The following is a 70,719-nucleotide window of genomic DNA, read 5'->3' on the forward strand; positions in this document are numbered from 1 at the left end:
GCCATTTTTTCCATGGGGCTCTGGCGGTGGCGGTTCACATCTGGAGTCTAGACTCAGAGGCTCTGCCGGCCGGGCTTACCGCCCAGGCTGGGCCCTGCTGCCCGCTGTTTGCTCAGCTGAAGCTGGTTAATTGGAACTGGAGTGGCCTCTGTGGCTGGCTGGCCAGGCAGGCCCTGGTCAGTGCTGCAAGATCTGTGGAACATCTGGCCGGGCCAGGATGGTCATTAGGTGGCAGGCGCCCGGCGCCACTGCCACCTCAGCCTCTGCTGGGGGTCGGCAGTGACTCAATGAGGCCTTTGTGGGTTGTGGGCTGTAGAAGCCAACCACGCTGTGTGCCTGGGCTGCCTGCCCCATCTGCCACCCTCAGAGGTGCTTTGTTCCAGGACCACACGGCCTCCCCCTGAAGGCAATACAAGCCTGCAGAGATCTGAGAAGCCCCTAAAGAGACCCCCTGGCTGGAGGAGCCTTTGAGGTTTTTCTCTCCATAGAATTTTGGACCCAGAGAAGTTGGGTGGCTGACTCAGAGGGGCCCAGCGTACCAGCCACAGTGACTTGGTCCTAGAAGGTCTGGAGAACAGCATAGTGCTTTTAGCATGTAGGGCTGCAACCAGCTGCATGAGGTCACATCCATGTCTGAGGGCGAGCTGCCCCGTTTCCTCATCTGTACAGTGAGGCTAACAATAACACACATATCTTAAGACCATAAGTGCAAAGTAGAATCTTGCACCAACACACATTGGTCCACATCTGAACCCGTGGAAGACAACCCCCGTATTCTCACTCCCAGGCTCTGTTAATTTTAGGCACTAAACCCGAACCCTGGACAGGGTAGGTCATGGGCTGTAAACAGAAGCCGGGATCTCAGGTCATGGCCATTCTCGGGTCTCAGTTTCCCTACCTGGGAAGGTGGTCAGGGCTGAGCTGCCCTCCCCTTGTCCTCTGGACTCCCCTGAAGGTCAGTGGTAATGGAAAGCTCTGACTTTGGGATCCCTAGCTCCAGACCCTGGATGGCTTCCTCTGGTCACTTGGGCTATTCCCTTCCCAACCCATGCTCTCTGAAGATCTGGGCCTTATGTTGGAAGCCCAGGAGTGGGCAGAACGGGAAAGATGGAGCTCTGCTCTCCAGCCAGCTGGACAGCAAGCCCAGGGAGAGCCGTCTGTCTAGAGTTGCGGGACCCCTTGCTGAGTCAGGATACTCTCTGCGACTCTCTTCATCTTCGTATACCAGGGCCAGGGGACATGGCAAGCACCTGCCCACCACCTTCACCCTCCCCAAGTCTGGAAGAGCGCGGTAAGGAACACCCTCTTCTGGCGTGACAACAGGGTGGGCACCCAAGAGGGGCTTGCAGAGACCTAGTGAGCTAGCACAAGCCACTAGGTGAAGTTGCTGACAACCCTCCAGGAGCATAGTGTCCCGACAGCCATGGGATGAGTTTTTAATGTGAGGCAAAGTCAGTCCACAATACAAAAATCTAAAAACCACACTGGGTTCCCACCTGGCTCCGGGGAAAGAAGCAGCAGAGGGTTTCCTTTGCCCGCAGGGGGTGAGGAGAGCAGAGGAAGCCAGAGAAAGGGGAGAGGGAAACAGGCAGCAGAGGCCCGCTCCCCAACCTGGAGCCACCTTCGCCTCCTGCACGTGTCCAGTCTGTGTTGCCTACAGGTCGTCCCCCGCCTGCCTGATCTGGCCCTCAAGGGTCAGGCAGAGCGGCCTCATTTCTCCTTCTTCTCTAGCTTCTTGGATGCTGATGCCTCTGTTGTCTCCTCTTTGGATTCAGTCCCAGTTGCTGCATCTTTAGGGTTTGACTCCTCATAACTGACCAGAAAACAAAGGAACACATTTGGAGGATGCAGAGGGCAGATTCATTGCCCCCTCTCTCTGCAATCTCACAGGGCCATCGCATTTCAAGCCTAGCCTCTGCCTCTACCTGGCCCCAGCCCTGTGTGTCCTCGTGGGCACCCTGCTTGGCTTTCTCTGTGCCCTGTGCAGCCAAGGAGCTGCAAGGGTGAGCAGCAAATGGGAAAGGCTGGGCCTGGACTTGTGTGGATCAACATTAAACTTCTTGAACCTTCTGCTGGAGAGCAGCAGAGAGTAGTGGGGATGAGAGTCTGGGAGACCAGCTGCCTCCTGGGGCACATGGTGGAGTTAAGAGCTCAGCCCTGTTCTGGCAAATAGCACAGCGCTACTCATCAGGAAGAACATACTAACTCTTATGGGGGCTCTGCTTACCGAGGAACTGTGCCCATTCAAGCACAATGCACATTTCCTGGCTGGTTTAGGTAGGCAGCAGGTACTTACTTGATAAAGAGCATAGAGGAGAAAGTGGTGTGTTCAGGGTCAAACACACAAGCAAGTAGTCACAGTGTCTACTTCAGTCTCACAGGGCTGCTCATGCCCATCTCATGGGACTTCCCACTGTGGATAAGCACCCCAAGGCTCTGAGCTACCTGCCTGCCTTGGGGCCGGGCGGCAAATGCTGGTGGCTATAAGGGCTGCCTCCTGCCATCAGCCCCAGATACACTCTGACTTTACACCGGGGCTGGAGCATCTGCCCTACCTTAGGCCCAGGACAGTGGGGGGAGCGGGCAGGTGGGCACCCGCTGGGCATTACATGGCGCTGGGATTCTGCGGGCGCCGGCGACGAGGGCCAGCTAGCTTCTGCTGCATGGAGTAGGCCAGGCTGGCAGGGGAGCCCGAGATTGTGGGGAAGTGAGTGAGCCTCGGCGTATGAGGCAGGATTACGGCCGAGGACTCGTAGCTGTGTAAGAGACAGACAGAGAAGACAGAACAAGTAGATGGAGAGGGGAAGAAGAGGGAAGGACAGAGACATCCTTCCCAGGGAGTACAGAGCACTGTTGTCTTGGTTACCTGGCTTGCACTTCCTTTTTACTGTGTGTAGAACACCTGTACTGTTTTGGGGGAAGATGCACCCCTGCAAAGTGCACTATGCGGACAAGAGTGAAGGAGGGCTTGGTGTGCCGGGTTGAACGTGCTGTCAAACTACTGTCTTTAACATATACTGCTCTGCAATATCCTAAGTGCTAGGGGGTAGCTCAGCAGGAGAGCATGTGCTTAGCCTAAGTGAGGTCCTGGGTTTGAACACCACACACAGGAAAGGCTCTGAAGGTCTGTAAGAACTGGCCTCCAACAGGCCGGGATAGGATATCCTCCTTCCTCACAGCTGTGCCACGTGCACATATGCGTGCATGTGGTGTATATGCGTGCGTGGAAGCTAGAGGTTAATGCTGTCTTCCTATATACTCTACATCTTACGCCTTGAGACAGGGTCTCCTACTGGACCCACAGCTCGCCTATTGGCAAGACTGGCTGGCTGTCCCCACACAAAGCTAGGGCTACAGCTGTGTGTCACTCTATCCAGCCGGGGGTTCAAATACAGGTCTTCATGTTTGTGTAGCAGGTACTTCAGTAACTGAGCCATTTCCCTAGTTTGTTTAAAAACATTTTTGGGTGTGCCACAGTGTTTATGAGGTGGACAGAGGACAACTTCTGGGAGCTGAGTCTCCTCTCTACTGTGGGATTCTGGGGTCAAACTCAGGTGGCTCCTCAGGCTTAGTAGCAAGCAAGGTTACCTTGTGAGTCACCTTACCTATTTTAAAAAATTAAAATTTTTTATATGTGTGTGTGTTTTGTCTGCATTTATGCATGTGTACCAGATGTGCACCTGGTGCCAGCAGAAGTAAAAAGAATGTGCTGGAACCTTGTAACTGGTTTACAGATGGTTGTGAGCCACCATGTGGGTGCTGGGAACCAAAACTACATTCTTTCTAATGGCAAGAAGTGTTCTTAAAACTGCTAAGCTATCTCCCCAGCTCCTTTGTATAAATTTTTATAACTTTTAGTAAATTTTTCTTTGTTAATTTAGAGATAGGATCTAACTATGTAGCCCTGGCCGGGCTAGAACTCACAGAGATGTGCCGGCCTGTATTCCAGATTCTAGGATCAAGGGCGTGCACCATCACGCCAGGCTTTTTGCTTTGTTTTGTTTTGTTTTTCGAGACAAGGTTTCTCTGTGTAACAGCTCTGGCTGTCTTGGAAATCTCTTTGTAGACCAGGCTGGCCTCAACCTCACAGAGATCCCACCTGCCTCTGCCTCCCAAGTGCTGGGATTAGAGGTGTGCGCCACCACCACCTGGCTTTGTTTTGTTTTGAAACAAGATTTTGACTTGCTTCTGACTTGCATCGTTTCCAATCTTGGCTGGTTCACCCATCCTTAGGCAACCTGGTGGTCCCCTGCTTCAAGGAGGACACAATATTGATGCTGCACTCAGTGCGGACACTAGATTGGCATAGTGCACCACAGTCAAGAACTCCTGGACTCAGGTGAATCCTCCTGTCTCAGCCTCCCCAATAGCTGAGACCACAGGCATGTATGCTTGACTGAAACAAGGTTTTACTCTGCCACCCGGGTCGTTGACCTGGAGCTTGCAACATAGTGCAGGCCGGTCTTGAAATCAGTGATGCTCTGCCTCAGTCTCCCAAGTACAGGGATTAAGCCATGCAGCACCATAAGGCACAGGCTCAGTTGTGACTACTTAAAAAAAAGAAAACAACCACCCAGCTGGGCAATGAGTATCCAAGCACAGTCCTAATTCATACACAGCAGGCGGCAGGCACCTCACTGACCGAGCTCTCTCCCTAGTCTGTTTTAAAAAAGACTATGGTGGTTTGAATAAGAATGGTTCCCATAGGCTCATATATTTGAATGTGTAGTCATCAGGGAGTGGTACTATTTGAGAAGAATTAGGAGGTGTGCCACTGGGGGTGGGCTTTGAGGTTTCCAAAGTCCATGCTAGCCCAGTGTCACTCTCTCAGCCTACAGGCCAGGATGTAGCTCTCAGCTCCGGCTCTAGCATCATACATGCCATTGCCATGATGACAACCTCTGCAACTGTAGGCAAGCCCCAGCTAAATGCTTTCTTCTCTAAGAGTTGCCTCGGTTATGGTGTCTCTTCACAGCAACAGAACAGTGATTGAGACAAATACATTAACTGTGTGTGTCGTGGTGCTTGTGAAGTCAGAGGATAACTTATGGGAACTGGCATCTGCGTGTGTGTGTGTGTGTACACTTGTGCACATGAGTATAAGCACTGAGCACAGGTTCCCACGGAGGCTTCAAGTCCCCCTGGAGGGATGGTTGTCTGCTGCCCAATGTGGGTGCTGGGAACTGAACGAGTCCTCGGAGAGAACCGCAGGTACTCTTAGCTGCGGAGTCATCTCTCTAGCACCAGCAAGGGAACTCAGAACCAGGTACACGTGCAGTTGATTCAAGAATGAATCAGTGAGCGAGTCTTTCAATAGCGGAGTGGCAGTGAAAGACAAAAAGGCAAAAGATCAGGTTGAGAATGGGGTAGAGGACAGAGGAGAGAAAGACCACCTGCTCCCTTGCTTTTTCCCTATGGGCCTTCTGGGTGGGGTGGGGCTCACACAGAAGAGCACTTAGGTAAACTGGGCCTCAGTGCCAGAAAGGAGATACCTTCGGCCCTGGCTGGGTGCTCAGAGGGATGGAGGCTAAGTGCTGACCTCAAGGATCAGCTGCCATGCCAGAAGATAGGGGTGGGCCAGCTTCCAGCGGACTGGGGATTCCAGGCAGGGCAGGCGTGGGGCAGGGGTGAGTCATCTGCTGCTCTGAGGCATCCAGGTGCACAGGAGGCCCTGGCAGGCACTTGGAGGACAACTTAAGGCCAAGCAGGTGTAGGCCCCCGAGTGGGCAGTTTTTATAGTAGCTGGCAGCTATTTCTAGGTCTTTGGCAGGCAGGGGTGATGGTGCCTGGGAGTCGACACCTGCTGGGAGTCATGCGGGCCTTGGGGTAGGGGCGGGGCTGTGCACAAGGTGTGGCAGATGTGGCAGCGGTCATGGTCACAAGGAAAGGAGACTGTGTATCAGAAAACAAGCTGTGGGTTTTGGCTCCCGAGGCACCTGGACAGGGATGGACACACAGCTTCTTGTAGATGGTACAACCTTGTCCTATTACATGCAAACCGACGCTGGGGCAAAGACATGCCTCAAGTCACCTTGGCAGAGCTAGCTTGTGATCCAAGGTCCCAGACAGTAGGCAGCCATTCCTCTAAGACACTGTAGGTGTGTGGTATGGCCTGCCCTAGACTACACCTCCCCTGGCTCCTAGGCAAGGTCCCACTGGTGACCACAGGCCAGGCAGGTAGTCACTGCAGAAAGGAACAGGTGGCAGGAACACTCCCTTGGAGACAATGCTCATGTGATCTGGCAGGCTACGCAGGTGCGCTAGGGCTTGTCTGCATGTCTGCTCCATCCCGCCTTACCTGAACATCTCTGCCACTTCTCCCTTGACCAGTGCCACCAGGACAGGAAAGCCGATGCAGGCAGGGACCAGGTACAGGAGAGCCGGCTAGGAGAAGACAGAGACTCATGAGGCAAGGCACCCAACCCTCTTTGGGACTTGACTGAGGGATAGCTCAGACCCAGGTTTGCGGGGTGAGTCAATGGCTAAGCCCAGTCACAGGGCTGGAGGTCCAGACAGGGCTGCTCCTCCCTGGGAGGGAGAGCATGCATTGTAGGAAATCGGGCGCAGGACTGCAAGGCTCCTCAGGAACCTGCCTGGCAGTGTCTGAATCACACACAGCAGCTCAATGCTGCTACCTCTCAGGCTTCTCCCTAGAAGCCCAAGTCTCGGCTAGGGTAGAGCCTTGCATCTCAGTAACACTATAATGACTGTGACAAGGACAGTAGCTGTCCGTGAGCTGCTGCATCTGGTGCTAACTGGCTCTCATTTCCGCCACTCCCAAGTCTGTGCTAAGACTCCTGAGAAGGCCGGGCTGGGAGAAAAGGAAGACTGTCCCCAGAGTTTGAGGCTTTTCCTGGTGGTTCCAGGTCACCTCCATGGCTGTGTCCACTGTCATTGGACAGAGAAGGGCTAATGTTCTAGAGGGAGAGGGCAGCCTAGGTCTCCGTTTTAAGACTTAAGCTGAGAACGGAAGCTGCACGTATTTGGCCTGGTCATTCCTTGCTTATTTCCTCTGAAAGGTGACCGCCAAACACCTCTGTTGGACACTTTAAAGCCATCAATGCTGCCAGTGGCCTAATGTGACCCTGGTCATCATCTCCTCCAATCTCCCATCTGACCTATACCTTACTTTGGTCACAGACCCAGTACCTTGGCACGTGCTGTTTCAGCTGCCTAGACTGCTCTTCCTCCTCCCCAGCCCTCGGCTTTGTGGAGAAGCCTCACTTGCATGCATCAGGTCCCTGGCAGTGTGGAAGTGAGCATCCTAGACAGAACGGAGTCCCTATCCCCTGCAGGGCTGTGGAACTGGATAGAGCAAGCGTCCAAGCCCTACTCAGTCTGCACGCCTGGTATCCCAGAGGGCCTGGGAGTGTGGGGTGGGGGGATACTGGTGACTATTTGCAGTGCTCACCAACTTGAGAGGTCTTGGAGATGAGTGAGGTGAAAGTAAAGAGACACCACTCTCAGTACAAAGCACAAAACCAGCCTGAGGCCCAAGAACAACACGGTCTTTCGCCTGCATCTGAGGACGTTTCAGGAGATGGTCTCTTGCATTACTTTATAGAGATTACCCTAGAATCTAGTCATAGTATCCAGACCCACGTTCTAAAGATGATGTTCTAAGGCTCAGAGACAACTGACTTGCCCAAGCCGAGAAGGGAAGTGGGAGGCCGGGCATTCATTCTTTCACTGGTACTGGGTCCTTGTTGTGGCTTGGTTAGGTCCATGCCCCAAACTGTGAAAAGCGGCCGGCAGCACTCTGACCCTTAAGCTAACTCAAGGGAAACAAGACCCGTGAAATGGTTTAAAAGTTTTCAGGTCTCCAGGTGGTGCTGGCACATGCCTTTAATTCCAGCATTGGGGGCAGAGGCAGGCAGACTTTGTGAGTTCAAGGCCAGCCTGGTCTACAAAGTGAGTTCCAGGACAGCCAGGGCTGTTACACAGAACAACCCTGTCTCAAAATAGAACCACAAAAGTTTTCGGGTCACAAAATGGGCAGGGGTCTAGCTCAGCGGTAGAGTGCTCACATGACACTTTGCAACACTAGGGTTTGATTCCCAGCACTGTCACAGGTGTGAATGGGGCAGCTAGAGAAAAGAATGAAATATCCTGAAAGTAGAAAGAAAACATTGGGCATTGTGGTGCGCCCTTGGAATTCAAGCACTATGAAGACAGAGGCCAGAAAATTACTGGGAGTTTGAGGCTAGCCCAGCTACACAGGGAGAACTTGCCTCAAAACTAAGCAAACAAAAAACCACCACCAACTAACCAACCAAACACACACCCAAAACCAGGCTGGGTGTGGTGGTACACACCTTTAATTCTAGCTTTTGGGAGAGAGAGGCAGTGACCTCTATGAACAACAGGTTACCTTTTCCAGGCCAACCGGGATACTCAATGAGACCCTGCCTCAAACAACAACTAACCAAACTCGACCAACCAACACAGGCCCCTAAAAACAGGAAGGAAACAACGCGAGGAGAGACAGGAATGGAAGGTCAAAGTTAACATTAAAATTTAATTTATGGGGCATGGAGGGATGGTTCAGTGGCGAAGAATGCATACTGCTCTTGAAGCAGGCCCAAGTTTGGTTCTGCTGGCTCCCAACTGTCTATAGCTCCAGCTCCAGAGAATCTGACACCCTTTGCTGGCTTCTGCAGGCACCTACTCCCACATACACAAACCGAACACTCTTCTACATAATGGTAAGTTAACAGACAGAGGAGCAAACTGGGGATCTGAGGACGGAGAAGGGCCGGTCAGGCTTTGGAGCTAGCGTCCTCCTGTGTAGCCCTGTGCATTCTCTTGCCCAAGACAGTCTTGGCAGAATGGAGGACTCCCGGGGAGCTGGTGGACGGGAAGGGCTCCTTTAAGAGCCAGCAAGTTTGCTATTATCAGAGGGACACAGCCTGCCTTCTTTTCTTTCCTCTCACTGCACCTGGGAAAATCTTCAACGAGAGTGTGATGGAGAAAGAGCCCTACAGCTCAGGGCAGTGACCTAGGGGCCAGGTTTTCTGAGACAGCTTCTCATATACGTAACCCAGGCTCATCTGAATTATCTGTGTAGCTGAGGATGATTTTGAACTTCTGTTCCACCTCCTCAGGGCTGTGATCACCGGCATGTGCCACTATGTCTGGCTAGGAAGGTTTTTTTAAAGGCTAAGCGAGTTAAAGGCCACACAGGGGGCCTTCACTTAGCAACGCCGCCAACATGGAGACTGGGGGACTGCCTTTGTCTTCTCGGAGAAGGGAACCTCACTTAACAGACTCTTCCTACATCCTGGATCTCCTCTTCGAGGACCTTCAGGGAGATGGCCATCTGTATAAATAAGGGCCAGGAGTAGGAGAGGCCCAGACACAGCCTGGCTAGGTGGATTTCTTGGGAAATCTGTCCTTCTAGGCCTGCAGTCTCTCCACAATGGAGAGGACAGCACCTTGCAGGAGAGACTCTCTTCTGCTTCCAGCTGGGGAGGCAAGCCTGCCACCTGGTGGCTGCCCGGGAAATGGCTCCGGCCTACTCTAACACAGGCCTGGAGCTGTAGTACAGGCCTTGAGAAGGCCTCTAAGCCTGTTCGTGATCTGACACTCTGAAATCCGCTCATCCAGCACACATCATGCTCCACAGACACATCAGAAGCTCTGCCAAACATAACCCAACAAACGAGAAGGCTCCGTGGACACTCTGGGTGTCTCTGCTTATGAGCCACGCCCTCGGATCTTTGTGGATGGTTAGCACAGGCCCGGTGATAACAATCTGATCTTGTGAGGAATTCAAAGGCAGCTCTCACCTGACAGGGCTTTGGGGAGGGGAGGAGCAAAGAGCAACAATACAGTATCCCCCCCCCCATCCTTGGAGCCCTTCACAACTGTACAGTGTGGCACGCTCGCACGAACGCTTCTCTAATGGTAAGCAGGGTGATATGCTGGATCAAAGAATGGCTTACGTGGGCTGGAAAAATGAATCTTGGTATTCAGAATGCATGGCATTTAAAACTGCAGCTTCTGATTCAATTTTTGAGCTGTGGGTAATCGAACTCACAGAACACAAAGCTGTGCCGGTACTGGGGGCGGGGGTTTTATCGAGGTGTAGCTCTGAGTACTTACACTGATCTGCCCCATCCCTAAGCCACTCCCTTTTCTGCTTTTATTAATGAATGAGGAAAGTGGAGTATGTGTGTAACTCCTGGGACCTGGCTTGGGTCCCAGGGAGGAATCTACTGGATTCCCACTGGGGCTTCCTTGGCCTCTGCACCACACAGGTCCTGCAGCCTGGGCTTGGCTTTTACACTGTCCCAGGCCAAGTCCTGGCTCTGCTACCCACTCACTGGGGCGGCGCCTCAGCTCCAGCTTCCTTATGTGCTCTAAGAGCTCAGGAGCACAGGGCCTGGCATGTGCCTCGTGTCGTTAGACAAGAGGAGACAGTCCTGACTGCCCAGGTCCTACTGGCCTCCCCTCTCCAGGCCACTGGGACCCCAGCCTTCACACGCACTGCTCACTGCAGCAGATTACTACTTTAACTGTGCAAAGGTGTGCTGCATCTGTTTGTGCTGCGCTTAACGATGTAAGGGTGTGCTGCATCTGTTTGTGCTGCGCTTAACGATGTAAGGGTGTGCTGCATCTGTTTCACCTTGCTGGCCTGGGGCACCTGATGGAGTAATAAAGAGCCGAATGGTCTATAGTTAGGCAGAAGGATAGGTGGGGCTGGCAGGCAAGAGAGAATAAATAGGAGAAATCGAGGCTCAAGAGGAGAGAAGACACACCGAGGGGCAAGAGGCCAGGCAGGTGCCAGTCAAGACAGACAGAGAAGCAGTGAAAGTAAGATATACAGAAGGAAGAAGGTAATAAACCCTGAGGCAAAAGGTAAATAAAGAGACACAGGATAATTTAAAAGAGCCAGATACGTGCCTAAGCTAGGTTGAGCATTCAAAAGTAATAATAAGTCTCCGTCCATGATTTGGGACCTGGTTGGTGGCCCCAAAGAAAAAGCCCGGTACAGTTCACTGTGGTGGAACTGGAGTAACTGGAGTCAGCCGTGGTGGGAAGAGGCGGCAGGGTCTTGGCTTTCCTGGGGTGGGTGTAGCTAGCTTTCACTTGGCTGAAAGCACTTAAGTCTCACCCAATCCTGCTCTTGGTTCGTCCATGCTAGCTTGCCTGGGAAGTCATTTTCTCCTCCCCAGCCTCCTCTTCTGTAGCTGGAATGGTCATGTGACATTATCTGGCTTATGGGACATAGACAGAAATCGGGTAGAGAGCTCTGGGAAAATGTCTGCTTTTCTAATGGAGACAGTGGTGTGCTGAAAAACCTTTGCCTAGAGGAGCAGCTGCCATGTCCCCACAAGTCAAAACCAACCAAACACGACTGCTTTACACCACCTCGGAGGCCTCGTCTGAGCAGCTTTCTGTGAGTTATTACTGTCAGGGAAGCATTCTGGCCACGCCAAGGGCTGTTCTGCTCACCTGGGCATGCTTGAAGATGTGCATGATGAAGATGGTGAGGCCCAGGCCGAAGATGTAGGCAGCGAAGCTGGTGTAGAAGTAGGTATGGGTGTTCTTCTTCAGGCTTCAAGGAAGGCAGAAGGAAGAGATTAGAGTGGTAACACCTTTTTTGGGGAACCCCGCAGTTGCATGCGTGTGTGGGAGAGCTCTGGGCTGGGAGCCTGGAGGGCCATGTACCCTGCACTTCCCCGAGTTAAGTCTCTTTAGGTAAGTTACCTTTCTTTGTTCACGCTCAGTTTAAATCTTTGCAAAATGAGAAAGCCATAAACCCATTTGTAAACGACAAATATTATCTAAAACTGCCTGTAAGATTTTTAGTTAACATAAAATCTCTTGGAGGAAAAATCTGGATTCTAGGTTACCCCCACAGAATGTAAATTTGGGGCAAAGCCCTGCTGGGGACTGAGTCCGGCCGTGCATGGCTGGCAAGTGCTCCTCTGAGCTCCAGTTCAGCCTTAGGTTTAGTTTCTACAACAGCCTGAGAAAAGGCTGGAGGGAGCGCACGGGGCCAGCTAGACTGCACAGTGACTTGAGTGTAGCCTGGCAAATGCCAACTGCAGTTCGCTTTCCCCAAAGCCACTAAGGTCAGGCTGTGCTCTGCGCTCTCCAGACTCTGGTTTACCACCATGGATGTGAGGTTGAGGCTCCCAAGGTCAGACTGGCCACCAAGGGCACAGAGCTACAAGCACCAATCTCAACTAAAAGGATTTAAAACAAAAAGAAACCAAAAAACACTTAAAACTTCAGAATGCAGGTGAAATGAGAATTTCTCTGAATGTGTGGGTGGAGGTACCTTCTCTGGGCTCCTGAAAGCTGGACAATGCTGGGAGAACCCCCAGGCCAGGCCACGCCCTCCCTTGCTGCTTACCTGATGTCAAAACGAAGCAGCAAAGCAATGAAAATCCCTGAAGGGGAAAAGGCAGGGTGAGAGGTCAGGGATAGGGAGAGGAAGCAGGACAGCTAACTGATAGAAGACTGGCCTGTTCCCCCACCACTAGAACCATATTGTGTCACAACGGGCCATCTCTGTTCCCCACTGACCAGGCACAGTGTAGTTCTCAGAACTCAGCCAAGGGGCAAGCGGTTGGGAGGATGACAGCAGTTGTGACAGACAACTCCAACAGGAACCCCCCTAGGCCCCCTCTAACTGAAAAACAGACTTCTTATGTCCTCCAAGGTAGACTGGGGTGGGATCTAGCCTGGAGAGGGTTTATTCAAAGTGACGCTGGCCAGGGAGAGTGAAAAGCGTGTTCTGAGGAGCTGCAGGAGGGAGACACACGGCATAGACCGCCATGCAGCAGGCTTGGGGTTCTGGGCAGGAGGACAGCTTAAACAGGTCCAGAGAGACCTCTGTGGCCGCTGCCTGGTTAGAGAAGCGGCAGACCACTGGGAGGTACCCCAGGAGCTCAGGAATGCTAGCTGTCCCTTAACACCTGGCTCGCACTTCAAATCCAAGTCCAGATGTCCCAGAATTCTGAGTCTCTGAGACAGGGCCAGCCAGTCCAACCTCTGCATGCTGCGCACACACCCACATCTTTACAGAGCTTCCCCATTCAATGGCCTTCGGACTCACACAGGACAGAGACTAAGTCTCATTTAGCTGAGGACAGCAGCTCAAGAGCTGAAGCACATGTCCATCAGAAGCGTCAGCTAGCAAGCATGATGAACAGGTATTTTTGCACCGCTGTGTTTGGAACCCGGGCCCACAACTGTGCATGCTAGGAAAGGATTCTACCACCGAGCACACTCCCCACCCTATGAAGCTAAGCTTAGTGAGGGAAATGAGTCATTCTCAGTGAGAGGAGAGTTGGAAAAAGCTGGCAAGAGCTGCCTTTTCTGCAGCGTTTGGAGCTCAGCGCCCCCTGGTGTCTGACACTCGTAACAGCTCTAAGCTAAAGCAGGGGGCTCTGCTACTGTACTAACTCCTGGCAGCTGAGAGTTTCAACATGCTGCTTTCTGGGCTGGGTGACTGCTGGACGATTTGGACCCACATACGGGTCCTGCAGAGACTAATAGGGAGAGAGTAAGTGCGCTCCTAAAGTCCAGAACCATGCTCCAAGGAGACTGGCAAAGCTAGACATTGGGTCTCTGCAAGGCAGCAGGTCTCAACCCGTGGGTTGCACCCTTTTTTTAGAGGGGTTGCCTGAGACCACTGGAAAAGACAGATATTCACATTATGATCCATAGCAGTAGCAAAATTAGTTATGAAGTAGCAACGACAAAAGTGTAATGGTTGGGGGTCCCCACGACGTGAGGAACTCTACTAAAGGGTCACAGCATTAGAAAGGTTGAGAGCCACTGCTGTAAGGCCTTTGTTTTGGGGGTGGAATTACATTATTATCTTTAAAAACAGCTTTGGCCACCAAGCCAGGCATCAAGCTAGGATGAACACAGGACCACAATCTACTGTCCCTGATCACCACCAAAGAAGTGTCTGCCCACTGCCAGGGGGTTGGAATTAAATTTTTTCCCCCTTTAAGACATGTTGACCAGTTAGGCAGACCATCCTTGCACTCATGAGCCCCCGTCTGTGTCTGGGGTCAGAGGCACGAGCCAGCGTTCTCTACTACAGGACTCGGCTCTCTCCTGTGCTGTTACCTGGGAAGCCCCTGTTGATGTTAGTGTTGCACGCCATGGGGATACTTGGGGGTGGGGTATGTTAAACCCAACCTCTCAGACAAGTTGGCCTGTTCCTTTAACCTGAATACAGCAATTCCCTCTATTCCCCGGAGTTGCTGGGAGTAGCAGAATGATCCAAGGACGCTCCCACCACAGTGCCCAGTGAGGGGCAGGAGCTGTCACCATCATTCCTCTGTCATTACTGTCCTTGACTAGTTCTGACAGGGTGGGCCTTTGTGTGTGTGGTGCTGTGGAGGAACCCAGGGTCCCTGTATGCTAAGCTTTATTCTGCTACTGAGCCACATTTCCGTCCTCTCTGCAGAACACCTTTTCTAGTCAGAAAAGCAGCCCACTGCTAAGGATGACGTGGATTTCTATCAGTCCTTAAAGGAACTGGGAGCTCGATAGATCCCTAACAGGCAGACTGGAGAGGAGCCACAGACAGATAAAGATAAAAACTTGCAGCTTCTTTACCCTCAGGAAGCGAGAGAAAGGCCAGGTAGGCTTTTTCTCCCACCAGCAGGGCACCCCCTTAGGCCAAACAGTACAGGAAGACATGTTCAAGGTCATTCTCAGTATGTTTACCTAAAGCTCAGGGCTCCTCTTTCTTGGTTTAAGTCCAAAATGAAGGGAAAGAAAGCTGCCCTATGCCATCAAAACCACAAACACACACTGAAGGGGAATGTGCCAAGTGCTTACCCGACCCCCCCCCCACCACTCCCAATAATAAGGCTGCCTACCCACCCACCTCATGGTAAAACCCATAGCACCCCTCTCCACAGTCCTCTCCCCAGCAATCACCTGGAATGACGATATCTCCAAGTCCCAGCATGGCAAAGTTGTCCGCTTCCAGGCCCTTCTCCAGCAGATCCTGGGGGAACACCACTGCGCGGAGAGGCAGGGATGAGATGAAGCGTCAGGGAGCCGTTTACTCAGACTGCCGACCCCCAGCCCTCTAAGTTCGACTCACACAAGAGATGACAGGACGTTCCCAGGAGATGGCAGCTCTTACTGTAAGGAAGGATCTAGGATCCTCTAACCAAAGGTTTCATTCATCTTCATTTTTCCTTCTATGCTGCTAAGGGACCCATGACAAAGAAGCCCTAAGCTGACTTCACCCCAACTGCTTGCTGCCACAATCCTACAGAGGACTGCGCACTCTCTCAAGGTCACCTCCCCCTCTTCCCAGTTACCATCTCTGGTCCAGTCCTGGAGCCTTAGCCTTGTGGTCCTAGGTGATTTGGGACTCAGCCAGGGCCGAGATTCTAAGTTAATCTGCTTTCTCATCTAACTTGCTGAGGCAGGGTACTTGTTTGCTTGGACTGTTTCTGAGATGGTCTAGCTGTGTAGCCTTGGCGGGTCTTGAATTGTCCCCCAAGTACCAGGATTAACACTGTGTGGTACCATGCTCAGCTAAAGAACCCAAGCCCTCATGCACGGTAGGGAAACACGGTACAGTAGAGGCTATGCCTGAGCTCCGTGACATGACTCGGGCAATGAAACACGAAAGGAGCTTCCCCAGGTTTTTGCTGTTGTTTTTTTCTTGGGGGGGGGCACACCAAAAACACTCTTCCTAAGGGAAGACAAAAAACGGTTCCCACCGTGCCATGTCTGGGTGAGGAGTTAATGCTACAAGTGTGGTCCCCTCCACGGACCACAGAAATGTGAGCTAAGGGATCCGTAATGCGCATGCTGAGAATGGTGGGGTGGGAGGTGCTGGTGACTCCACTCAAGAGCATTAGCCCATTGCTGAGCTGCTCTACCCAGGCTTACAGAAGTTTGAGATAAAATTTCCCCTTGTTTAGTCAGATCCAGTGATCCCCGCACTTTGGAGGTGGGGGCAGAAGGTGCACAGGTTCAAAGTCACCGTTAGCCACACAGTGAGTTCCAGGATGGCTTCAGCTACCTGACATCCATCTCCACAAACATCCAGAAACTCTCCTTGTTTAAAGACATTGGTACCCAAGGTTTGTTTTGTTTTTTTGAGACAAGGTTTTTCTGTGCAGTTCTGGCTGTCTTGGAACTCACTTTGTAGACCAGCCTGGCTTCAAACTCAAGAGATCCACCTGCCTCTGCCTCCTGAGAGTTAGGATTAAAGGCGTGCACTACCAATTAGCTTGCCCCCCCCCCAAAAAAAACCTCTTTACACTTCTTTACTTTTGTATATGTGTGGGCACATGTACAACAATGTCCATGTAGAGGTTAGAGGACAACTTGTGGGAATTGGTTCTCGCCTTCCAGCACATGCGTCCTAGGGATCAAACTAGGGTTGTCAGGTCAGGCAGCAAGAACTGTGGAACTGCCAGCTGAGCCATCATGCTTTTTTTTCCCTGACAGTTGTTATGTAGCCTAGGATAGTCTTAAATTTGCAATCCTCCTGCCTCAGCTTCTGCAGTACTGGGATAACAGGAATGTGTCCAATGCCTGTGTTATGGATCTTATTTTTCCCTCTTTCTTTCAGAGGTGCAAGGGATGGAACCCCAGGGCTCACACATGCTAGACTGAGCTACTATACCCTTAACCCCTACAGGTGGGTTTTCTAATACTTGTGTAAATAATGGTTATTCTAAAACTATAGAACTAAGGTATGGCAAGAGTTGGTAGACCCGAGAGCAGCAGGTACTCAGTGAGTGTGACAGTAGGAAGGTCTCGACTTCTGGGAAACCACAGCAAGCCCTATGATAGGCTGCCAAACACCTTTCCTCTACGCTTATTCCCATTCCTAGATATTTCATGTCACATGGCATCATGACCAAGTGACCAAAGGCAGGGTGGGGAGGGAGAGACTGAGCTCAAGAACACAGCAAGATGAATCAATGACAAGGAAATAAAGAGTGGTTCTGACACCAACAGGGATGATGAGCCAACTGGGGTAGAGAGGACGCCACCTGGTGGCGGGAGGCGGTCACTTACATTTGATTGGTGCCTCAAAGGACTTGGCCACAGTCACCATCACGTTGGTGCCGAATACCTAGAAGGAAAAGACAGGAGTCTAAAGGGAGGTGGGTGGGCAAGAAAGGCTGACTTAGGCTTCTAGATGTGGTATTGAGGTGCATGAGAGTCAAATGGGGAGCTGGGAGAGCTCAGAGCAGACTGACATCGAGTTGAGGTGGCCACTCATATGGTTCTGGGCAAGAGAAAATCTGAAGGAGCCAGAGAAAGGCCCTAACTGGCCCAAACCAGGCAGCCTGCTTGTTCAGGCTTCTTTTCCTCTTAAGAGACAAAGACCCTAGGCAGCATTCACAGACAAAAGGTCTTCCAGGGGAGGATGCTACAGTCAGACAGATCCCAGACCCCTTAGCAGTGCCTCGGAAAGTGAATAGACATCCCGAGCACAGCTAACCACTGTCCTCCTCCTTGCCAGGCATCCACCACACCTATCCAAACGGCCCCGAGTCTCGACTCATTTGCCCTAGAGACATAAGATTTAGTGGTCCCCTGTAAAGACCAACTGAGAATGTATAAAGGCACTGGGTAGGAGACACAATCCCTTTCCTCCAGATTTACAGGTGGACCATAAATAGACCTGCTCTAGGGGTACAAACTCCATCAGACCGCGCCATGCCGACAGAGATGGTAGAGACGCAGGGAAGCCATGAGGCAGAGGAGGGCCCTCAGGGCTGGACATCACGTCCCTGCCTGACTCACCCAGAAGATGTCATAGATGAAGAGTCCGCCAAGCAGGATGCAGCCAGTGCTCACGTTGTTCAGGTGCAGGAGCTCTACCCCATTAAGGGAGAAGGCCAGGCCAAAGAGGTTGTTGGCAATCCAGTGCTGAGGAAAGGTGGGAGTGAGACCAGCTCACTGTGCCCCATCCTACCATCTCCCCAACCGCCCCTTCTGCTCAGGCCCTGACGGCTTACCTTCCTCAGCAGGTACCAGACACCAACAACGCTGCTTAGGCCCAGGCACACCAGGTCCTTGGTGTCAAACTCATAGTTGATGATCTCTGGGCAGAGAGGCCAGGTAAGTCCACTCCCCAGGGTGAGGCTGCCTCCCCCCACCCCAACCCGTCAGCCCCTGGGTGGAGGAGACATGGCTGCTGGCATGGCCAGACAGGCCCATGTGCTTGGCCATGGCTGCCTTAGACTGGCAGGGGTTTTAAGCTTGGGAAAGCTCGCTGGGTCCACCCCCAACCCCTTAGTTTTCTACAGGGGGAATATAGGCCCAGATTAAATGAGAGTATTGGAAGATATAAGCTCTGCCACCTGAAGCTGGGTGACCCTGGGGGAGGAAGTATCCTCTTTAGAGTTTGTTTCCTTATCTGTAAAAAAGTCAACAGCACCTTCCTCATGGGGACTGTTGTGAGGAGTAAGGAAGGCTATTCTCATAATGCCCTCAGCACAGTGCCTGGAATGGAACACAGTGAGTTCTCAAGGAATGATACTCCTGCCAAGTCTGGAATTTCAGAAAACCAAGAGGATGGCTGGTAACCCTTTCCAAGCAGAGGAGAGAGAGATGGAGGAAGTAGTCAAGAGGGAATCTCGAAGGCAGCTCTTGTTGGGAGCACCTAAGTAGAGAACCCGATGCCAGACCTGTCTGGATGCTACCAAATCTCCTAATAACACAGTACGACCACTTCTGTGATCCCAAAGTGCAGCAAACTGCTACTTGTCCCCCAATTCCTGCTCTCTCCTGTGGTTACAACACCCCATTTTTATTTTTTAAAGGTATCTGTTGAATTTATTCAGCATAACCACAGAGGCATTGTCTTCATGATGTCATATACAGACACAAACACAGATACAACATAATATTTATATTTAGCTCAAGTGCATTGCGTCTAAGGCTCACTTATATGTCTTCATGTGCCACAGCCCGTCATTTAGATAATGGATATTCTCAATGCCGATCCCCTTGTTGATTTTCTCAATGTCTGCTGCAGCCATCTTCATGACTCCGACACACAGGGCGTGCTCTTTGCCTTCTGCCATGACCGCTACGATGGTATCTACCGCAGCAGCGTAGAGCTTCGCTCCGGGAGACGTTAAACCCGGACACATGATATTTGCACCACTGAGCACAAATTTGATGGCTCCTTTGTCGACCTGCTGGTGTGGCAAGATAAACGGGTATTTGTGAAGTAATCTCAGCGTTGGATAAAAAGGTCCTTTTCTTTGCCTGAAAAACAGTAATTCTCCATTGACTGTAAGGATTTCCATGTGTTCATGGCATCGCACTATTTTGACGGGATCTTTCTTAGGCATGATTTGATTAAGCCACGGTTCGATACCTGGAAACTGCTCAGTCAGTTGGCTTTTAATACCCTTAATAACGGAAGTTTTCAGCTGGATGCAGTTGGACACACTCTCCTTCTCGTCAAATTTCTTGAACATGATCTTGGTGAAGGGGCGCCGACAGGGAAAAGCTGAGGTGAAGCGTTGATCGCCAAAGGTCTCACCGAGTTGCGGTCTACAGGAAGGACGGAACCGGCGTCCGTGCCGGCCGTTGTCGCTAACCGGAAGATGGTTCGACCGACCGCGCTTTACGGCTGCGTAAGATCGTATTACTTCCGTTCCATTGACCCCCACGTTCGCTCTGACCCCAACGTGGTCACCCCCCCTCTTCTCCCGACTTCCGGTCCTTCTCCGGACATCCGATTGCAGAAAGGGCGGGGCCCGGACCGGAAGATACGTCAGAGCATCCACGTCTACGGATGGATCGCCACTTCGGGATCGGACTGGACATGCGTCGAACCGCGGCGCCACCTCTTACGGGCACACTATCCAGCCAATAGGGAAGCTCCTATCTTTCTTACGGCTGCGCAGTGGTCGCCATTCTAGACCCCCGAGGGGCCCGAGTAATGGAGCCGGCGTAGATGGGGGGGGGGGGGGGAATTCGGAACCAGGAAGGCTCCGTGATCGTTAAGAAAAACAGGCTTAGCCTTAAAAAAAATCCAATAATCATTTATTTGGCACAGATGTATTTGACGCAGAGACGAACCATCTCATCACCGTTTGGAGGGAAAAGGTAGAATCTGCTTGGCAACCAGAATAGAATACATTCCACAGGCTTCTCATGTGTGAGAATTATCTTCCATTTGGTCAAGCCATCATTACTCTTGTCACCATTTTTGAATCCATACGATAACTAACGCATCTTCACAGTTTTATTTTTCAAAGCTTAGGTGAAACCATCACCAGAAAAAGACATGTTAGAAGCTGTCTGGTACAGCTCCTACTGAATGCATATATGAGCCAGGCACTGTGCTGAATGCTTTCTACTTATTGTTTATTTCCTAACGGAAGAAGGGGTTAGATTATCATTTTTGTTTTACAGGTGGGGGAAACAAACTTCCAGTAAGAACACCCAGTACTCAGAAATAATGGGTTCACCCAGATTCCCAAGTTTGGATAGTGGCAAAGCTGGGATATGAACCAGGGCCGTTAAGATTTGAGTTTCTCCTTTTTATTACTTGTTTCTTTGGAGAACCCAGTATTACAGAAACAGAAGGGGACAGAGGGAAGTGGGTACCACTGACCTTCCTTGTTTTCCCCAGAGCCCTGTGTGAAGAGCAGCTGATACTGGCGATTTGGGAAGTTGGCTGGAAAAAACTTATTCATGAAGGGGCTGGAAAGAAAGACAAAGCAGGTCGGCAAACAGAGCCCCTATGGGCAATCACAGCTCTTAACAGTCCCCCACTAACATCCACTTACGGCTGTTCTCCCCAGTCACCGTTTATAAGAGCCCCAGTAGGGCACGTTATTGTTCCCACTCTAGATGTGGAGTCTCTTAGAGGATGGCCTGACCAGGGTCACATAGGGAACCAGAATCTCACCTGCGATTCAAATTGAGGTTTCTGAACTCTTAGTAATTTGCTTTGCTTATTGACAAAGTGGACATAGGCACACTTGGCATGTAAAATTTGGGGGAGAGTCAGAAATCCCAAGTCTGGCCCATGTGCCTTCTACATCAGTTTCTTGTCAAGAAATGTACTCCCAGACTTCCATGTACTGATCTGACAAAGAACTGGGCTTTCAGAAATGTAAAATCCAGCAGCCAAATGAACCATAGCCCCCAGGGTAGGAACATCCTCATTTTCATGCCTACTCTGAGGTCTGTTGCTTAGGACCAGCCTAGCTTTAAAAGCATTGTTACCTAGCATGCTCCACCTCCTGGCCAAGCAGGGAATAGAGATGTTCTTTCCCAGACTACACTAGAGCGAGTTCAGCAAACCAAGGCCTTAGTATTGTAGAGTGGTTACTAGTTCTCACAGTCCTGGGGGGGGGGGGTTATCTTAGTGACAGCCTCCCCAGGCTTTAGGCACCTTACCTATGTGTGAGGATAAGCATATGGCCTCTCTCAAAGAGGCATGTGAGGATCAGATAAGGCGGGAAAGATGCTGAGCTCAGTGCTGGCCTGAAGCAGGGATGTTTAAGAACTGTGAACAAAGGTCACAAAAGACATCCTAGATGTTTCCCAACTAAGAAAGAAGTAAAGCAAGGTAGGCCTGGAAACATATAGGTCACAATGGATAAGAGAGGTCTTTTTTTTTTCTTTTTTCTTTTTTTTTAAAAATATACTCTGGTGGCTTGGAGACTATGAATTTAAGAACTATTTCTGGTCCTCAGTTCCCCACTTGTCAAACAACTGATCCCTTGCAGCCTTGGGTTATGATATGATTGATGATGAATGACACCATAGGTAGAGAAGTGGCAGGCACAGGGCTGGACTCAGGAGTAGGCATTCATGGGAGCACTCTGAAGAGATGCAAGCCAGAAGCAGCCAGGATGAGGGAGGCTGGAAGCTCAGTTTGCAGAATCTCTTTTGCGGAAGGTGAAGCCACAGTGCATATGCGGACAGAGGCAGAGAGCAGTTTGCAGAGCTGAAGCATCCTAGCCTCTCAGGAGCTTGACGCCTGCAGCAGCATAACAGACTTAACACATGCTTCCTAGGTTCAAGTTCTACCTCTGCCACTTCTGAGAGGTGTGATCTTGGGGAAGTTACTTAGCTGCTCCTTGCAACCCTTTCTGTATCTGAACATTATAATACATTTCTCAGAGGATTATTTATTCAAAGATAGAATCTCATTCTGTAACTCATGTTGGCCTTAAATGTGTAAGATCTTCCTCCTGTTTCTGTCTCCCAAGTACTGGACTTATAGACTAACCAAGTCTGATACTCTCACAGGATCAAGAGGGTTAAGCTGATGCTTGATATCCTGTGAGTTCAACACAGCTTCCACTTTGAGTGTTAAATGTCTGGACTAGGGGCTGGAGAGATGGCTCAGTGGTTAAGAGCATTGCCTGCTCTTCCAAAGGTCCTGAGTTCAATTCCTGGCAACCACATGGTGGCTCACAACCATCTGTAATGAGGTCTGGTGCCCTCTTCTGGCCTGCAGGCATACACGCAAGCAGAATATTGTATACATAATTAAAAAAAATGTCTGGAATGATTTCTGCATGTGGTCTACATCACTGAGCTACACATCCAGCCATTATTTTGAGATAGAGTCTCACTAAGTTGCCTAAGCTGGCCTCCAATTTTTGATGCTCCCGCCTCATCCCTCCAAACAGTTGGGGTTACCGGCAAGCACTGGGAAAAGGAGCTTGCTGTCTAACACAACAAAGGATGATCTATGTCATGCAACTGATGTGAGTCTGACTTGAGGGTGGGGCCCTGTCTCTTCACTGTCATCTCCCATGCCAGACAAAGTAGTAGATGTTTGTTAGCCAACTCTGAATGCACTATAAAGTTCATTGCTTTGTGGTGAGAAACAGCCTGGTACCCTTGTCTTTTGGGGTTAGATGGTGAGGGTTAATGAAACTGATGATGTGCCCTTGTTCTCCTGAGGTAGAAGACTGGGACTTTCTGTCTGTGGGCCAGGAGCTCAGCCACGGGTAATAAAAATAGGCCAAGGCTGCCTAGGCAGAACGTGTGGAATCTAGCTGGGATATAGTCTTGGTGACTGTATTAGGTGAAGGCAGGATGTGACCGCTGCCTGCCCCAGTACTGTGAGCTGCGGCCTGTGCTGAGCAGTTTGAGGTAGGCAGTAGGATGGCAGCAGGGGTGGAGGGACTCAGAGAACTGCAGCCGAGGCCAGCATGGCCTGGGATATGGCTATTACTGCCTTTGGCAGTCATTTTAGAGATCTGTGGAGAGGACAGTCTCCAAGTTCTCCCTTCTCTTTAACTTCTGCTGGAGCACTAAAGAATTCTAGCACTGGAGTTGGACGGACCTGGGATCAAACCCCTCAGCTGTGAATTCTGGTTGCCACGATAACTACTTGAACCTCAACTTCCTTGTCTCATACCTCCAGACCTTATGGTACAAATCCAGAGGCAAGCCTGGCTTGTGGATATAAACAGCGTGTGGAAACTACACTGCAGCTTTCTTAACCAAAAGACTCAGGAAAACTCCAGTGAGTGACAGTTTAATTTTTGGATCAACACTATGATTAAATTATATTCCCCTTTTGTAGTGAAATTGCCTTTGTTGGGTTTTGTTCTTTCTCACGATACCCCTATGACTTCACTCATTTGGCAGTTTTTATAGCCCAGGCTGGTCATGAGGTCATGATCCTCCTGCCTCAGCTTGCCAAGTTCCTGGAACTTTACATGAGTGCCAGGACAGATTATTATTGCTCTGAATTTTATTATGAAAATGATTCATGGGTGTGGATGTGGCTTAGTGCTAGAACACTTGACTAGTATATGGGAGGCCCTGGGCTCAAGTCCAAAAAACAAAATTCAGGGGTGGGCTGAAGTCGGGTAGAAGATACTGCCTAGGGAAGGAAGTACAAGGAACTAAGGCTAACAACATGAAAACAAACAAAAAACCAAAACCACAGTCTCTAGCTGACAAATTTTTACCATGTACCATTTATTTGTTATTTTGAGACACTATTTCATATAACTCAAACTGGTCTTGAAGTAGGTGTGGATGACCTTGAACTCCTGCTCTTCCTGCCTCTACCTCCCAAGTGCTAGGATTAGAGGCATGAGTCACCAAACTAAACCTTGTCTGCCTTTTCTTTTCTTTTGAGATAGGGTTTCATAGTGCAGCCCTGGTTGGTGTGGAACTGTGTAGACGAGGCTGAACTTAAAACTCAGAGATTTGCCAGTCTCCTGAGTGCTGGGATTAAGGACGTGTAGTACTACCTGATTTCCCATGAGGTTAAGAGCTGACTTTTTTTTGCTTATTTGTTGTGTTAAGTTCAAACCTAGGGCCTTACCCTTATTAGGCAAGTGTTCTCCCCCTAAGCTATACTCCCAGACTCTGAGGAATATTCCTTTACACTGGGTGAATATATGTCACTGTAATTGGTTTAATAAACAAGCCGAGTGGCCAGTAGCTGTACAGGATAAAGTCAAGTGGGAAAGCCAAAGAGAATGATGGAATGAAGGAGGGTGGAGTCAGGAGTCCTAGGCCAGATACAGAGGGAACAGAAGAACATACCATGCTAATAAAAGTACCACCACATGGCAAAACGTAAATAAAGAATATGGGTTAACTTAAAATGTAAGATCTAGTTAGTAATAAGCCTGAGCTATTGGCCAATCATTTACAATTAATACAAGTCTCTGTGTGGTAATTTGTAAATGGCTCCCAGGACACGGAAAACTGCCTTCCCCCAGGCAATTGCTGGTTTTCTTTTCTGTTGATAAGATCTATCACAAAAATTTATGAATTGCTTAGAAGTAGAGAGACAACTGGTTAATCTAAGACATTAGGAACACAACAGTTTGTGGGAAGTTGGATGCAAGGCAGCTGAGATACTGTGAAATAGTTTCCAAAAATATGGCCCAAAGGTTTCTTTCAAAGTGTATGTTCTGTGTAGTGAAGCTAGGCTATGGATGAACTGGGAGATCTCAGACCTCGTGTAGATACTGTGTGGGACTACCTAGATTTGGAGAAGTCATCAGCATAGAAAAGGAGACCCAGAATCTCAGAGTGATGGCTCTTGTCCTTGCCTTAGGTCTGCGTGAGTGCTGGACCTGCTATTATTTTTGCTAGTTCAAGTCATCCAGATTCTGAGATGGTCAAAGTATTTACAACTCAGCTAGAATAAGATTTTGCAGGTGAAGATGGTGCTGGGTTTAGTACAAAGCCCACTGCCAAAGTCCCAGCTATGTAACACTGAACCAGTCGGGGATGGCTCACGGTGTGCTTGAGACAACAGCCCCTCTGCTGCTTCCTGCCCATCAGAAGGTTCTGTATATTGTCCATAGTGGGAAAAGCTGATACTTAGGCCGAAGCTACCTTTTGAGACTACACTCTGACTGCACCATCCTGCTGGTGTGCCTAGAGGAATAAGCTACACTGTCCTTGGTGTTCACTGCCTTTGGGGCAGATTCTGCTCTGTCTAGCTCTGAATACTTTGACAATTATCTGACACTGAGGTCATTCAGCTCCTGGGTGGTACCTCTCTCCTTACACCTCTCTCAGGCTTCCTACCTTCTATACCTGAGTGTGAGCTGAATTCCTTCCTTTGGGCAACCTTTCCTGGCCACTCCTCAGTCTTAGCTGTGGGCTGCTGCACAGAGGAGACAGAATTGTGCCAGGCTATCTCTGTTATCCACACTGGGGATAAGGCTCTCATTTGGTCAATGTGAAAGGATTGCCCTGCAGAGTGAAGGAGTAGCCCTTGTTCCAGTGACACTGTCCTAAATCATTTATGCCTGATGCAAGCGACTGGGTCCAAGCAGAATGACCTGTGCCCACAGGCCTGGACTTTGATCCTGATTTTGCTGTTTGCCAACCAAGTGATTCTATCAAATGGTTGATAGCAAATCACATATCTTATTCTCACTAACTTCAGCTTCTCTAACTGTAACCCAGGATCAACAGCAAGAGCTAGCTAGCCAAGGTGTCTAGCAAATTGACATAGGCGATCACAGCAGTTCTAGCAAGGGTGACAGTTGTACCTACTGACTGCGAGACAGGTTCTACATGAATGGCATTACTTTTTTTTTTCTTTAAATACACTCTTGAGGAGACTGAAATCAGAGACATTAACTTGAAGTGTAAGGCCAGGTGGTCAAGTTCAGAGTCTGCATTCTCAACCCTCTACTGTTAGGAGTGTGTGCCATGAGGAACTGAGCCTAGTGCTTGGCAAGGGCCACTGGGTGACACACCTCAGCACTGTTAGGACTCTTCTGACATTCCTGACTGGGTTCTCTCTAGACTGGGTCTTATAGCGTAGCCCAGATTAGCCTAGAACTTGCCTCAGCATCTTGAGTGCTGAAAGCCAGCATAATTGGCTAGCCTTTGTAAGTCCCTATAAGGACACTGGCCCAGAAGGTTCCAGTGTCCATCCTAGGTCATGTACAATGTGACACAAAGGGAAGAATCCCTGGGGTTGTAAAGCCAGGATTTAAACCCGGCTCTGAATGGCACAAAAGATCACGTTCCCATCCAAGACCCTGTACTGGCTCCTGAGAAAGTGGCTTCAAAGGCTGCCGGGAGATGCCTTCTGACCTGATGGTGTGTGACAGGGCCAGGATCCCCAGCACGAAGAAATACATGGACAGCAAGAGGTTGATGTACTCCTGGGAGAAGATCTGAGGAAGAAATAAAAAAGAAACAAGTTAGGGTTGCTAGAAGCCAGGAGGAGTCTCCTGGAGCTTGATCTCAGCCTGCCCTTTGACTGAGGGTCAAAGGGAGGAAGAATCTCAGACTCTTCCATTTTCACAGCTGGGGGGAAGGACCTCAGGTCCCACCCAGATGGACTCTACCTACAACGGAGTCTAGATGTTTACATGTGATTCCAACATTTGGAGAAGGGCAATTACTATGTGTGCCCAGGGTCTTACATGAAAATCCTAAAGGTATAAGGGAGGAGTCTGAAATCAAACCCAAGAGCAGTTTCAGAAGCAAGAATTTGCTCTTTAATGTTTCCTTCTCCCTGCTCAAAAATCCGGGAGCCCTTTCAGCATGGCCCCCAAGCCCTAAAGCATGCTAGTTATAAGATCTCTGGGTACCCTGCACTCCACTCCTCAACTCAGCTCCTCCCCAGGCCTGTGATGGCAGCTGGAGTCCTGGTGCTCCGAAGCTAGCTGTCACATGCTTACTCACCCTGGAACCTGGGGAGGCTGTGCGGAACGTGTGCCCGCTGCAGCCTGTGCTCCACTGGTCACTGTGCTGCTCTCCTAACTGTGAGGCAGGGCTGTGCTTTTCTTGGGGGTACACTGCTTGAGTAAGACTCTGTTTAAATGAGAGTCTGATCATGTCACTCTCCGACGTTAAGCCTCGCCACTGTTTCCCTTTGTCGCATGCTGGTCCTTGAGTGGGAAGGCCTTGTAGTCTAGTCCCTCCTGATGGGACTGTAGATCCCTCTGCCCTGCTCACACACTGCCTGTGTTTCCAGACTGCAGCCTCAGCCCCATTCCCAGGCAGCCTGGTGTATACTCTTGGGCTGCTGAGATGTCTCTTTCCCCCCTTACCTAGGCCACCCCAACTCTTCCTTCATCAGCTCTCAGCCCTGAGAAGCTTTACTCAGGTACCTGTCTGACCCTTGACCAGCAATTTGGCTACATTTCCTGAGTGCCTGCTATGTGCAGGGCACTGAGCCAAATACTAGCCATACACTGAGGAATAAGGCAAGTTCAGAGTTCACATGCTGATGAGAGCGAATCTCAAAAGAATGTTGCGAGCCAAGGGAGTGCCAGGTTTTGCAGCACCATGACAGACTTCAGACTCATCAAGATGACGAGTGATGAATGACAGAGGGCTGCAGGCAGGGCTGTGGCAGGCTCTGAGGGCCTGAGAGGGTCCTACTGCTGTGGGAGAAGGGGTCCTGTATAGCCAGCAGAGGGAACATAGTCAAGTGTGGTCTGTCTGCCTATGGGGTATTCATGATTTAAGAATGAAAGAACAATCAACACGGGGCTGGAGAGATGGCTCAGTTTAAGAGCACTGACTGCTTTTCCAAAGAAAGGTTTCTGAGCTCAAATCCCAGCAACCACACGGTGGCTCACAAACTACCTATAATGAAATCTGGTGCCCTCTTCTGGCAGAACACTGTATCTATAATAAATAAATAAATCTTAAAAAAAAAAAAGGAATAATCAACACAGGCTACTGAAATGGCTCAGTGAGTTAAGGTGCTCACTGCCAAGCCTGGAGACCTGAGTTGGATCTGAAGCCCACAGAGTGGAAAGACCCAACTCCTGTAAGTGTTCTTCAGACCTCAGCACACATGCCATAGCATGTATGACCCCAAAATAAATTAATACAAAAAACTAAAAACAGAGTGATTAATGCACTAGGAAGCAGGCATCAAAATTTGGGCTTTTACTTGACTCTTGATGCTATCTGGGTGAGGGGACAGCGCAATGGTACAAAAACGTGCTTGGCAAGCATAAGGCCTTGGGTTTGGTTCTCAGCAGTACCATTCCTGCTCCTGCCATCACTACCATTTCTACAAAAGAATTTGGCATTGTCTGTTCAACTGCAAATGGAGACCCTGTTTTACCACATATACTATATACCAAAGTCTTTTGTGCTACACTGTGGAATGAACATATTCGTAGCAGCATTGCCATGATACCCCAACACTGGGCATACCTAAAACACCCTCAGGGTGCGTGAAACTACCATGCAGATTTGTCTGTGTTGATACAGGCAACCACCCAATCCATATACCCTCCCAACCCCTCAAACATTTAACACAAATCTAGGTCTATCATTAACAGATAGATTCTCAAACTATAGGAGCGGGTCTAGCTTGTTTGTACCTTTCCTTAGGTTGAAGTACACGCATTATTTTGTTACTGTGTTAATAATGGAATCCAGAGCTTTGTACATGCTAGGGAAGCATTCAATGACTGAGCTACATTGTTGAAAAAACATTAATCATTTAAATGTACTTTGCAATCGCAAATTAAAGCTATTCTTGACTAAGTTTCAACAAACAGGAAATAAGTGCCTGTGATAACACTGGTAAAAATACCAAGAGTTTCCCACTTTGCTTCTGATGCTGAGGCACACTGACCAAAAGCCCGAAGGGAGCCACAGAAACGGTGACACTGATGGCCCGTTGTGGGATGTGGTGTTAACTTAGAAAGCAGTGCACATTGGAGAACATGTGCACAGAAAAGAATGAAAGAATGCTCACGACAGTTTCAATGAGAAGTGGAATCTATGGATAGGCTACACTGTGGGGCCACAGCTATGGAGAGGGCGCACACCTCTGAAGGGGAACTGGCAGTGTCTCTCTAGAAGTTGACTTTTGAATGGCTGCCATCTTTTCCTTTTCTATGTTTTCCAAGTTTTCAACAATGACCCTGTTTAACTTCGATTGGGAAAATAAATCTCAATAAATTAAAAACAAAACAAAACAAGCGGTGACTAGTGTGGCAGAGATATGTCTGCCACAAAAACTACACTCCCGACCAGCACAAACAACATGAGGAAACACAACTGGAGAAATGTGGAGAAATGGGCTGGCTGGTGGGGAAGAAGAGTAACCCCAACAGGCTCTGGCTGGGGACAGATGCTGAGACACTCACACTCGTTCTCCCTGCTGTTCTCTATAAACGATCACGCATAGGATAGTTACCTAGGCAGCAAAGGACTTACTTTGAAAAAGAGGTAGAGCCCCAAGAGAGTGCAGCTGGCGATGATGGGAAAGCGGGCAGCATCTCGGCTGGTGATGGTTTCTGGCATGTCCGAGGAGCTCTGCAGAGAGAAGAAAGGTACAGCTGAGCCACCACGGCTGCGAGCTGTGCTGCTGGGACAACAGGTTTCAGCAGCCATCTCCTCCCTCCATGCTGGTCCACTTTGGTGTCTCATTGTCTCATCATGTTGTAATTAGCAAAAATAGGGCATGGGTAAGGAGCTGACAATGGATAATATTTACACAAAAAGGAGACAGAATACTGTAACTCAAAGCATTTCAGCACTGTGACTATGGGAAGTAACTGAAGATGGAGTGACAGTGTAGCACAAGGACTAAGTTAGCTTTACAGAATTGAGTCCACGTCTTTAACAAGACTTCATTAGCATTAGTACAATCCTGATTTAAATTTGCACTAGAAAACTTCAACATGGAGGTGGTGGTGCACCTTTAATCCCAGCACTCAGGAGGTAGAGGTAGGTGATTCTCTGCAAATTTAAGGCCAGCTGGTCTACATAGTGAGAACCAAAATCTCAAAAAAACAAAACAACCCAAAACCCCAAGTCCTCATGGACCCAGTTAGCATCCCTGCTGGGAAATCCTTCCAACTTCTCCCAGAGTTAGGTGCTAAGAGGTTGAATGAAGACTCGGATACATATGGGGCATTAAAAACAAAGGCAAACTGTGACCCTGTGAGGAGAATGGAAAAGTCCCCCCCTCCGTCGCCCAGGGCTGAGGGGCTAGCTCAAGCTGCAAGACAGGCCACCCCCTGAGAAGCTCTCCAGTTTGCAGGAGGGGGGAGAAGATGGGCAATTCTGACAGGGAGGCCCAGTTTCCTTCCTTCTCTCCTTTGCCAGGCCCTGGCTTCTGCTTTTGGCAGCAGAGCGGCCACACTTGGATAGCACCTTGCCTCTGTGCACCTCCATATGTTGAACACATTTCCTGTTTAACAGTAGTGCGGTTACAAAATCAACCGGACAGCTCCACCTCAGTGAGTCTGCAGGCAAGGGGGCTGCAATCCCGACGGCTTAAATAACTGGTACAATGATGAGATAGCATGGCATGCACGCTGACACATGCTACGAAGGCCCAATGGGCAATAGAGCTTGTCCAGAGGCCAGGAGGCCTCGCACCTACCAGCTGCATCTGGGAGAGTGATTTTTTCCTTTCAGAGCCCTCACATCTGTGACTACAAGGCCAGGGCTCCAGCTTCTTCAGTGGAAACATTAGCACGGCGCCCTGAGTCATTACTCAAGTCTATGTGCTATTCCTATCACTGTGCGGGAATCACGGGTAAGCCGACACTATTCCTGAAGGGAAGTAAGTGTCACAGGTGGCTAGAACAGATGCCATTTAAAGCCTTGACAGCCAGACACAGGGTCTGGAATGCAGCAGAGGCCCAATAAAGGCCAACTGTGTGGAGGCGTCTGCTCTGTGTACACAGCACAGCTCCCAGGCAGACCGCACAGGGGCTCAGGGCTCGAAAGCACATTCAGGACCTTGTGGCTTCCCTACAAACCAGTGCTGTGGCTCATTTCCACAAATTCCTTTCAGTTTAGCCCAATCCCAGGGCAGGAAGAGGCTTCATGTTATTCGATGACAAACCAAGGTTGGCCAGATGCTTCAAACAGAGGAATCTGGTTATAAATATCTCACGCTGCAGTGTTGAGTCAGAGTGGGAGCCTTGCAATCTGACTGGTAACAGAGGGAGAACATTTACTGAGCCCTTTCTGAGTGCCGGGCAGTGTCCCAGAGCTTTGTGCACAGCCCCTGCTCCCAGCAGGTACTTTTAACACAAGAGGAAATGAGGCTCAGAGACGCGAAGATATCTTACTTGGTGCAACCCATATGGTAAGTGGGGTTGAACCCAGGCAGCCTGGCGGCCTCGCTACTTGTTACTAGCTGCCCTCCACCTTCCCTCTCTGGAGCTCTGTTGGAACTGATGATGCTAAAGAGGCCCTGGTCTTCCCAAGACACAAATCCTGAAGATGAAAAATACCCCCTTCCCCCCGACAGGGTTTCTCTGTGCAGCTCTGGCTGTCCTGGAACTCACTCTGTAGACCAGGCTGGCCTCAAACTCAATATCCATCTGCCTCTGCCTCCTGAGAGATGGGATTAAAGGTGTGCGCCACTACCACCTGGCTGAACATTTCATTTTTGTAGTTATAAAAAAATACTACAACTTATTAGGATTCACTACCAATTTGATTTGGGTGTTTAAGCCAAACACTTAAGAGAATTAGAGAATGGGGGAAAGGGTTCACAAGTGGCCGAAATAAATTTAGCTTTCAGCATCCTGGATATTCAGGGTGGAAGCCAAAGCAACAGAGGGAGCCAAATGCCCAGCTTCAAGCCACGGGCACAGCCAGAGTCCTGGAAGGACTGCTTCCCGACCACACCTCAGAGATATCCTGGAATTCCTGGGCCATTTTATGGCTGTCTCCCGAAACTGAGACCCTGGGGTCTCCTGTATTCACCCCACACTCACCCTCTTTGCCACTGTTCTGCCTCCTGGTCATGCCCTGAACTTACCTTCCCCCATCTTTGCCCCTGCAAGCTCGCTTCGCCCAGCTCTACCAGCCCCTTTATCTCTCCTCCCAACTGACAGACCACTTTCTCTAAAGCCTACACCTGCCTGGAGTTGCTTAAAAAGCTCCAGAGCAGACTGTGTGGCCCTTCAATAGCAAGGACGCAGCCCGCGGAAGAGTGAATTGCTACAACTTTTATAGCAGATTATTCTGTAAAACCTAAGGATAGAGGTTCAGGTTATTGACTCAATAAGTCAATTTCAAGAAACTTGCCCTACCAGTCATGAAATAATAAATGTGCAAGAATATTGACTTCAACATGGTTTGTAGTGGCTAAGGACTAAAACAAACTGTGGAGGACTCTAAATTAGTGGCTCTCAAACTTACTAGGAGGGCTTGCAAAACACTCTTCCAGGCCCACCTTGAATTTTGATTGTGAATCTGCACTGACAGTTCGAGTTCTGCCTTTTCTGAACTGGTGCCCCGAACAAAATGGGTCCATTAAACATGGTGCTCACACCATGGGAAGTCGAGGCAGCAAGAAAGGCCATGTCGAGCTACCTAGTCAATACCAGGCCAGCCAGGGCTACATAGCAGTGTTCAGCCTCAAAAAACTAGAAACAAAATGCAACTCCCTTCCCATTTCCCTGAAAAGGACCATTCTAGACGCACTGACTCACTTGGATGTCCAAAGGAACACAATTTCTATGGACTGGTAAATGAGACCCAGGTGCAGGGGCTGCTGGCAGAGGCAGCTGGAGTGGGAGCCTTTCATTATGTACCTGTGGGCCTTTGCATCATGGACCCGGGACCTATTTCATTACAAAAAAGCTGAGGCAGCTGTAACACAGAAAATGACTAATTCACACTGCTAAGTAAAGCCAAGCTGCAGAACAAGGGCTTTTCTAACAGACCTACCCGCATGCACATACAAAAGCAAGTATGTATTTGTATACACACAGAAAAGGAAGGCAGGCTGGGGATATAGCTTGGTGGTAGAATAAGTGATGTACTTAGCACATGTGAGGCCCTGGGTTAGGAGTGTCACAAAAATGAAAAAGTTCTGGAAGGTTCTACAAGCAGCTGGGCATGTGTGTCACTTCCAAGTGGTTCTGAAATGGCCTTGCTCTACGCTCTGCAACGGCTTGAATTTTACGCACAAACAGCCTTGCTGTTAAGTGCCCATGTTAAGTGTTACATTACCTTCAGGATTCTCTTCCTCAGAAAGGATGCAGGTTCCCCACACATCTCGCCACAGCACTCTCCCTCTCCTGGGCTCCTGTTAGACTTTTCACAGCTCCCTCTCCTCAGCCTGCTGAATTCCCACTCATGTGTGCAAAGACACCTGTTGCCTCTTCCAGGAGACACAGCAGAATTCACTTGTTGGCTGATCATATTCTGTGTCTTAGACCAGCATGCCTGGCACCTAGCCCAGGACCTGACAACAGATGCCCAGTGCTGTTGGCTAAGAGATCCCTCTGTGCTAGGTGAAAGCTCAAAGAACCTATCCAGAGTCAGCTCCTGCTTGGCTGGAATTTACTCCCTCTTGGGGACGCAGGTTTCTGACACCCCTGCACACCTCACCTCCTTTTGCTTAGGATTTTATAATACGCTCTGCCTTTTAGGGACAGTGTGACCCCAGGGGAACTGTCCTCGAATGCCCTCTCTCAGTAGGCCTTGGTGTTGAATATCAGCTGGGAGTGCCAAGCTCCTGGGTCCTCACTCTAATTGTTCTCTATTGTCAAACGAGCACGGTAGACAAAGGAGGCATTTGGCTCATCACATCTCAGGTCAAAAGACTACTGTGCATCGTCAGAGGCACCTGTAGTGAGGATGGCACCCTGGTCTTCTAGAACTAGGCGCACCTGGCTCACTCTTGAATGGCAGAAAGATCTTTATTCTTTGACCCCCAGTTCTTTTTTCAAAAGATGTGATAAACTGGCTTTGCCTGACGCCTAGCACTGTGAGCATCAAGGCAGGTAAAGGTTCTATAAGCTTAGAGCACCCTGGTTACTGGGGCTGGGAAGCCCCTAACGAATGGGCAAGCCCTGCTGTAATTTCAATCTTCTAACAAGGCCTCTCTGTGGGTGAGGCTGGGGACAGATTATGGCCCCCGTCTTCTAGCCACACCCTGTGTCCTGCTACACTAAGCCACCTGCTGTTTCCTGAAGTGCCTTCCTCCTTTCTTCCTGCTCTGGTACCTTTCTTGCTTTCTCCAGCTTAGAATGCCCTCTCCTGGCTGGAACTGTACATCTCACCCAGTCAGGATGCCTGGCTGCTCTGCCTTCCTCTACAGCCCACTGCAGCATTTGCTGCCTTCCAATCACAGACCTAGTTATCCTTGCTAGGTCTTCCTCGACTCCTTGGTAACAAGGCATCCCTCATCTTTGATTGGTGCCTGGAAGGTATTTCCTGCAAAGAGCGGTTCATGTGCAGAGGGCGACAAAGAGAAGCACTCAGTCTAGCGGCTGCTCGCCTCATGCCATGCTGCCCTCCATCTCTCCTGTCCTGTTCTGCGTTTCAGAACTTGCCTTGGCAACAAGCATCTGCCTGGCCAGACTGAGAAAGGCTAGGGACAACCTGAAATTTGCTTAGGAGAGGCAGAAGAGCAAGGAAAATGGGTCAGCCCAAGTGCTCTCTGCATCTGCCCATAAAGAGCCAACAGTGGGTTTCCTGGTCTTGGAAAGTAAGGTGGTACGCCCTCAGCCACTGCTCACAACTGGACGGTGTTCTGAGAATTTGAACTGAAGCAGTTTCAAAAGCGCCAGCTGCCTTGTGGGCCTGCCCTCTCTGGGCAGGGCAGCTTCCTCTCCAGACCACCTTCAGATTCGATGGGGGAGGAACAGTGGGGAACTGTGCACTCTGAGGATGCCAGGAAGGGAGAAACTGTTGGTTTCAATGGGCCGCAGAGGCTGAATATATAAGGCAGGGAGATTTGGGAGGGAGAAAGGTGGAAGGCTCTGGAGTCCCCCTACATATCCATCGAGACAGATGTCATGAAAGACCAAAGACAGGGTCTGCCCCAGTCTCATACAGCTCAACAGTGGCTATTATTCAGAAGGCAGACTCAATTTGCAAAGGGATTTTGTCTTAATGGGGCCTGGGGAGAAAGGCTACTCTGGAATCAGTGTCTGGGCTTTAGTCTGAATAGATTCAAGGCTGGGTGGTAAGTAGGGAGAAGAAATCAACCAAAGAAGAAATGGAAACCTGGGGAGAACCAAGGTGCCACATTCCCAAGAGCTGAATGGCTGGAACTGGTTCCAGACAGTGAACAAAAGACAAGAAGCTGAGCTGGTGCTCTATTCTCCCACCCCCATTCCACCCCATCCCTCCCACCCCCCTTTTTCTCTGGGCAACTGGGTCTCCCTCTGTAGCCTAGCTACCCTGGAATTTTTGATTTCCTGCCTCAGCTCCTGAGTGCTAGGCTTACAAATGTGTGCCATCACGCTACACCTCTATTTAATTATATATATATATTTTTTTAACATTTGCTTATTTAGTATGAGTGTGACGAGGTCTGAAAATATGCAGGGGTCGGTTTTCTCCTTCCACCATTTGCGCCCCAGGGATTTAACTCAAGTCTTCAGGCTTGGCGGAAAGCGCCTTTAACCGCTGCGCCACCGGGGTCCCGCCCCTGGGCTTTGTTGTTAAGGCAGGGAGAAGGGTCTGCTATAGGGGTTCCTGGCAGGCACCCATGCAGCTGTGATTCCACAGCGACAGAAATCAGGGCCTAGGGATGAATCTGGATGCTACAATTAACTGTGGGTGTGGCCAGGCATGGCTCCTAGCAGAAGGATGACAAAAGATGGGGCCTTTCAGAGCCATACCTGTGGGGAACACACTGGGGCTCATCCAAGCCACCGAACGAGCGATCGCTCTGGTGAGGTGCAAACACCTGGCTGCTGGTTGGCCATAGCATCAGGTGGGGGGCAGTTTGGCTGGGGCCAGCAGGCTCCGAGGAGTCAGCGCCTGCCTTTGTGTCTGAGGTCGGGCGGGCAGTGTTTCCAGCTGTGGCACGAAGCAAGGGGTCTGGGGGAGGGGATGTGGCAGGGTCTGTCTGCGGGCAGCGGAGGACAATGCTAATCCCCGCTTTTAGGAGTGGCCAGATTGTGGGACACCGAAGGCCAGCCACAGATGTGGGCGCAAGTGGAGGGAATGGTGATCGATGCCACGGTGGGTGCGTGACGCGGGAGAGGGGGCCAGTTATCGGGTATGCAGGGACAGGCTCGTGGGGGCCGTGGCCGGGAATGGGGGCGGAAGGCGTCGGCTCTCGCCTAGACCCTACCTTGCCGCGGGCGCAGCGCACTGAGCGCAGGGCGCCGAAGAAGATGGGCAGCAGCGCCATGAGCAGGAGGCTGCCGTAGGCCAGCGCGATGCCCTCGGGCGTGGAGGGTGGCCGCGTCGTGCCGTTGGCCGGGCTGCTGGCCTCGGTGCTGCCGTTGTGCGGGTCGCTGAGGGCCGAATCCATGGCGAGGCTACGCTTGGGTTCCGACTCCAGCTCCGGCCGCCGCTGCACGAACGCAGATGGAAGGCGAGGTACTGCAGGGAAAAGCCACGTTCCCCTAAAGAAACAGGAAATGACGTGCCTCCTCGCCTTTCCTCGCCGCGCAGTGAACGCGCGCGCGTTCCCGCTACCACCCTCCCCGCCGCCCGATCGCCCTCTAGTGGCGGTGAGGGAGGGACGGCTTGTTGCTAAGCAACTTGGGGGCCGATCCATACAGGCGATCTGGACCATTGTGGCTGTAATCCATCCTGAGACTCGAGGACCCATTCTTTAGTCCCAGGTGATTTCTTCAGGACTAGGCTGTCCTGCTCTCCACAAATCCTCAGCCTTCACCAAGAAGAATGCACACATTCATTCGATACTCAATTGATCATTTGTACCTTAAATATTTATTGGGATGTCCCACTTATATTCTAGTCACTAGACACTGAAGGAAACAAGCAAAAGCTTGTCCTTGTGCTCAGGAAGCTTGCATTTTAGTATGCAGGAGTTGGGAGAGGAAGGCGGAAAGAGGGTAAAATGAACAAATTATGAAGTCTAAAATGTATCTTTTAGAATAGCTTTGAAATGTAAAGATGTCAGTATATAGGTATGAATTCTAAGCCATATCGATGCAGATAAATTAGAGAAAAATAAAGCAAAATAGGGAAACTGTATGAAAGGTTTGCAAATGTATTAATTGCTTATTATGTGCCAGGCAGTAATAATCCTACCACTCCATAACCCCACACAGTTTATAAACACTGTGGCTCTCATCATAATGGCAAGGGTGTAAGGCTGGGCAGATGAGTTTGTTCAGCTGGCTTCTTGACTAGGCACTTAATTAAAGAAAATTAGGCTAAAATTTAGTATTTTTCTTTTTTTCTTTCTTGTTTTTGTTTTGTTTTGTTTTGTTTTTTGAGACAGGGTTTCTCTGTTCCAGTTCTGCCTGGAACTCCATCTGTAGACCAAGTTGGTCTCAAACTCATAGAACTCTACCTGTCTCTGCCTTCCAAGTTCTGGGATTAAAAGCGTGTGCCTCTACTGCCAGGCTAAAATTTAGTATTTTCAAAGCAACTGGTTATAAACCTGAAGAGTTTGTAAAATTATGTTGCATACTTTAATACTCAATTCAATTAATATGGTGCTTCTTTTACCCACGGCTAGGCTTCTAGTTCTTGCTAAAATCATATCATCACATCATGTTCTAATTATTCATCTTTGAAATTTAATTACATCATTGTACAGATGCCGTTTCTGTGGGCATTTGATGACTAGAATGGTGCCATGTTGTCATTCCTTGTGTGCTTTAAAAAGCAGTTAGTTTATGCGTGTTAAATAGTCCCTCTTGGAGGCCAGGCTTGGTGGTCTATGCCTTGAGCCCAGCACTCAGGGACAGGGGCAGGTGGGTAGATCTGTGAGTTTGAGACCAGCCAAGGCAACATAGTGAGACCTTGTCTCAACAAATGAACAAAACCAGAGCAACAACAACCCTCCCCCTCTTTAAAAAATTCAATCTTGTGGCTGGTATGATGGTTCAGAGGTTAAGAGCAGTTTGCTCTCAAGGGCAGGGGTCGGTTCTCAGGACCAACATAGTGTCTTCTGATCGTATGTAACCCTAGTTCCAGGAACTCTAATGCCCACTTCTAACCTCCTTGGGCACCAAGCATGCACATGGTGTAATACATTTATGCAGGCAAGACAGTCACACATATAAAATAAAAAAAAAATCTAAAAAAAAATTCATCTTAGCTTGGTTTGATGGCACATGCCTTTAATCCCAGCATTCCAGGGGCAAAGGCAGCCAAATCTTTCTAAGTCTGAGACTATCTTGGTCTACATAGAGAGTTCCAGGCTAGCAAAGGCTACATAGTGAGACTCAAACAAGCAGACACAAGATTCAGTCTTATTAAATTTAATCTCTTTCATCTTTTAGAAAATGATGTGTCTTAGTTAGGGTTTTATTGCTGTGAAGAGACACCATGATCATGCAATTCTTTTTTTAAATTTTTTTGAAGATTTATTTATTATGTATACTGTGTACTGCCTACATGTAAACCCACATACCAGAAGAGAGCATCATATCTCATTACAGATGGTTATGAACCATCATGTAGTTGCTGGGAATTGAACTCAGAATCTCTGGAAGAGCAGCCAGTGCTCTTAACCTCTGAGCCATCTCTCCAGCCCAGACCATGGCAATTCTTATAAAGGAAAACATTTAGTTGGGTTTGGCATATAGTTTCAGAGGCTTAGTCTGTTATCTATCATCAAGGAGGAAGCATGGTGCCATGCAGGCAGAAATGGTGCTGGAGAAGGAGCTGGGAGTTCTACATCTGGATCAGCAGGTAGCCAGAATGGACAGCGAGCCACTAGGCCTAGTTTGAGCTTCTGAGACTTCAAAGCCTGCCCCCAGTGACACACTTCCTCCAACAAGGCCACACCTCCCAATAGTGCCAGTCGCTGAGCCTATGGGGCCATTTTCAAGCTACCACATGGTGCAACGATATACCGTTGAGTGAAGTTTGATGGATTTTTTTTTTAACAAATTCAATTTTTGATTAAAATTTCTGACTATGTGTCTATGTGTGTGTGTCTGTATGCTACGTGTATTTGGGTGTCCTATGAGTTAGAAGAGGGTAGGGATACCCTAAAGTTAGTGGTTTCAAGAAGACATGACTCTCCAAGAAAGAGATCAAATAAAAGAATCTGTTATGGGTTACAAGAATTAAAACAACACTTCTGCATCAAGGTGGATTCTCCTGTGTGAATGGTACTGTGGTTGTTAGGACCGTGGGGCTCAAGGTGGGGGTCCCCAAGCTGGGGCTCAACGTGAACTGCATTGGCTTCAGTCTGGAGCCTGAGAAATGCAAAATCTCAGGCTTCTGAAGGTGCAGGCTACTATTGACAGGTGTTTCATCTCCAGGAGCACCTTCTGCAGCGGCACCTCCTCCAGGAGCACCTTCTCCAGGAGCACCTCCTCTAGGAGCACCTTCTCCAGGAGCACCTTCTGCAGGGGCACCTTCTGCAGGAGCACCTTCTCCAGGAGCATCTTTTCCAGGAGCATCTTCTCCAGGTGGCTCCCATTAAGACAAAGGAGTGCTCCCTGTCACTAGGCAGCCTACTCCTTCCTCAGGGTTGGTTTACTTGATTGTCTCAGTAAATCTTGCAGGTAGAGCATTCATTAGGATCCCAGACAACCTAGTAACATTGATCCTTGTGAGACTGAATGTCTGTAAAGTCCTACACAAACGCTTGATGCTCTATCTGCCAAGTCCATGAACAAATATTTGTGTACAAATGAATTTATTGTTCCTTCTAGCTGCTTGTTTTTCATCCGATAGCCCTGCATGCGCTTCTAGCATTGTGGAGCCTGCAGTGTCACTGGAACGATATAAAAGAAACTGTAAAACTGTCTCTGAAACTGCGAGTGGTGGCCCACGCCTTTAATCCTAGCACTTGAGAGGCAGAGGCAGGCTGTTCTCTGTGAGTTCGAGGCACCCTGCCTGTAGTGAGCTTCAGGACAGCCAGGGCTATGGAGTGAGATCTTGCCCTAAACGAAATAACACAGCACAGCACAATGGTCTCTGCCCCTCAGAATGTCTTGTAACCGTTCCTGGTTTGCATGCAGTACAGATAAACCCAAGATTCTTTTTTTGACACTGCCTTATGTCTCTTGGGCCGAGGATGACTCTGAGCTCTGATCCCCTGCTTCCACCTCTGGAGTGCTTAGTTACAGGCACAGCAACCAGATCCGGTTTCATCCAGTGCTGGACACTGAGCTCAGGGCTTTGTGCGTGTTAGATAAATAAACTCTTTTGTAATTGAGCTATATTCCTAGCCCCCGAATTTTTTTTAAAAAAATATTTATTTATTTATTATGTATACAATATTCTGTCTGTATGTCTTCAGGCCAGAAGAGGGCACCAGATCTCATTACAGATGGTTGTGAGCCACCATGTGGTTGCCGGGAATTGAACTCAGGACCTTTGGAAGAGCAGGCAATGCTCTTAACCACTGAGCCATCTCTCCAGCCCCAAGCCCCAAAATTTTTAAAAACATAATATTGTGATTAATTCTTCAATAGTTTCATATGTGCATTCAGTGTAGATACTGGGTGAAGTCCTTAGTGAACCTGTATTGTTTGCCCCATGGGAGTGGCACGGCCTCTCCCAGGGAGAAAGATGACAGAGAGATGACAAAGCCTTCCTTGGATCTGAATGTGAGTGTTGACAATTTGTGCAGAAAGTGTCCACTATAGCTGTCTTCTCTCGCTATTTATGTCCTGAAGACTCCTCCCTACAGAGACTGTTCCTACTGAGATTGGCTAAACCTGTCCCATTGTTCAACTGTACCTAATAACTCTACCTCCTAGATTATCTGACCATAAAAACCCCTAATCTTTATTTGGCTAAGTACAATAACCCACCTTCCTCTTAAACTGTCTATAATAAACACTCTGTGCTTCCAGGGTGCTGTGGCTTCTACATCAGAGAGCCCAACTCACTTCGCCCCAGCTTTTCTATGTGTTTCTCCTTTCTTCATCTCTTCACTGCCTCAGTCAAACCAATCCCTGGATATTTGCAGCAGGACAGGGCAATGCATATTCATCTCCTCATCCTAGCTCCTTCCTTGCAAGGTTTTCTTTTCTTTTCTTTCTTTCTTTCCTTTTTTTTTTCCTGAGGTAGGATATCTCTACTTAGACCTGGCGGTTCTGGAACTTGCTGTGTAGTAGATTAGACTGGCCTTGAAATCCCAGAGATCTGCCTGGCTCCCAAGTACTGGGGTTAAGGCCTGTTTGCCAGTTGTTTTTAACTTCATAAGCCTATTAGATGTACTCACAATTTTTATGAGTGTGTGTGTTCTTGTGTGCCTTTCTATGCAAGTGTGTAGGCCTGAGGGTAGTGGTGAGAAACTTTAGTAAACAGGTTCAGTCCATTATCATCATGGTAGGAAGCAAGGTAGAATGCAGGCAGACTTGTTTCTAGAGAAGGAGCTGAGATTCTTACATCTTGACTCACAGGCAATGGGAAGAGGTCTGAGACACTGGACATGACTTGAGCATTATACGAGACCCCAAAATCTGCCTCCACAGTGACAGACTTCCTCCAACAAAGCCAATGTTACTCCCAGATCGCAGAGTCCCCCCAAAACCACCATGGATTCTGTGCTCGTATGTAAAAACAAAGGACCTTTACTTAGGTTTAAGCTTGGACTCTGTCTGACGCAGCAGTTGAGAGCAGAGGGTGCCAAGTGCAGGGATTTTTTTTTATCATAGTAGAGGTTGGGTGAGGGGATTTCCAGGCTTCAGGACCCTAATTGGCTGACATTTATAGATCTTGGCAAACGGGGACATAGGTGAGTCCTGGCTCAGGGACATCTGCTCGTCTTTTTTTTTTTCCCTTTTTTTTTTTATTGAGCTCTACAATTTTCTCTGCTCCCCTCCCTGTCTCTCCCCTCCCCTCTTCAACTCTTTCCCAAGGTCCGTATGCACCCAATTTACTCAGGAGATCTTGTCTTTTCCTACTATCTACTTCCCATGTAGATTAGATCTATGTAAGTCTCTCTTAGTGTCTGCATTGTTGTCTAAGTTCTCTGGGATTGTGTTTTGTAGGCTGTTTTTCTTTGCTTTATGTTAAAAAACCACCTATGAGTGAGTACATGTGATAATTGTCTTTCTGTGTCTGGGTTACCTCACTCAAAATAATGTTTTCTAGCTCCATCCATTTTCCTGCAAAATTCAAGCTGTCGTTATTTTTTTCTGCGGTGTAGTATTCCATTGTGTAAATGTACCACATTTTCCTTATTCATTCTTCGATTGAGGGGCATTTAGGTTGTTTCCAGGTTCTGGCTATGACAAACAAAGCTTCTGTGAACATAATGGAGCACATGTCCTTTTGGTATGACTGAACATCCTTTGGATATATACCTAAAAGTGGTATTGCTGGGTCTTGAGGAAGGTTGTTTCCTAATTTTCTAAGAAATCACCACGCTGACATCCAAAGGGGTTGTACCAGCTTGCATTCCCACCAGCAATGCAGAAGTGTTCACTTTACTCCACAATCTCTTCAGCATAAGTTGTCATCAGTGTTTTTGATCTTGGCCATTCTTACAGGTTTAAGATGGAATCTCAGAGTTGTTTTGATTTACATTTCTCTGATGACTAAGGATATTGAACATTTTCTTAAGTGTCTTTCAGCCATTTTAGATTCCTCTGTTGAGAGTTCTCTGTTTAGGTCTGTACTCCATTTTTTTTTATATTGGTTTATGTGATCTTTTGGTATCCAATTTCTTGAGTTCTTTGTATATTTTGGAGATCAGACCTCTGTCTGATGTGGGGTTAGTGAAAATCTTTTCCCATTCTGTAGACTGTTGTTTTGTCTTGTTGACTATGTCCTTTGCTTTACAGAAGCTTTTCAGTTTATTTATTAATTGTTTCTCTCAGTGTCTGTGCTGCTGGGGTTATGTTTAGGAAGTGGTTCTCTGTGCCAATGCGTTCAAGTGTACTTCCCACTTTCTCTTTTAGAAGGTTCAGTGTGGCTGGCTTTATGTTGAGGTCTTGATCCATTTGGACTTGAGTTTTGTGCATGGTGATAGATATGGGTCTATTTTCATTCTTCTACATGTTGATATCCAGTTATGCCAGCACCACTTGTTAAATATGCTTTTTTTTCCATTTGATATTTTTTGCTTCTCTATCAAAGGTTAGGTGTTCAAAGATGTGTGGAGTGATATCTGGGTCTTCTATTCGGTTCCATTGGTCCTCCTGTCTGTTCTTATGCCAGTACCAGGCTGTTTTCAGTACTGTAGTTCTGTAGTAGAGTTTGAAGTCAGGGATTGTGATGCCACCATATGTTCTTTTATTCTACAGGTTGTTGTGGCTATCCTGGTTTTTTTGCTTTTGCATATGAAGTTGAGTACCATTCTTTAGAGGTCTTTGAAGAATTTTGCTGGGATTTTGATGGGCATTGTGTTGAATCTGTAGATTGCTTTTGGTAAGATTGCCATTTTTACTATGTTAATTCTACCTACTCAAGAGCCTGGAAGATCTTTCCTCTTTCTAGTGTCTTCTTCAATTTCTTTCTTCAAAGATTTAAAGTTCTTGTCATACAAGTCTTCCACTTGTTTGGTTAGAGTTACTCTGAGATATTTTATGCTGTTTGTGGCTGTTGTGAAGGGTGATGGTTCTTTGATTTCTTCCCCAGCCCTTTTATCATCTGTGTACAGGAGGGCTTCTGATTTTTTTTTTGAGTTAATCTTGTATCCTGCTACATTGCTCAAAGTGTTTATGACTTGTAGAAATTCCTTGATAGAATTTTTGGGATCGCTTATGTAAACTATCATATCATCAGCAAACAGTGAGAGTTTGACTTCTTTTCCAAATTGTATTGCCTTGATCTCCCTTTGGTGTCTTATTGCTCTAGTTAGGACCTCAAGAACTGTATTGAATAGATATGGAGAGAGTGTACAACCTTGTTTTGTTCCTGATTTCAGTGGAATCGCAGGGAGTTTCTCTCCATTTAGTTTGATATTGGCTATTGGCTTGCTGTATATTGCCTTAATTATGTTAAGGTATGTTCTTTTTATTCTTGCTGTCTCCAAGACCTGTATCACGAAGGGATGTTGTATTTTGTCAAATGCTTTTTTGGCATCTAATGAGATGATCATGTGATTTTTATTTTTCAGTTTGTTTATATGGTGGATTACGTTGACAGATTTTCATATGTTGAATCATTCCTGCATCTCTGGGATGAAGTTGACTTGATCATGGTGGATGTTGGTTCTGATGTGTTCTTGGATTTGATTTGCCAGTATTTTAGCATCAGTGTTCATGAGTGAGATTGGTTTGTAATTCTCTTTTGTAGTAATGTCTTTCTGTGGTTTGAGTATTAGGGTAATTGTAGCCTCATAAAAAGAGTTTGGCAATGTTCCTTCTGTTTCTATTGTGTGTAATAATTTGAGGAGTATTGGTATTAGTTCTTCTTTGAAAGTCTTGTAGAATTCTGAGCTGAAATCATCTGGTCCTGGGTTTTTTTTTTTTTGAGACTTTTGATGACTGTTTCTATTTCTTCAGCAGTTATAGGTCTTTTTAACTTGCTTATCTGGTCTTGATTTAATTTTGGTAAGTGATATTTATCCTGAAAGTTGTCCATTTCCTTTAAGTTTTTCAATTTTGTGGAGTACAGTTTTCAAAATATGATCCTCTGTATTTCCTCCATGTCTGTTGTTATGTCCCCCTTTTCATTTCTGATTTTGTTAATTGGATATTCTCTCTCTGCCTTTCAGTTAGTTTGGATAAAGGTTTGTCTATTTTGCTGATTTTCTCAAAGCACCAACTCTTTATCTCATTGATTCTTTGTATTGTTTTCTTTGTTTCTATTTTGTTGATTTCAGCTCTCAATTTTATTATTTCCTGCCATCTAGTTCTCTTAGGTGAGTTTGCTTCTTTTTGTTCTAAAGTTTTCAAATGTTTTGTTAATTCACTAGTGTGGAATTTTTCCAGCTTCTTTATGTAGGCATTTAGTGCTATGAACTTACCTCTTAACACTGCTTTCATTGTGTCCCATAAATTTGGGTATGTTGTGTGGTCATTTTCATTGGATTTTAGGAAGTCTTTAATTTCTACCTTTATTTCTTCCTTGACCTATTGATGATTCAGGTGAGCATTGTTTAATTTCCATGTGTTTGTGGGTTTTCTGGAATTAGTATTGCTGTTGACTTCTAGTTTTATACCATGGTGATCTGATAAGGTACATTGGGTTATTCCAAATTTTTTTTGTATTTGTTGAGGTTTGTTTTGTTACCAAGTATGTGGTCAATTTTTGAGAGGTTCCATGAGGTGCTGAGAAGAAGGTATATTCTTTTCTGTTTGGATGGAATATTCTATAGATGTCTTTTAAGTCCATTTGAGTCATAACATCTATTAGTTCTCTTATTTCTCTGTTCATTTTTTGTCTGACTGACTTGTCCAGTGGTGAGAGGGGAGCATTGAAGTCTCCCACTTTTAATGTGTGTGGTTTAATGTATGATTTAAGTTTTGGTGTGTTTCTTTGACATATGAGGGTGCCCTTATATTTGGGGCAGAGATGTTCACTATTGAAATTTCTTCTTGATGGATTTTTCCTGTGACTAATAAGAAATGACCTTCTTTGTCTCTTTTGACTGATTTTAGCTTGAAGTCTATTTTGTTAGATATTAGGATAGCTACACCCGCTTGTTTCTTAGGTCCATTTGATTGATATATTTTTTCCCAACTCTTTACTCTGAGATGATGTCTGTCTTTGAGGTTGAGATGTGTTTCTTGTATGCAGAAGAAGAATGGATACTGCTTTCTTATCCAATCTGTTATCCTGTGTCTTTTTATAGGTGAGTTGAGTCTTTTTACTTTAAGGGATATTAATGACCAGTGATTGCTATCTCCTGTTAATTTAGTTTTCATCATTGGTGATGTTAATTTGTGTGTTTTTCCCTTCTTTGGGATTTGCTTTAATGAGATCATCAATTGTCTGTGTTTTTGTTGATATAGCCATCTTCCTTGGGTTGGAGGTTTCCTTCTACTATTTTGTGTAGGGCTGGGTTTGTGACTAGGTATTGGTGAAATCTAGATTTGTCATGGAATATCTTATCCTTCTATGGTGATCGACAGTTTTGCTGGGTATAGTAGTCTGGGCTGGCATCCGTGGTCTCTTAGTGTCTGCATAATGCTTGACCAGGACCTTCTGGCTTTCATTGTCTCCACTGAGCAATAGGTCTACCTTTATATGTTACTTGACCTTTTTCCTTTGCAGCTCTTAATATTCTTTCTTTACTCTGTATGTTTAGTGTTTTGATTATTATGTGGTGAGAGGACTTTTTATTTGGATCCAGTCCATTTGGTGTTCTGTATGCTTCTTGTATCTTCATAGGCATATCTTTCCTTAGGTTGGGAAAGTTTTCTTCTATGATTTTGTTAAATATATTTTCTGTGCTTTTGAGTTTAACTTCTTCTCCTTTTTCTATACCCATTCTTCTTAGATTTGGCCTTTTCATGGTGTCCCATTTTTTCTGGATATTTTGGGTTAAGCTCTTTTTAGATTTAATGTTTTCTTTAACTGACGAGTCTATTTCCTCTATTGTATCTTCAGCACTTGAGATTCTCTCTTGTATTCTGCTGTTCATGCTTGCATTTGTGGTTCCTGATCATTTTCTCATGATTTTTATCTATATATTCCCTCAGTTTGTGTTTTCTTTATTGCCTCTATTTCAGTTTTCAAGTCCTGAATAGTTTCTTTCATATGTTTGATTTCTTTTTCTTGGTTTTCTTTTTTTTAAAAAAATATTTATTTATTTATTCATTATGTATACAATATTCTGTCTGCATGTGTGCCTGATAGGCCTCATTACAGAAGGTTGTGAGCCACCATGTGGTTGCTGGGAACTGAACTCAGGACCTTTGGAAGAACAGGCAATACTCTTAACCACTGAGCCATCTCTCCAGCCCCCTTTCTTGTTTTTTTTTTTAAAGTGATTTGCTGATATCTTCCAATTTTTTTGTTTGTCTTTTCCTCCATTTCTTTAAGGGAATTTCTCAATCCTTCTTTTAGAGTTTCAAACATTCTCTTGAAGTTAGTTTTTAGGCCATATTCTTCTGGTTCGTCCCTATTTGGTTGTTCAGGTCTTGCTTTTGTAGGGTCTTTAAGTTTTACTGGTGTTGTGTTGCTCTTTGCGGTGTTGCATGTGTTCTTGCCTTTTCTACTCATCTTTTCCTCTAGTAGATTTGGTTGGGGTTGTCTGAGATTCTGTTGAATAATTCTGGTGCCAGTGAATCCAAAGCTCAGATGGTTGTTCCCCGTGGTACAGTCAGTGTCACAGTTCTAGTTACCCTGTTGGTTACTCCATGTTCCTAGAGATAGGTCAGCACTTCTGTGCTTTGCTCTGCTCCCTTGGACTTTGCTGTCTCAGGCTTACTTTGGCCTAGGCTGCTGGCTTTGCCCTGTTTCTGTAAATCCTGGTCTGGAATCTCTCCTGTAGAGGTCCCTGGGTTGGAGTTGGACCTGGAAAGGTTTCTGGCTACAGTCTACTGCCTCAGAAGTCCCGGGCTTGGGTGCGCCTGGACCCACAGAGGACCTGCTTACTCCCTCAGAGGTCCCAGACTCACGTTTGGACCCGCAGAGGTTCCAGGTTCCTGCCTATTCCTTTTGATGTTCCAGACCCATGCCCACACCCCCAGAGGTCCTGGTTCAGACCTACTCCCTCTGAAGACCCAGAATCATGCCTGGCCCCATTGAGATCTCTGGTTCCTTCCTATTCCCTCAGAGGTCCCAGGTTCACTCACCCCCAGATTGGCAGAGGTCCTGGCTCAGGCCTAGTTCCTGGGACGTCCTAGACTCACGCCCAGACCCACCAGGGTCCTGGCTTAGGTCTACTCCCTTGAAGGTTCTGGATTCATGTCTGTACCTTCAGCAGCGGTCTCTGGTTCTGGCTCACTCGCTCAGTGGCTATTCCTCTGTACCTGTTCTGGTGGAGATTGATGAGTCTGGATCTGGTCGCTGGCTCAATCCTGATCCACTAGTGTCCCAGGATTAAGTTGGCTCCTGGGACTGGATTTGCTCCTGGCGTCTGCTCCAGGTAGAGCTGGTTTCCTCGTAGCTGGTGGTCTTATGTAATCTTATCTAATGGTTGGAATGTCAGGCACTTCTCTTTAGATGTTGGCCCTCCTTGGATAGTGTCAGATCATGGCTTTTCCTGAAACCTGGTGCTGCCTGCCGTGACAGCTGTGCAACCTGGGCCCCATGTGTGGTCAGGCTGCCCCGGGCCCCACACTGCACCTCCTAATAGTGTCACTCTCTTCGGGGGTCATTTTCTTTCAAACTGCCACAGTATGTCACTGAAAAATATGGAGTGCTGGTGCAGGAAGCAACCAGAAGCCCTGAACCAAGGCCATTCTCATTAGGATGACTAGCATTTTAATTGGTTACAGCAGTTGTTCATTTCTAGTTACTAGTAGATTGCCTTTGATTTTCACTAGGATATGAGTTTGGATGTTAAGGTACAGCTACTAGGTCAGGTTCCCTAAAATCAGAGCCTAAGTGATTGTGGGGAAAGGGAATCTTTTCAGGGAGAAGGGAATGACGGTAGCAAGAGACAAAAGACCTGGCGGACAAGAAGTGGTGGTACATGCCTGTAACCCTAGTACTCAGCGTGGAGGCTGTAGGACAAGAAGTGGTGGTACACGCCTGTAACCCTAGTACTCAGCGTGGAGGCTGTAGGACAAGAAGTGGTGGTGCATGCCTGTAACCCTAGTACTCAGCGTGGAGGCTGTAGGACAAGAAGTGGTGGTGCATGCCTGTAACCCTAGTACTCAGCATGGAGGCTGTAGGACAAGAAGTGGTGGTACACGCCTGTAACCCTAGTACTCAGCGTGGAGGCTGTAGGACAAGAAGTGGTGGTGCATGCCTGTAACCCTAGTACTCAGCGTGGAGGCTGTAGGACAAGAAGTGGTGGTGCATGCCTGTAACCCTAGTACTCAGCGTGGAGGCTGTAGGACAAGAAGTGGTGGTGCATGCCTGTAACCCTAGTACTCAGCGTGGAGGCTGTAGGACAAGAAGTGGTGGTACACGCCTGTAACCCTAGTACTCAGCGTGGAGGCTGTAGGACAAGAAGTGGTGGTGCACGCCTGTAACCCTAGTACTCAGCGTGGAGGCTGTAGGACAAGAAGTGGTGGTGCATGCCTGTAACCCTAGTACTCAGCGTGGAGGCTGTAGGACAAGAAGTGGTGGTGCACGCCTGTAACCCTAGTACTCAGCGTGGAGGCTGTAGGACAAGAAGTGGTGGTGCATGCCTGTAACCCTAGTACTCAGCGTGGAGGCTGTAGGACAAGAAGTGGTGGTGCATGCCTGTAACCCTAGTACTCAGCGTGGAGGCTGTAGGACAAGAAGTGGTGGTACACGCCTGTAACCCTAGTACTCAGCGTGGAGGCTGTAGGACAAGAAGTGGTGGTGCACGCCTGTAACCCTAGTACTCAGCGTGGAGGCTGTAGGACAAGAAGTGGTGGTGCACGCCTGTAATCCTAGTACTCAGCGTGGAGGCTGTAGGACAGGAAGTGGTGGTACACGCCTGTAACCCTAGTACTCAGCGTGGAGGCTGTAGGACAAGAAGTGGTGGTACACGCCTGTAACCCTAGTACTCAGCGTGGAGGCTGTAGGACAAGAAGTGGTGGTGCACGCCTGTAACCCTAGTACTCAGCGTGGAGGCTGTAGGACAAGAAGTGGTGGTACACGCCTGTAACCCTAGTACTCAGCGTGGAGGCTGTAGGACAAGAAGTGGTGGTGCACGCCTGTAACCCTAGTACTCAGCGTGGAGGCTGTAGGACAAGAAGTGGTGGTGCACGCCTGTAACCCTAGTACTCAGCGTGGAGGCTGTAGGACAAGAAGTGGTGGTGCACGCCTGTAACCCTAGTACTCAGCGTGGAGGCTGTAGGACAAGAAGTGGTGGTACACGCCTGTAACCCTAGTACTCAGCGTGGAGGCTGTAGGACAAGAAGTGGTGGTGCACGCCTGTAACCCTAGTACTCAGCGTGGAGGCTGTAGGACAAGAAGTGGTGGTGCACGCCTGTAACCCTAGTACTCAGCGTGGAGGCTGTAGGACAAGAAGTGGTGGTACACGCCTGTAACCCTAGTACTCAGCATGGAGGCTGTAGGACAAGAAGTGGTGGTGCATGCCTGTAACCCTAGTACTCAGCGTGGAGGCTGTAGGACAAGAAGTGGTGGTGCACGCCTGTAACCCTAGTACTCAGCGTGGAGGCTGTAGGACAAGAAGTGGTGGTGCATGCCTGTAATCCTAGTAAACAGCGTGGAGGCTGTAGGACAAGAAGTGGTGGTGCACGCCTGTAACCCTAGTACTCAGCGTGGAGGCTGTAGGACAAGAAGTGGTGGTACACGCCTGTAACCCTAGTACTCAGCATGGAGGCTGTAGGACAAGAAGTGGTGGTACACGCCTGTAACCCTAGTACTCAGCGTGGAGGCTGTAGGACAAGAAGTGGTGGTGCACGCCTGTAACCCTAGTACTCAGCATGGAGGCTGTAGGACAAGAAGTGGTGGTACACGCCTGTAACCCTAGTACTCAGCGTGGAGGCTGTAGGACAAGAAGTGGTGGTGCACGCCTGTAACCCTAGTACTCAGCGTGGAGGCTGTAGGACAAGAAGTGGTGGTGCATGCCTGTAACCCTAGTACTCAGCGTGGAGGCTGTAGGACAAGAAGTGGTGGTGCACGCCTGTAACCCTAGTACTCAGCGTGGAGGCTGTAGGACAAGAAGTGGTGGTGCACGCCTGTAACCCTAGTACTCAGCATGGAGGCTGTAGGACAAGAAGTGGTGGTGCATGCCTGTAACCCTAGTACTCAGCATGGAGGCTGTAGGACAAGAAGTGGTGGTGCATGCCTGTAACCCTAGTACTCAGCGTGGAGGCTGTAGGACAAGAAGTGGTGGTGCACGCCTGTAACCCTAGTACTCAGCGTGGAGGCTGTAGGACAAGAAGTGGTGGTACACGCCTGTAACCCTAGTACTCAGCGTGGAGGCTGTAGGACAAGAAGTGGTGGTGCACGCCTGTAACCCTAGTACTCAGCGTGGAGGCTGTAGGACAAGAAGTGGTGGTGCACGCCTGTAACCCTAGTACTCAGCGTGGAGGCTGTAGGACAAGAAGTGGTGGTGCACGCCTGTAACCCTAGTACTCAGCGTGGAGGCTGTAGGACAAGAAGTGGTGGTACACGCCTGTAACCCTAGTACTCAGCGTGGAGGCTGTAGGACAAGAAGTGGTGGTGCACGCCTGTAACCCTAGTACTCAGCGTGGAGGCTGTAGGACAAGAAGTGGTGGTGCACGCCTGTAACCCTAGTACTCAGCGTGGAGGCTGTAGGACAAGAAGTGGTGGTACACGCCTGTAACCCTAGTACTCAGCATGGAGGCTGTAGGACAAGAAGTGGTGGTGCATGCCTGTAACCCTAGTACTCAGCGTGGAGGCTGTAGGACAAGAAGTGGTGGTGCACGCCTGTAACCCTAGTACTCAGCATGGAGGCTGTAGGACAAGAAGTGGTGGTGCATGCCTGTAATCCTAGTACTCAGCGTGGAGGCTGTAGGACAAGAAGTGGTGGTGCACGCCTGTAACCCTAGTACTCAGCGTGGAGGCTGTAGGACAAGAAGTGGTGGTACACGCCTGTAACCCTAGTACTCAGCATGGAGGCTGTAGGACAAGAAGTTGTGGTACACGCCTGTAACCCTAGTACTCAGCGTGGAGGCTGTAGGACAAGAAGTGGTGGTGCACGCCTGTAACCCTAGTACTCAGCATGGAGGCTGTAGGACAAGAAGTGGTGGTACACGCCTGTAACCCTAGTACTCAGCGTGGAGGCTGTAGGACAAGAAGTGGTGGTGCACGCCTGTAACCCTAGTACTCAGCGTGGAGGCTGTAGGACAAGAAGTGGTGGTGCACGCCTGTAACCCTAGTACTCAGCGTGGAGGCTGTAGGACAAGAAGTGGTGGTGCACGCCTGTAACCCTAGTACTCAGCATGGAGGCTGTAGGACAAGAAGTGGTGGTACACGCCTGTAACCCTAGTACTCAGCATGGAGGCTGTAGGACAAGAAGTGGTGGTGCATGCCTGTAACCCTAGTACTCAGCATGGAGGCTGTAGGACAAGAAGTGGTGGTGCATGCCTGTAACCCTAGTACTCAGCGTGGAGGCTGTAGGACAAGAAGTGGTGGTGCACGCCTGTAACCCTAGTACTCAGCGTGGAGGCTGTAGGACAAGAAGTGGTGGTACACGCCTGTAACCCTAGTACTCAGCATGGAGGCTGTAGGACAAGAAGTGGTGGTGCATGCCTGTAACCCTAGTACTCAGCGTGGAGGCTGTAGGACAAGAAGTGGTGGTGCATGCCTGTAACCCTAGTACTCAGCATGGAGGCTGTAGGACAAGAAGTGGTGGTGCATGCCTGTAACCCTAGTACTCAGCGTGGAGGCTGTAGGACAAGAAGTGGTGGTGCACGCCTGTAACCCTAGTACTCAGCGTGGAGGCTGTAGGACAAGAAGTGGTGGTGCATGCCTGTAACCCTAGTACTCAGCGTGGAGGCTGTAGGACAAGAAGTGGTGGTGCATGCCTGTAACCCTAGTACTCAGCGTGGAGGCTGTAGGACAAGAAGTGGTGGTGCACACCTGTAACCCTAGTACTCAGCGTGGAGGCTGTAGGACAAGAAGTGGTGGTACACGCCTGTAACCCTAGTACTCAGCGTGGAGGCTGTAGGACAAGAAGTGGTGGTGCACGCCTGTAACCCTAGTACTCAGCATGGAGGCTGTAGGACAAGAAGTGGTGGTACACGCCTGTAACCCTAGTACTCAGCATGGAGGCTGTAGGACAAGAAGTGGTGGTACACGCCTGTAACCCTAGTACTCAGCATGGAGGCTGTAGGACAAGAAGTGGTGGTACACGCCTGTAACCCTAGTACTCAGCGTGGAGGCTGTAGGACAAGAAGTGGTGGTGCATGCCTGTAACCCTAGTACTCAGCGTGGAGGCTGTAGGACAAGAAGTGGTGGTGCATGCCTGTAATCCTAGTACTCAGCGTGGAGGCTGTAGGACAAGAAGTGGTGGTGCATGCCTGTAATCCTAGTACTCAGCGTGGAGGCTGTAGGACAAGAAGTGGTGGTGCATGCCTGTAACCCTAGTACTCAGCATGGAGGCTGTAGGACAAGAAGTGGTGGTACACGCCTGTAACCCTAGTACTCAGCGTGGAGGCTGTAGGACAAGAAGTGGTGGTGCATGCCTGTAACCCTAGTACTCAGCGTGGAGGCTGTAGGACAAGAAGTGGTGGTGCATGCCTGTAATCCTAGTACTCAGCGTGGAGGCTGTAGGACAAGAAGTGGTGGTGCATGCCTGTAATCCTAGTACTCAGCGTGGAGGCTGTAGGACAAGAAGTGGTGGTGCATGCCTGTAACCCTAGTACTCAGCATGGAGGCTGTAGGACAAGAAGTGGTGGTACACGCCTGTAACCCTAGTACTCAGCGTGGAGGCTGTAGGACAAGAAGTGGTGGTGCATGCCTGTAACCCTAGTACTCAGCGTGGAGGCTGTAGGACAAGAAGTGGTGGTGCATGCCTGTAATCCTAGTACTCAGCGTGGAGGCTGTAGGACAAGAAGTGGTGGTGCATGCCTGTAATCCTAGTACTCAGCGTGGAGGCTGTAGGACAAGAAGTGGTGGTGCATGCCTGTAATCCTAGTACTCAGCGTGGAGGCTGTAGGACAAGAAGTGGTGGTGCATGCCTGTAACCCTAGTACTCAGCGTGGAGGCTGTAGGACAAGAAGTGGTGGTGCATGCCTGTAACCCTAGTACTCAGCATGGAGGCTGTAGGGTCAGAAGCTCAAAATCATCCTCAGCTACAGAGACTGGTTGAGGTTAGCCTGAGCTAAGTAGTACACTCAGGCCAGTCTCAGCCATCTAGGGAGACACTGCTTCAAAAAACAAAAGAAGCTACCAAGCAAACCAGACCCTGAAGGGTGTTGTAAGCCATACGCTGGGGTTCAGTCACAACAGGTTCGTATATTCCAGAGGAGGGGCATGTGGATTAGAAATGTTGGGCAGAACAGACAGAGGCACAAAAGGAACACAGAGACATAGGACAGTACTGGGAGGGCAACTCTGTGAGTACTGAATCTACCTGCACCTATTTTCTAAATGCTTATATACCTCAAAAGACTGCGTTAACACGCCACAAAGGACATCAAGAACAGCAAGTCTCAATTTCCTGAGTTAAGCATCTGTCGTTTTGGGTAGGATATATAGCAAATACACCCTAGACCAAGTATCCTGTAGGCAGTCACTCCCTCTGTTAAACCTCCCATTTTAAAATGAAGGAGCAGGAATAGGCTTGAATTCTCTGAACTTTGGTCAGGGTGAAGCAGATCCACTCCATGGGCCGACTTAATGTCCCAAACCCCAAGTCACCACACTCTAGGTCAGGATATCTTGTTTGTAGCTACACCTTGGTGTGGGAAGTTCTTCGGTGTATGTGTTGCTTTTATTGGTTAATGAATAAAGAAACTGGCTTGGCATGTGATAGGACAGAGTAGAGCTAGGTGGGGGGAAACTAAACTGAATGCTGGGAGGAAGAAGGTGGAATCAGTGAGATGCCATGGGGTCGCCAGAGGGAAAAGACAAGAGCTGTCAGTTGGAACCTTGCTGGTAGACCATGAACCTTGTGGTAAAACATAAAATAATGGAAACGGGTTAATTCTAGATGTAAGGGTTAACTAGTAATATGTTCAAGCTATTGGCCAAGCAGTGATTTAAATAATGTAGTTTCTATGTGATTATTTCTGGGAGTCGGTGCAGCTGGGAAACGAACAAGCGGCCTTCCCCAACAACACCTGCTGTCAACAACTTTGAAAGAGGAAAAATAAGCTCAAACTCTTTGATCTTTAGTCAAGGTGGAACAGGACTCACATCTCTGGCTCTGATAGAAGGGCTCTCTAACAGGCCTAAGCATGGCAAACATGGTTTTCCCTTTCCCCTTTCTCTTCCTTGCCAAACTCTTAGATTATATTCATAAAGTTACCCTAAAGTCTATTGCCTTATTTGGCCACTGACTCATTCCTAAGACTAAGTCCCAAGGTCCAGCAATCAAAATTCATTATTTGGCTACACTGGCTAACCTGTCCAATCAGGATCTAACAACTCACTCTAGTATAGGCTTCCTCTTTTCTTCTTAAAAACCTATTCCTGCAAAACAAACTAACACCCCACCTCTTGCCTTTGTCTGACCCAGAGGCAGCCTGTTCCCCCCTTCCTCCCACACTTGTCCCTCTGGGGCAATTAATCTTTGTGTTGAGAACTTGGTGTCTGGGTGTGTCCTGTACACAAGGGGTCCCCTTATAAATACAAACCAAAAATTTTCCAGAATTTGAACAGAAGTAAAATATAGTGGGGGCTTTATGGAAAATGGTGACAAGACTCCACAACCTAGAAATGAGTTGAGTGTGGTGATATGGTGAGTGTGGTGCATGCTTTGGCACTCAGGAGGCAAAGACAGATGCAGCTCTGAGTTTGAGGCTGGTCTGGTCTACATAGTAAGTTTCCGGCCAGCCAAGGTTACACAGTGAGACCCTGTCTCCAAAAGAAAAGAATCATGAACTCTGCTCTCTGCTCCTGACATTCAGAAAAGGAAATAAAAGACATTTGAAGACTGTAAAGAGAAAGTTGTCATTGTGGAGTTCCCTTTTGTATGTCTTTCTTTCTTCCTTCCTTCCTTCCTTCCTTCCTTCCTTCCTTCCTTCCTTCCTTCCTTCCTTCCTTCCTTTCTTTCTTTCTTTCTTTCTGCCTCTTTCTCTCTCTCTCTCTCTCTCTGTCTCTCTGTCTCTCTCTCTGTCTCTGTCTCTCTGTCTCTCTCTCTCTCTCTCTCTCTCTCTCTCTCTCTCTCATTCATGTTTTGACAAAATACCTGACAGGAAGCAATTAGGGAAGGTTGTGTCTGTTTCTGCTCACATCCACAGGTAAGACATCATGGTGGGGAAGGCAGGGCAGCAGGAGTGGAGACTGCTGGTCACATTTTCTTCCTAGTCAGGAGTCAAGAGAGATGTAGTCCCACTTTTTCCCTTTAGTTAGCCTGGGTCTGACCAGGAATAGGCGCCACTCACATTCAGGGTGGGTCTTCCCTTCTTAGTGGAACCTCTGAAATGACCTCACAAACATTTCCAGAAGGGTATGCAGTTGGATTTTTTTGGGGGGGTCTGCCAGCTCAAAATTAACAATATGGAGACTTATTATTAATTATAAAATATCAGCCTTAGCTTAGGCTTGTCCCACTAACTCTTATAAACTAAATTAACCCATTATTTTAATCTATGTTCTGTCGTGCAGCTTGTTACCTCATCTCTCGGTATGCCCATGCTGCTGGTGACTCTGCCTTTTTCTTCCTAGAGCTTGCTCTGTCAGGAAGTCTCATCTATACCTCCTGCCTAACTATTGGCTATTCAGGTTTTTATTACATCAATCACAATAATACATTTTCACACAGTACAAATATCTCACAACTACGTTTTTCCCTTTTGGTCTAAATAAAAAGGAAAAATTTTATCTCTAATATAGTGAAACTAAATAAAATAAGAGCAACTATCAGGTAACAATTATATTTACAATATCCAATCTACTTATATGTGGCATATTTGGCAAAAATATTCTATTATCTATCATATTTTGATGAATTTAAAGCCTTTTATTTAAGACAGGGCTTTTCTGTAACTTTGGAGCCTGTCCTGGAACTTGCTCTGTAGACCAGGCTGGCCTTGAACTCACTGAAATTTGCCTGCCTCTGCCTCTCAAATGCTGAGATAGAAGGTGTGTGCTGTCACCGTCCAGCCAAACCATCTTTTCTATACTATAGCCCCCCTTTTCCCTTTAGAAAGTGATTCCTGAATCTAATTTCCTTTGTTTAGCTTTTCTTCTGACCATGAACAATAACAACTTGTAACCAACCCCTGTAAATGATGACAAACATCTATAACCCACTGAATGAGCAAAAGCCCGCCCACCCACCCCATCTCTTCAGAATTTGGTGTCATGTTCTCTAGACTTCTTCCCATTGTCTGGGGGTGATGTCATCTTTAGGAGACCCCGAGAAAACTGGAATAACAGTCAAGTCCTGGGAGAACTAGTTGTATTATTTTTTGTTTAGTCTCTGTGTGATGGGAAAGTGTAGAGCTTATCTGAAGTCTTGGCTGGGTAGCCTGTGAGGCTGGACCATCTCAGCTAGCAGCTTTGAAGTTGTTTTAGATGCAGAATTTTGAGGAAACTATAACAGGCATTCTGAGAGGCTGGATCACTTATCTTTATTGGTGTCTGGTCCTTTTGTTCTGAAAACACATAAACTTTTTAATATCATTTTTTCTATATTAATATAAGAATGGAATGTGCAGCTTGTACAAGTAGTTAAATAAGATTTTTTTTTGTTGGTAAAAGGCATCTGTCAACTTTATAAGTTCACTTGGACTGCATAACGAAACTGTAACATAAATCTCTTTTCATGCCTTATGAAGGGATGGTATGTAATAGTAAACCATGAGGATCCTTTAGTCAACAAGACTTACCATGTCTCATTCTGTCTCAGAGCTGTTCCCATGTCGCGGGATCGGCATGTACGTCACCTGTCCTGTAGTCTTTCTTGGTTTCTTTCTTCATATCTGTAGCCAAGATTTTCAAGAGGTCTCCTTCAATCAAATCTGATCTTCATTAATTTTGAAGAGAACCACAGTTTTTATTTTCTGTGGAAACAAAGGCATAACCTTTCCCCCAAAACAGCATAATTTTTTTTTACTTGCATTTTGAAGTTAAGACATTCTTAAAATATATAGACTGGTTTAATTTAGCAGTTTTTATAGTCCAATGTCTCTCAGCAGTTATTGTTTTTGTACATTAGCATTTAAAAATTTAAAAATCAAAATTTAAAAATTTAAAAATCCGTACAGGATCCAGACGCCCTGTGCATTTATTTCACATCTTTGTGTGCCTTGTTTTTTAGTCTTTCTTTAAAGACTTTATTACTTTTAAACTGTTTTTTAAAATCACTGCATATACCCATTTAATTTTCTTTCTTTAGTATCTAAGTACATTTTAAAACATACTGTACCTTTTTAGAGGTTTTCTGTGTCTGGATTTGGCTTTACCAAACAACTGCAGCATTCTCTGACTACGTGAGAAAAGCCTTAAATTGCCATGTCAGCTTCTGTACAACTCAACCACATGGTGCTGGTGACTGGCACCAGCCTGCAGACAGCAGCTGAGCCTCTGTATGTTGAGTCCTGGCTTGCCTAAGAGACTGTAGGACTAGGAAGCTACATCTGGCTCCTTGTCCAGAACTTTTCTTAGCTTTCTCAGGCCCTATGTTTAAATATTTGAGCCTCCATGTTGGACGCCATATGTAGACGAAGTTTTCTTTGGGCCGCCAGGTCACAGGAAGATTGACACGGAGACTTATTAGTTATGAAAGCTTAGCCTTAGCTAGGCTTGTTTTTAGTCAGTTCTTACAAGTTAAATTAGCCCATTTATATTAATCTACATTATATCACATGGTGTTACCTCTCTTCCATCTTGCAATACTGTTTCCTCTACCTGTCTTCTGAGGTCTCTGCCCTTCCTCTTCTCAGAGTCCTCTCTGTCCCCAGAAGTTCAGCCTAACATCTTTCTAGCTATTGGCTGTTCAGATTTTTATTACACCAATCACAGCTATTGTGGGATGATCTTTCTGTATGCTATGAATATGTATTTCTATCATTGGTTAATAATAAAAACTGTTTGACCAATAGTCAGGCAGGATAAGGTTAGGTCAAGCAATTAAACTAAGAACTCAAATGAGTAAGAGCAGAATGGAGAGAGATGCCAGCCAGCTGCCTCACAAAACAGGACGTGTTGAAAATGAGGTAAAAAGCCTTGAGCTCCATGGCAAAACATAGATAGAAACATGGGTTAAATGTAAGAGTTAGTAATAAGTCTGAGCTATTGGTCTATAGTAGGAGGCTACATGTTTGTTCCCAGTTGCCCAGACCACAAAATAATCACTATATTATTTAAATCACTGCTTGGCCAATCACTTAAGTGTATTGCTAGCTAGCTCTTATATCTTTGGTTAACCCATTTTTATTATTTTATGTTTTACCACAAGGCTCGTGGCTTACCGGCAAGGTTCCAGCTGGAAGCTTGTTTCTTTCTCCTCTGGTGACTCCATGGGGTTTCCTTGACTCCAGCTACTCTCTGTATATATCTTTTCCAGCCTGGCTATATTCTGTTAAGCCATTGGCTGAAAGTGACTTCATTATTCATTAACCAATAAAAGCAACACATATACAGAAGGACTTCCCACACCATTAGTCGAGTGTTAATAATTAATATAAGCCTCTGAGTGATTTTTGGAAGCAGCTACAGGATAGAGCGGGATAGAGAAACCTCCATTTACACCCTGCAATTCATTTTCACACCGTGTACAAATATCCAACAACAGGGATATTGTCATGGTGATTTTAAATCTAATCAAATCCGTAGTGAAAACTAACCAACACACCTTGTTCTCCGAGAGGCTAGGAATGGCCAGTGTGGAGCCGGGACTTTGGTTTTTCAAGGTCTAGAAGCTGAGAATGAAACATTTTATCTGTGGAGGGTGCACATTTACACTTAAATTCTTTGTTTTTTTGCCTTTAAGAATTTTATTATATGATTATATTCTAAATATTTTCTTATAACTTAAAATATCCAGACATCAAAAAAAAAAAATCCAGACATCTACATTCTACATGTGTCACACTTGAGTTCTCTCTGAGACTGGTAACAGAACAGGCAGCCATTTTAATAGTCACATTTGAAGAAGGACTTAAATACTTATTGTACAGCATCTGTGTATGAGATAACTTTCATAAAGAATTCTAAAATCAAAGCAAACAAAAATACCTACAAATACGAATATCAAGATTTTTAAATCCTAAAATTCTAACACCCTAACTTAAATGTTACTTGATAGGCTCCCAAGACCATGGACAAAGGATAAATTTATAGCAAATGTCTATTTTGTATGCCTATTTAACCAAACATTTTTAAGTGTTTCACAGGAAAATATAAAGATTGCTAGTGTTTTCAGAATTAGCTTTTGGAAAGACTTGATTAACTTCCTAAATTTCAGAATTAGGGCGTCTTTCTTTTTTAAATTGTTAGTAACGTTCTCAGCACATTCTCCAGCTTTTAGTCCTGTCTCATCAGTCACAATACAGTTCTCTTCGTGGTAGCTCTGGAACAGACCACCTGTGGGAGCTTTCAGGTGGCACTGAGACAGTCGTTCTCATCCGGGTTCATCGGCTCTTGTGCCGGCTGCAGCCTTTCCTCCCGTTCTTCCAGTAAACCTTCTGTCTCAGAGACAGCCATGTTTTCCTGTGATAAGGCTTCATCAGAACAAACATTTTCAACAGAGCCTCTTAAAGCAGCATTCCTTTTCCTCTTTCTAACCCTGGCCTTTTTCTTTTCAGTATTATTTTTGGAAACTTGCATCGGTAAGGTTCAAGCATGTCTGTCTGTGATGGTGGCTACGTGGCGTCTCTACATTTAAATCCATAAGGGAAGTGAAGAATCAAACCCTTGCTCAGAACAGGTGGGGCTGGAGCTGGGCCTTAGGAGCTCTCAGAAGCTCTCAGGAGCTCTCAGGAGCTAGGGTGACTGTGATGCCATCATCATTCGCCTGCAGCTCTTGTCTGCTTTTATCTGCTTACTGTATTTATTCTCCTTCACTGCAAACCTGTGGGCTACAAATGTCAGACCTTGGGATTTGAGGGCTGAGTCTGAGTGACGTTGGAGAGGACCTTGGCCATCTCAGGTCAAACATACGAGGCTGGAATTGTTACTGTGGTGGGATAGCAGCCAGAGATATCCCCATGTGGCCACCAGCATCAGTTGCAGACATTCTTTTGCTGGGATTCTTGATTCGCTACAGAAAAGCATTTCAGGTTGAGTGTATAGACATGATAGAAGAAAAGGGTAGACTATTGAATCTACTTTTAAACTAAAAAAGCAACTACTACTCTTAAATATTTATTTTACATTGGTATGAATTTTTGTACATTGATACAAATTTAAGCTTACTTTTGTTATACTGTATTATATGTTTCTATTTCTTGTTTAAGGTATTTTGTATATTGATACAAATTTAATATTATTTTTGTTAGAATATATGGTACATACATTTCTACTCCTGTTTGATGTATTATTCCTATGCAACTCATTTAACAATGTAATGTAAATTTCTAGTCCTTGGAAGTTATTATTACAAATTACTTAGGATAATAAAAATATAGATTAGTAGTTAGTTACTTATAATAAACAAATCTGTAGTCATGTTAGGTATGTTTTCAAAGTCAAACAGATATATTTTAAGTAGACAGGTGGTCTTCAAACACTTCACAGACCTACAGAATATGGCATTTTAATATTTTAGTAACATAAGGCTTTTTATAACAATGAGATATGCCTGCTCCTTGCAGTACCAATCTACTTCAAAAAAGGATGATGGGCATCAAAGAACCTTCATATGTAGTTTGCTTTTTTTGTGGCAAAGACTAGCCATTTGGACAATAAACTGTTCTTGTCTTGACTGCTGACAGTATGCTGTCATAGCTGGACAAGCAGGACACAAAGAAAAAAGATTGTCAAATTTTACCAAGACAAGGCAGGACAGTCCTTCAAAAACTTCTGCTTTATACATGAGTCTGCCAGATATTCTAGGCCTGTAGGCCAAGGATTGGATGTTCCAACATTGCAAAGGAACCTTGGGTTCAGGCAACCAAATGTCTCTGTCATTTCTATAGGTTTAGAAGTGGTTTGCTCTATACTCCTATTTACTCGGGGAATATTATGTCCTTCTGGGAGTCTTTCCTGGAGTTGAAGATTAGGTAGTTATAGTTACAGTTTTTCTTAGTTATGATAGAAGGTACAGAGGTTTGGACTCATCAAGATAAAATAAATAATAAAGTATTTCCTAAAAATATGCCAAATTAAATGGACTGGACATTGTAAATGTAATTCTTACCTGATAACTGTTATTATTATTTATAGTTTTTTATGTTCGAGTTAAAACCATTCATTTTTATTTAGACAAAAAGGGGAAATGTAAAATATTTCTTCATACTATGTGAAGTTATGTCACTGTGATTGACTTAATAGAAAAGCTGAATGGCCAATAGTTAGGCAGGATTTTTGAGGCAGAGAGAAATCTGGGAAGAAGAAAGGTAGAGACACCAGAAATCTTCAGCAGGCTGGAGGGAACGGACATGCAGGAGCAGAGATAAAACCACGAGTCACATGGCAATACATAGATGAATAAAAATGGGTCAATTTAAGTTATACGAGCTAGTTAGAGACAAGCCTAAACTATTGACTGAGCTTTTATAATTAATAATAGGTCTCCATCATTTTGTGTGAGTGTGTGTGTGTGTGTGCTGGAGGCCCCAAAAGAAAAAATCTGTCTACACGAGCCTATAGGAAGCAGAGTTTGAGTTTATTAAGAGAGATTTTAACATAGATTTAAGTATGGGAGTTAAGAGAGAGCTACAACACTAGGTGTGGGTAACAGCTTCTAGAGACAGCCATACTTAGTGTCTCAGCTGTAGCTGTGTACATGGTTTCTGTGGCTTCTGAAGTTGCATTGCTCAAAGATCTCCAAGGAACCTTTAAAAAAAACACTTTTTTTTCTTAGCATCTGGAGAGATGTGTCAGCATCAAGACTGGGTAGCTCAAAACCACCCATCACTTAGCTACGTGGGATCTGATGCCCTCTTCTGGCCTCCCTGGTACCTGCCCTCACATGCACACAGTCCTACCACATGTACAACATTAAATAATGAAATACATTTTGAATTAAAGATTAATCTTCTTGGTCAATGAGCTCATAGGGCAGTTTCTGAGCTGCACTGGATAGGATTCCAAGCAGCTAAGGTGGTGAATGATCTTAGCAGGGTTAGATACGGAGACCCAGCTCTGTGGTGCCCCTGATGGCAGCCTGAGGAGTTCTTTTCAGAACCGGCTACTCAGGTAAATCAGATGCTTGGCCACACTCACTGCAGAAAAAAGTTTCAGAACAAGCTGGCCTTAGAGCGAGTTGAAGTTTATTCAAGGAGGGGATTGGTGTAGGAGGTCCTTCTGTCTATGTATTGCTTTCATTGGTTGAATAGAAAAACTGTCTTGGCCTTTTGATAGGACACAACTTAGATAGGCGGAGTAGACAGAACAGAATGCTGGGAAGAAGGGCAGTGTGGCAGATGCCATGGTTCTCCTCTCTGAGACAGATGCTGGTTAGACTCATGCCAGTAAGCCACAGTCAAGAGACGGTACAGATTATTAGAAATGGGTTAAATCAAGATGTGAAAGTTAGCCAATGAGAGGCTAGAGATAATGGGCCAGGCAGTAATTTAGTAATACAATTTCTGTGTAGTTATTTCGGAGGTTAAGCTAGCTGGATGGCTGGGAAGAACAAGAGCCCATGCTCCTACTACAGGGGATTGTATAGATTCCGAGCAGAAAGGTCAGATAAAACTTACTGAAGCATGAAAGAAGAGTTCATAGCTGTTTTCACCATGGGTGTGTAGATGACCAGAGGCTGTTAAGTCCTATTAATTTGCAATAAGAGTCCAAGGTTAAAGGATTTCCTTTAGTAAACCAAGTTTTAGGGTGGGTGAACTGGGTCTGTTGCTTAGATTTAGGAATGTGGGACTTCTTCTTACTCTGTAAGGCAGCTTATCCATTGTCTTTGACATTTTATTAAAGATGTCAGTCTTTAGGGAGACATTAGGAAAGTATTGTCTCTGACGGTTATTTGGCTTTCTTGGTAGTGTCTGGAGTCTCTTGACTCGGCAAGAAGGGCAAACGAGAGTGCAGGATGAGGGGTGTGGCTCTTTGCTCCTCCATGGCCCCTTCACAGCTTTTCTATCTTGCCTCAAAACCACAAAGAGCAAAGTCTGCAAAGGAGTTAAAGCATGTCTCTGACAATGAGTGGAGTTTAGAGTCCTACTTGTCAGGCGGTAGCTTGGAAAAGAGAAAGACCATGCTTGGTCGTACACACTTAGGCCTTAAGCATGGCACATTGCTATTTTCACTTAAAATTTTTTAATTTTTGTTTTGAGACAGTCTCACTGTGCAGCCCTGGAGCTCCTGGAACTCTCCATGTCGACCAGGACAGCCTTGAACTCACAGAGATCTTCCAGCTTTGGCCTTCTGAGTGCTGGGATTGATGATGTGCTCTTTATTTTAACATTTTATTTGAAACATCGCTCTATAAAAGGTATGTTGTCTGTATGTTGCCAGTGTTATGCCCAGATCATGAAGTCCACCCCTGCCAAAACCAACTAGGAGATAGGGTAGCAAATGTAAAAGCAAAGAGCCTTTATTCTTACTCAAGTTCAAACTTGGACTCTCCATGAGTCCAATGCATTGGTGTGATTGGAGAGCCCCGAGCTCAGTTGGAGTGGGGTTTTTATAATAGGAAAGGTTGGGGTGAGGGATTGGCTGACATTTGTCTAGGGGTGTCCTGAAAAGCAATGGGTGTGCGCTGGCAAGTTATCCTATCTACAATGGTTGGAACATTAGGAATTTCCTTTGGATGGTCTGTTCCTGGGTAGTCTCAATTTGTGGTCTTTCTTGGACCCAAGTATTGCCTTAGGGTAAACTACTGAGACTCAGGCCTCTGTTGAGCTTGTCATGACTGGGTCCTACAGCCAGCCTTCCCAGAAAATGTCAATTGCTTGAGAACTCTTGCTTCTCAGCTGGTGAGAGGCGTCACCAGCCTCGGAGTGACGGACTATTTCCTTTAATTTTTTTATCCCATCTTTCTATCCTGCCTCAGAATGACAGTGTGTGAGTCATAGACTGTTAGCCTCACACACAGCAGGTTGGAAATGTTCTCCTGGCACTGATGTTTTTCCTAGGGAGGGAATTGCGTATGGGATGATTCCTTGGTAACTTGCTGTGGGGAGGGGAGACCCTCAGGGCTTTGTCTTGTAGGACTGAAATGGCAACAGAAATTTGTAGAAAAGAGGAAACAGAGGGGCAGAAAAGACCAAGGGTGCTGGAGCAGAGAGGAACCAGTGAGATGCCCTGAGGCAGGAACTCCACCGAGAGAGGGGTATTCCATGGTGTGTGTGTGTGAGTGTGTGTGTGTGTGTGTGTGTGTGTGTGTGTGTGTAGAGGGGTGGGAAGATGCCTTTTCGTGACATCCTGATAGTGGTTTTCTTACAGCTTCCCCCACACCTCTAGGGCCCTGGTGGGAGGCGCCTGCGCATCACAGAGCTTCCTCTCTCCAACACTGAGTGGTGTGAGGAGCTAGCACAGAGAAGGAATTTTGGAATGAGAGGGGACTATGTGTGTTCTGCCCAGTATGAAATGCATTGGCCGGGATCGGAGTAAAAGGGAATGAATAAATGAAAGAAAGCTGTGGTGGCAGGGCCAGAATAAAGCAGAGTGAACACAAGATACAGGCAGGGAAGAAAGATGCAGGTGACATTACTTAGAAAGTAGGGTGAGAGGTGGCTCAACAGTTAAGAGCATTGCTGCTTATGCAATGGTGCCGAGTACTCACATGGGGGCTCACAGCTGCCTGTAACTCTAGTTCTAGGTTTTCTTTTCTTTTCTTTTCTTTTCTTTTTTTAAATATTTATTTATTATGTATACAACATTTTTTTCTGCGTATATGCCTGCAGGCCAGAAGAAGGCACCAGACCTCATTACAGATGGTTGTGAGCCACCATGTGGTTGCTGGGAATTGAACTCAGGACCCTTGGAAGAGCAGGCAATGCTCTTAACCTCTGAGCCATCTCTCCAGCCCCTAGTTCTAGGTTTTCTGATGTCCTCTTCTGGTATCTGCAGTCACTTCACACATGTGATACACATAAACTCATGCCGGCACACACATACATGTAAATAAAAAATAATGTTGGAGCTGGAGAGATGGCTCAGCAGTAGGGTACTGGCTGCTCTTGCAGGGGACCTGGGTTCAATTTCTGGCACTCACATGAAAGCTCACAACCTTCTTCTACTCCAGTTCTAGAGATCTGACTTTTTCTGACTTCTTTGGGCACTGGCCATCCATGTTGGACACGTACATACATGAAGACAAAGCATTTATAAACATAAAATAAAATAAATAATTTTTTTAAAAAAGTAAAAAAATCAAAAAATGGAATGGAAAGAGTTCCCTAAGGGGGTGTCAGGGAGAATGAAATGTGTTGGCAGTCTCTCCCCAGTCTCCAGGGTCTTGCTATGTAGCTCCAACTAGCCCTGAACCCTTGATCCTTTTGCTTCAGCCTCTTGAGTGTTGGAATTGAGGTGCATGCCATCACACCTGGCTGGGCTCCGGGCTACTAAAGTGATGTATTGGACAATGAACTAGGTAAGACTGAGGTGGGAAATCCTTCTCAAGGTCTGTTCTTTCTCTTGGATGCAGAGGCTCCCTGTGTTTAGTGTCCTTTCCTGCCAGCAGAGGGCAGTCTAGGCCAGTTAACAGATTTGCCCCTCTCTCCTAGGGGAGGCTATTTGCTCCACATAGACCCTAGGGACATAGACACTTGGCTATGGAGCAGCCACAGGCCAGCTCTAAGACTGAGGTTCAGCCTTTGACTCTAGGCTGAATCTAGCCAGAGAAATCTGAACCCAATCAAGTCCAATGCTGCTGGCAAATCCAAGCCACACAATCTCTCCTGTAGTATTTCAACAGCTTCCTAATTCCTCTCCCATCATGCTGATATGCTGTGAGAAACCCTTTGGAGATCCTGTCTGCCTGCAAGATGGTTTTCTCTGTCTCACCATCGCCTTCAGGAGTTGGTTTGTTGTCCAGCAGGATCAGGGTGCAAATGTGAACATTTAACTTCTCTTGAGCTTTTGAAAGACCTAGCAATCTTGGCTCAGCCTTTTGGGCTGTGTCTAATAGTTTGTTTTTGTTCATTTGTTTGTTTAAAAAGATTTATTTGATTTTATGTGTTTACCTGCGTGGATGTATGTGCACCATGTTCATGCCAGGTGTCTGAGGAGATCAGAAGAGGGCATCAAATCCCTTGGACCTGGAGTTATGTTGGTTGTGAGTGCCTGTGTGGGTGCTGGGAACTGAATGTAGGTCCTCTGTAAGAGCATCCCCTGTTCTTTACCACTGAAACATCTCTCTATCCCCAAATAATTATTAAATAAAACGATGAATGATGAATTTCCAGGAGTGTACTGTGGTCTCTGTATTCCACCCCCCCACTCCTCATCCTACATGGCTGTGTTTCAGGGTACAGAATCGCACAGGTTAGAGGTGGGAAGTCTTTTGATGAGTCTCTGAGGTTCATAGGACAATGTCCTCATCTTTTGAACTGGCAATTGATTCTTTTATGTAACTTTTGGCTGCTCCCTGTAGCCTGGTCTCTCTTATCCCCAGAGTTTGCAAAAACTACTCACAGGTTTCCTAGTTAATTAAATTTATTTATTTATTCATTTATTTGTGGATGTGGGTCACGTATATCATGGTGCATCTGTGGAGGCCACAGGAAAACTCTATGGAGTTGTTTTCTACGTGTGGTGATGCCTACTCTTGGTTGCCAACCTGCCTACATCTGGAATTAACTGTAACCCAAGTGGCTGGGTACACATGTAAGAGATTTTTTTTTTCTTAATTAAAACATTGAAGTGGGAAGACCCATTTTTAATCCAGATCTTTTAAGGTGGTAAGAGCCACCTTTAATCTCGTTCCCACCTTCTGCCAGTCACGCTTTGCAAGTCCATTCCTTCATTGGCATTAGAATTTACTTCTTCAGGATTCTGGCATATACTGAAGACCATGGCAGATATCCAGCTTTGTGGACTGAGTAACTACCGGACAGTTGGACCTTTATTGGTAGACAATCATTGTTGGATTTGCTTGGCTGTACTGGAACTCGCTCTGTAGACCAGGCTGGCCTCGAACTCAGAGATCCGTCTATCTCTGCCTCCTGAGTGCTGGGATTAAAGGTGTGCACCATCACCACCTGGCAAAAATTTTCTTTCTATATATACATTCATTCTGTAAATGCTGGTCCTCTATAGAACCTTGGCTAATGTACATGGGTTCTAGACTAAACATAGGTGTCTATCTATACCTACATGGTGAGTGCCTTCAGCTGTTGGCTAATGTACATGGGTTCTAGACTAAACATAGGTGTCTATCTATACATACATGGTGAGTGCCTTCAGCTGTTGGCTAATGTACATGGGTTCTAGACTAACCATAGATGTCTATACATACACGGTGAGGACTTTCAGCTGTTGAGCCATCTCACTGCATCATTACCCGTGGTTTTTAAAATTTACTTATTTTTTAAATATTTAATATTATTTTAAAGATTGACTTTATTTTATGTATATGAGTGTTTTGCCTGCAAGTATGTATGTGCATCACATGTGTGCCTGGTGCCTGTGGATGTCAGAAGAGGGTATCATGTGTCCTGGGACTGGACATAAACCTGGAGTTACAGACAGCTGCGATCCATCATGTGGGCCCTGGGAACAGAACCTGGGTCTTCTGGAAGAGCAGACAGTGCTCTTAACTGCCAAGCCATCTCTCCAGTTTTACACAGTAGCATTAATTTTTCCTGTTGTTTATTTTTGATGCAGAATCTATTTATATAGGCCTGGTTGTCCTAGAACTCGATGTATGGACCAGGCTGGCCTCAAAGCCACACAGATTCCCTTGTCTCTACCTCAAGAGTGCTGGGATCAGATGGGTGTGCCACTATGCCTGGCAAGATTTTTTTTATCTACCTGTCTATGTGTGCCCACATGTATTCTTTTGCACCACGTGTACGCAGGTGCCTGTAAAAGCCAGAGGAGGGTATTGGAGCTCCTGGAGCTAGAGTTGCAGGTAAGTCACGTGATGTGGGTGCTAGGAAACACACTCAGGTCCTCTGAAAGAGCAGTACGTGCTCATAAAGGCTGAGTTAGCTCTCTAGTCCCATTTACTCACTATTTTTAATTTTAAAGATAGGATCTTGCTATGTAGCCCAGGCTGGCCCTAAACTCATGATCCTTTTGCATCCTCAGTGCTGAGATTGCTGGCATTTACTGGCCACTAGGTGTAGTTCCATCATTCTAAAAGAACCCAGGACGGCAGGTCAGCTCTTTAAACCACTGCCCGTTCTTGTTTGATAGTACTGACACGGGCGAGATTGCACCTGGTCCTCTGTGATCCTCTCCTCTAGCTTTCTGGCGGGGAGATGGAATGTCAGAGAGAAGGGACTTGGTAAAAGCCAAACCGAGGTCAGGTTCAGAGAAGGGTAGGCTCTCAGCCTTTGGCCGTCCAGCACGCAGTTCTTCCCATAACCATCCAGAGGCCCTGCCAGGCACAGACGACAGTATTTGGGGCCTGACCACCCCGAATAGCTTCCTGGTTCTGAGCACTTGGAGTTCTAGCATTGGAAGCTGTTCCCTTTGGAGGGCAAGGGGAATTGAAGGCCTCTTGGTCTTCAGGGAGCCCCAGCTCATGTTGAAAACTCCTGTGATGGGTTCTCTGATGAGCTCACGTCAGCCCGTTCCCAGGAGGATGAGCTGGCTGACCAGCAGCCAAGGGCGAGATGCCGAGATGCCGTGGGAAGGAGATCCTGCCTGACTGGGGGCCTGAGGAATGTGGGAAGCACCAGGCAGGCGAACAACTGGGTGGGGAGGGTGTGTTAGTCTCAGAAGGTCAGGCAGCTGTGAGAGCCTGGGCTGAGGATGTAGGAAGCCTGACTTTACCACCAACTGACTCTAGGTCAGTGCTACAGTGCTGACTTGCTTCTGGGTTTAGCTTGAGGATTTTGCATGCCAGGAAGTTGCCATCCTGGGTGGTGGTTACCATGGCAACTATCTCTGAGCTATAGCAACCAAGGAGACTGTTGCCATGACTATGGCTACCAGGTACAAGAGACAAGTGATTGGCTATCAGTTCTGCCTTGAGACAGATCCTTCCTCCCTGCCTCCCCCTCCTGCCACCAACTGCTAAAATTCTGTGTGTGTGTGTGTGTGTGTGTGTGTGTGTGTGTGTGAGAGAGAGAGAGAGAGAGAGAGAGAGAGATACGATGATGTTCAATGGTGTCAGACACCAGAGACCTATTGTACTGTCACCTGTACATAGGCTGACATTCTGTGTAACGGGATAAATTTCTGCTTTTGTCTGTGCTTTAGTTTCTCTATCGGGATAATTCAAAGACTGTACAACATCTCTTTGGTTTTAAATTAAGGTTGCCATTAATTGGGAAACAAATTGGAATCCAAAGCATTGTTTCAAAAGTAACAGGTGTCAACAACTGTCCTAAGGACCATTACTGATGGTCCTTACTGCTTGACGGCACTGATGTATCAGGTATTGCCCTGTCGGTGGCTGTGAGGAGGCCTGCAGGCTGCTTTCAAAGAGTCTGGAGTGTTGGTTGTGTTTCAGGGGAGTGGGACTAGGTACTCTATACGGAGCCATTAATAATTATCAGGACTACATATAAATTTTCTTTTGGATAGCCTCTAATTATA

At 47.1% G+C, this 70,719-nt stretch overlaps 2 protein-coding genes across 3 annotated transcripts; both read right to left on the minus strand.

Moving 5' to 3' along the window:
* Positions 1-1,420: 1,420 nt before the first annotated feature.
* Hm13 (histocompatibility minor 13) lies at positions 1,421-36,781 on the minus strand. 2 transcript variants are annotated; one of them, XM_085697211.2, is made up of 13 exons: positions 36,488-36,781; positions 29,638-29,736; positions 26,536-26,618; positions 20,597-20,685; positions 17,979-18,064; positions 17,764-17,889; positions 17,029-17,086; positions 14,917-15,000; positions 12,365-12,401; positions 11,458-11,560; positions 6,299-6,384; positions 2,556-2,756; positions 1,421-1,813 (listed from the first exon to the last, which is right to left on the minus strand). In XM_085697211.2, exons 1-12 carry the CDS (start codon positions 36,668-36,670, stop codon positions 2,606-2,608), a joined length of 1,185 nt encoding a protein of 394 aa, XP_085553337.1. In that variant the 5' UTR covers positions 36,671-36,781; the 3' UTR covers positions 1,421-1,813; positions 2,556-2,605. The 2 variants fall into 2 exon arrangements, with proteins under 2 accessions (XP_085553337.1, XP_048301551.1); XM_048445594.3 differs by lacking the exon at positions 2,556-2,756 and having other exon boundaries at positions 36,488-36,777.
* On the minus strand, positions 18,860-19,640 carry Mcts2 (MCTS family member 2). The gene has a single exon (XM_048445596.3). It carries the CDS (start codon positions 19,449-19,451, stop codon positions 18,906-18,908), a length of 546 nt encoding a protein of 181 aa, XP_048301553.1. The 5' UTR covers positions 19,452-19,640; the 3' UTR covers positions 18,860-18,905.
* Positions 36,782-70,719: the final 33,938 nt, after the last annotated feature.

Source organism: Myodes glareolus, chromosome 10 (assembly GCF_982192425.1).
Source record: "Myodes glareolus chromosome 10, mMyoGla1.1, whole genome shotgun sequence".
Lineage (NCBI taxonomy): Eukaryota > Metazoa > Chordata > Mammalia > Rodentia > Cricetidae > Myodes > Myodes glareolus.

Bases quoted from the DNA above. Each gene is read 5' to 3' on its own strand.
- Mcts2 (XM_048445596.3), bottom strand. From the start codon at position 19,451: ATGTTCAAGAAATTTGACGAGAAGGAGAGTGTGTCCAACTGCATCCAG.
- Hm13 (XM_085697211.2), bottom strand. From the start codon at position 36,670: ATGGATTCGGCCCTCAGCGACCCGCACAACGGCAGCACCGAGGCCAGC. The intron at 29,737-36,487 runs GTAGGGTCTAGG...TTCTCTCTGCAG, and splicing joins TGCGCTGCGCCCGCGGCAAG to AGCTCCTCGGACATGCCAGA. The intron at 17,087-17,763 runs GTGAGTCAGGCA...TTTTCCTTCTAG, and splicing joins TCATCTATGACATCTTCTGG to GTATTCGGCACCAACGTGAT.